The sequence below is a fragment of the Heterocephalus glaber genome, unplaced genomic scaffold (assembly GCF_053883595.1).
Source record: "Heterocephalus glaber isolate CG9 unplaced genomic scaffold, H.glaber_assembly_v1.0 deba00001577, whole genome shotgun sequence".
Taxonomy (NCBI): Eukaryota; Metazoa; Chordata; class Mammalia; order Rodentia; family Bathyergidae; genus Heterocephalus; species Heterocephalus glaber.
In genome coordinates, this window is record NW_028258358.1 from 21,274,434 (window position 1) to 21,346,522 (window position 72,089).

Below are 72,089 nucleotides of genomic sequence, written 5' to 3' on the forward strand. Positions count from 1 at the left end.
AACAAGGGAGAAGTGATTTGGAAACATCGGATGATGACATAGTCATTTGGAAAAGTTAATTATGTGGGGTTTTTTGGTTCCCTGTCTCTGTATATACTTTATTTTAGGGACACCATTTACACCTTGTGGTGCATTGCTGCTGGGACGATCCAGTCTTTTGATTTTTTGATGACAGAATCTAGTTTGTAAAGAGATACTATAATCTAGTATCATGATCACTTGATATTTGTATATCACTTGATAATCCAGTAGTATTTCAGGAAGTTTAAAAAAACTGATCATCATTCGCTGCATTGTGAGAGGGGTGATTTTGCTCTAATTCTTTTGATTTCTGTTTTGTGATTATCTGCTTACGTCTTGCTATAAACACCTTATGATATCTTATTTCACATAGATTTATCTATTATCTTACAGTTCAGTTAATGTCAGCCTGAGCAGCAGATCGTTCTACAGCCTTCACCTGTTAAAGTCTCTAGTTCAGGGAGCATTTGCAGCTAACAGCCCTTTTCTGTATTCAAAAATTAATTGAGGAAGTATTCCAAAGGGTGGAATGTACGAAACACCCAAATTGAAAGAAATATTCTATGTGTTATGCATTTCTAATGTTTCAAAGTAAACAAAGATACAACTTATGACTTTGGAGGTTTTTTGTTGCACCTCTGGACACCTGAAGATTTTCACCATGTGGTTAAGTCTACTTTGTCTAAAACCATATGCTCCCCTTTAATCCTTCGGCCTTATAAATGTTACCTATGTTTTTATACTCTTTGCTTATACACTTTGATGTCACAAATATTATTACAATGTAACATTGTCATAATTTTTAGCAAGCTGAGATAATATAAGGTCTTTGGAATATATATTAAGATGTTGGTAGTGGTGGAGGACATAGAATGTTGTCATTGTCATGTGAACATGGGATAATTTTCTTTCTTGATAAGGGTTGAAAATGATGTATTTAGCATGCACCATTCAGCAGAAGCTGGGTTTAATCAGCTTGAGCAAAGGTACCTGGCAACACAGTGGCAAAGGAGTTCGAACTCATTGAGTATGTAGATGTCCATTGTTCTCCTGGATCTGTTACATGAATTTTGCTAATTTGAGAAGATATGAAGGACATAAGAAGAAAGGTCAGTAATAGTCACTTTCCTCTCAAGGTAGAATTATTATTTCTTTTTCTTCATAGCCATTATCAGGAGAATTAGTTTTAATAGGTTTCACTAGATTTCCTCCAAGATAACTCTAGGTAAAAGAAACCAAGGATCCAGTGTGTTGATTATGCTGATCACAGGCCTGACCATTCCATCTGTATATTCAGATATTACAAAATTGTCACTAAGTGTGCTTATGAATCTGCTGCAGCCACTGTGAACCAGGCCAAGAAGTGTTTTACACTAATTGCCTCAACACTGTGTTAAGGGAATCATAATAATGTTGAGAATCTTCAGTTATCCCTGTCCATTTAGAAACTGGATTTAACAGGTTTTGTGTTTCAATATTTTTCCTTTGGTATACATTTTCCTGGGCAAATGGCTACCGGCCACTTTTTGTAGAATTATTGTTTGTACTTGCTATAATATTTTAGCATTCTTCCTCATAAACTGCCAACTCTGACTTAGATACATGGGCTTTTTGGAAGGTTGTTTCAAATATGAAAACAAGGTGAAAGATTATAGCAATTTATTTGTGAGACTGCTTGATCATCCATTGTAGTAGATCTTTGCTCAGTATTAGCAGGCAATAAGTGGCACAGGGCTCTTTCCCCTCCATAATTTGGCTGTATTACATTAGGGGTCTGACCCAAGCTTTACATGACTCAAACGGGCATATCAGATAGCAGAGTTGGGTGAATATAGCTCCTCCACCAATAGCTACCACTGAGACTTATGTCCTAGTCTGTGAAGTAGCAGGGTCCTTCACTTCCAGCCCTAGTCAACCTGATTCCAACTAAATTCTTTCATTCTGAATTATCAGTTTGTTCTCTTCAACAAGATATGCTTGTGCTTGCCTTCTACAGTCCTGCCTGCAATACCCAATATCATCAGGTGTCCTGCAGCATAACCTGTTCCCCTCCTTCCATGGTTGTTATGAATAAATTCCAGATATCCTTGGAACCTTTTGTCTTTGCTTCCCAGAGCAGTTTAGATCAGCCCAAGACCCAGCCTTCTCTTTAAGTTCTTTCTTGTGTTTGTTCTTATCACCTTGTGTTGTATTGCCTTACATGACATAGAGACCCCCAGTCAGGGTTCTCAAAAATGTTCTCAATAATCCATCTTTAATTTATTTGGGTCCTTAAGTAGCACTTTATCCTTATTGAGGGCTCATATATTTCATCCCTGGAAAATCCATGTTCTGATGTTCTGTTAAATATCTTCATAGCTTTCTGTGGGTTAAGTCTTTCAAACTACTAGATTTATGGTTCTTTTCATTACAATAGCCAAGTTTTACCCAGTTTCATTTAATTAAGTACCATATATAGGGAAATCTATATAGCTTGCCCATTACTATCAGGGAATTGAGTTCTGTAGTAACATCTTTTGTGAACAGCCCTTGTCTACAATCAAAGCTACAACAGACCTTCTTAATGATACTATTTCTTCACTCATTAGTATGTTCCTGTGTCTTCATTGTCTGTTTTATGAAAAATCAGACAGGTCAAAGAAGATGGAAGTAATTACTGAAAACATAGGTATTGTTCCCTAACTGCTGCACTTTGCTAAATGGGGTGTCCTCACTGGTGTGAATCAATATACATGATATGTGGTTATAGATATTCTAAATGTGATCTTTAAGATACTCAGCAGGAAGAATCAAGAGTTTGCCTTCTGATAGAACGAAAAAAAGAGTGGTATAACACCATCTACCTTTGAGATTATTTAACTTTCTCCTGTCTTCTGTGTACACACCTACTTTGCTTGTCTTGACATTTCACATAACAACTTATTGGTCCTCTAAATTCATGACAGAGCCATTGTGATGAAAAGGGTCTGCTGTTTCTCAGATACCCATTTAATATTCTTGCATTTTAGCAAGCTACAATCCAGTCAAGACTGAGTATAAACCTAATAAATATTCAGAAATTTCAGTGTTTCAACATTGTATAGGTCCATTGCCTCAGGCATTCACTCCTGAGTAGAATGATATATAAAAGTGACAACATACTGTGTAATATTTATTGCACAATGATAAATCAATAATATTTAATAATTAATAGTTATTATCAAAATGGCTTTAATTATACTAATTCCTGGATTATATTTAACAAGTATTCTCTTGTACCTTATTTTGTATTTTTAAAATCCTTTGCCTTTATTCTCTTGTGCCTTATATTTTACTTTATATCCTTCTTTGATATTTTACAAATCCAGATATCAGTTGTGTAATTTTGTTTCTTATTTCTTGAAAAGAGGTATCATTGAGTAAATTTGATAAAATATTTACTGATATCTCTATCTCTAGAGATATTTTTTCAATCTCAGCAATAAACTTTTATAAAATTATTGCTTCAAAGGACAGTTTTAAAAGACAATATGTCTCTTACTAGAAATTAACAATTAGATATTGGAAATACTGAAATCATTTAGTTAGGAAAATAAAGCTCATATATGATATTGTGCACATCTTGCTCATGACAGACTTGATTGTAAAAATCTTTCAGAAATTATTTTTAATGAATAGTGAAACTAGCCAACAATTAAGCTGTCATTTAATGGCTTCCATAAAAATGGGCAGATGCTACATTAATTTGTCATCTGTGCACTATTAAAATCATTTAATTGCTAATGTATAATAAAATTTTGAGCCTGAAATCCTTAGAATGAACATGATCCTTAACTATAAAATTATGTTTTACATAGATTTGATAAAGAATATGCACAGGACGTCACATATATTAAAATCACAATAGTAAAATCTGAGTCCAAAAATGCCATTTATTTTGACATGCTTGGTTGAACTAAATTTGAACCATAAAATGTTTCCTTTTCAGCTAGGTTGACAAGAAGTACCATGTGCAGTTTAGAAGTTTAGATTTGATAACAATAGTGGTTTCCATATGTTTGATCTTAAATTATCCAAGGTCCAGTATAAATATATAAATCAATGCCAAACTGTCAACCATGGCACCATGAAATCTACAGAGCTGATATAACTGAATCACAGTGTCATGGATCCAAACATTTATCATTGACATCTGTGATAATATAATATAATATAATAATATAATATCTGTGGTATGGTAAATAATATGATTTGAGTATACCAGAATTAATGTTGAAAGTAATTATTTCATAAATATTTAACTTACTTAATTGAATTGAGGAAGAAAAAGGAGAATTATCTTTCAACATTACAAAGGTGATAGCCAAACATCAGAAAACTCAAGTACAGAGAATATATTATTCATAAATCTTGGACTTTAGTTCTACAATTTGTATAGAGTTCTTAAAAGCATTAGTGTTACCTCCAAGGACTGTGGATTACATAAATACTAAAACAGATTCTTCAGGGAATACTGAATATATTCAGAGTATATTCTGTAGTCACTTTAAATTATCAGTGTAGTCATTACCCTTTTTAGATAATTTACTACATCATTTTAGTTCGGCAGTTTATCTGTTTAATGCCAGCATTATCCTCATGCCAAAAGCAGATAACACCAAAAAAAGCTATAGGTCCATATTGATTTTTAATATTTTTTATTTTGTTTTGTTTGTTTGTTTAGTTTCTGTAAAAATTTATTTGACCAAAATGTATAAAAAGTGATACTATTACATATGATACAGTTACAGGAATCCAAAGAAGAAGAATGTAGATTTCATTCAGTTGCACAATTTGTTAGTATATCTCCTGGGTACTGTGATGTTTAATAAATAGCAGTTGGGGCAGGGGATTCCGATAAGCTAGAAGCAGGGTGGTTTTTAGTCAGAATTGTAAACCTGTGTTGGCCCCCACACTGCTGGGAAATATAAAATGTTTCAGCTTTGAGATGTTAACTGAGAAAGTAAAACTACAGAAAAATCAACATGTGCAACTCCTTCCTACAAAATTCTCCACATCCAGTTTAATCAGGAGTTTCTTGAACTTTTATTACATTGGACCCGAAGAAGGAATTCAAGTCCTACATGAAGAAAATCTTCAATTTTCCATTCCCTGAAGTGTGGAGCTGAAGCTACACCAATCACTTTATTATTTTGAGACATGGTGTCCCTATGTAGTTCAGGATGCCCTGAACTCACTATGTAGCCCATGCTACTCTCCAACTTGAGGTGATCGTCCTGCCTCAGTCTCCCCAGTGCTGTGATTACAGGAGCGACTCACCAATCCCATCACCAATTACTTTTTTTTTGGTAACTGGGACCAGACTCTGGACCTTGGCACTTTCCAGCCAGGTGCCGTAACCACTGAGTTAAATCCCTGGCCTCAGTTACTTTTTTGTTTCTACTTTGCTGCCCAGCATTTCTCATAGAAAACAATTCCTTTGCTCAGTTTATTGATGGCCAGCAGTTATCTGAATATGGCTGGGCTGGCTAGGACTAAACACCATATTCCTGCCTACTTATAGCCTAATATCAGAAGAGACAAACCTGGGCCATTGATAAAGTAAGAGAATTATTCATCAGCCAACCACTTTAGAATGCAATACATGGAAGAGCACAGCATTCAGGATGTGTCCAGAAAATACTTGAGTAAATATTGTGACCATTTCCCAGGCAGTCTCTGCTGGCCATGGGAGGATGTTTGTTCTGCAGTGGAGTACGGAGAAGGGCTAGGGTGACCAGGTTAATTTAGCTGTGGTTTCTGCCTTCCCACAATAGCCCGTTTTTATTTTTTGTTCTGGATGGAAGATCCTCACACATTTTACTGTGATGGTTCCTAGCCTTCTGTTGTTCGGCCAAGGCTGACCTAGAGAGTTTATATTCTTTAGCATTTTAAACCTATTATTAGATATTGGAGTCTATGTTCTGCAGAGTATACGGCTATTCTGCCAGAAAGCAGACCTCATTCTCAAGAGAGAATGCTCAATATGAAATTCCCTCCCTATTTTAGGAGTAAATGCAACCTAAGGATAAAATAGAGCTGAAAAAGCTGGTGCTATTTAGAAAAGGTGTGTGTGGGGGGGGTTAGATTAAACTGGTGCTCAAAGCGCCTCTGATATAAAATATTTGGTTATGTATTCAGAATCTGTTTGACATTTCCAGCAAAGGGAAAATGCAATAACAAAAGAAACTTCTTACAAGGCAAAGAGAAAGACACAGAGCACTGGAGCTTCCGTAGGAACAAGACTCTTCCGTTTTTGTTTATATACAGATAAATTCGTATAGCACCTGTCCCAGTGTCTGATGTAAGCGCAGGTTCACTTCTTTGGCCTGGGGAAGTTTTCTTCCAGGTCATCAGTGGTATTTTTCCAGTTTTGCAACCATTCTCTCTGCAAATTCGGCGCAGGTCTGTCTCTTTCCGTTTATCAGAGAGAAGTTCATTTTTTTCTTCAAATTCTTCCTCCTTCTCAAAATACTTTTCAGATGCAGCCTCCAGCGATTTCAGGTTGTGAGTCATATTCTCGAGTTCTTCCGGGTCAGCGTGTTTTACTTCAAAGTCTCGCTTTCCGGCTTTCCGGCTCTCTCACAGCAACCCCTTGTATCCGCAGTTGGCCTTGCAATGCGCTGCACCACTTTGAGCTTCAACTCCTGGATCTCCATCTTCTCATTTTTCAAGGCCTGGTTTTCTGTCACCTTTATTCCTCTCATCCGCTCACATCCGCATCCTTTTCTGCCTCCTCCAGTTTCTGTCAGGCTGTGGCCAGGTGCTCCTGAGCCTAGTCCAACTCCTCCACAAATGGAATGCGTCCATTGAGAGCTGCGGGTCTCTTTCAACATCTTGCGGTGTCTCGCTCCCGTCCAGCTCGCGCTGCAAGCCCTGCACAGTGCTGCTCCCTGTGTCGTGCCCCCCCCCCCCCCCCCCCCCCCCCCCCCGGCTTCCAGCTCCTGGATCGCCTCCAACGAGTTGAGCCTGGCCATGGCGCACGGGCCTTAGTCTCCCATATTCTTAATAAACTTTGGTGCACCCGCCCTCAATAATAAACAAACTGAATCATCTAACAACAAATCTAAAGAGTTTAGTAGACATGGTCAAATGGGATCCATTCCTTAGATAGATGTGGCTCAATATTTTGAAATCAATAAATGTGGTACAACACATCGACAGAGTGAAAGACAAAAGGCATATGATTCCAAGGGATATAAAGAAGGGCATTTGAAAAATTTTAAATCTCTTCACTAAAAAAACTAAGCAAATTAAGTAAAGAATCAACATAACAATAAAGTTTGACTTATAATAAACCAGCTACTAACATTATATTGAATTAGGAGAAGCTGAAAAGTTTCTTTCTAAGATCTGGAACAAAAAAAGAATTCCTACTTTTACCACATTTAATAAATACAGTATTGGTATTCTAGCCAGAACACTCAGACAAGAGGCAGAAATACAGTTCATCCAAATTGGACAGTAAGAAGTCAGATTTTTAGGGTAAATGACATGATATTATCCCCCAAAATAAAAAAATCAAAAGCCCCAACTTCAACCAAAAAAGTGAAACTAGTAAATTCTGCAAATTTAAAAGAGAAGATAGAAACATCATACCTTTTTTATACATCAATAGCAAATTATCTGAAATAGAAATCAATATAGCATTCCCAACAGCCAAAATATATAAAATTCATAGGAATAAGCTAGTTAAATGATAAAGAGCTCTACAATATAAATTATAAAACATTGATAAAATAAATTGAACATAAAATCAAACAAAATCCTATGATCATGGGTCATGACACATCAATATGGGTCCAGGATTTAGCTCCGTGGTTCCCCCACCTGCCTCTCAAGTGCAAGGTCCCGAGTTCGATCCCTGGAACCAAAAAAAAAAAAAGTTTGAAAACCTCAATAATGTTAAAAATTAATAATACAAAAAATATATGTACAAATTTACTGTAAATTCTATCAAAATACCAATGACAATTTTCAAAGACTCTGGAAAAATGCCTAAATTTTAACTAAAGCCCTGCAAAAGCAAAGCATTCTTGAACAAAAAGAACAAAGCCATTACCCTGACTTCAAAATAAACTGAAAGACCTCATGATTAAACAGTATGATATTGAAATAAACACCTATACATAGGACCAGGAGAACAGAACAGGGAGTCCAGAAGTTAACATATGTGATGTCCAAATATTTTTTTTTAAATTGTGAATTTGGCCAAGCAATATAAATGGTATGGGCAATTAGGTTGTCCACATTTCACCAGTTAAAAAAAGCAATTTGAAATTTATTTATGATTTAATTTAACATCTAAAATTATGAATGTTCAGGAAAAGAGGAGGAGGAACATTTCATGACAGTGCAACAAGCAAGATTTTTTTTTTGTTGTTTTGAACAATGCCTCAAAACCACAGGGAATAGAAGCAAAAATAGACACATTGGATCACAGAGCCATCATCATACTTGAATAAATGACATTAAAGATGACAGTTGTCAATGAGGTGTAGAAGAACTCCTGTACAGTATTTGATCAAATGTAAATTGGTACCTCCATTGGAAAATAGTAAAGAGGCTCCTCCAAAAACTAAAAATTGAAATACCATGTCCCATAAATCCCATCTGCACTCCTCTGTTTTTTGCAGCATTATTCACGATATATATGCAAGAAATAGAAATGTTTTAAGTGTCCCATCAGCTGATGACTAAAGAAAATGTGGTAAATACACATAATGAAATACCATTCACTCCTAAAAAAAATCCAATTCCATCAATTGCAACATGTACAGAAATGGCAATCATTAAGTAATAAAATACCACACGATCTCATACATGTGTAAAATAACAATTGGTTAAAAATAGAATAGTATTTCATGGAGGCTGGAGAGAGTAGGGGAGAGAGAGTTTCTGGGAACAGATTCACCAATGTGTAGCAAGTTACACTTGAACAGGATTAAAAATTCTGGTGTGCTGTGGGACAGTATGGTTACTAGAGATAATAATAATATACTGATAAGCCAAAAAATATGAAGAAATGACAAGTACTTAAGCAAATGTATATGCTTAATTTAACCTAAACATTAAACAATGTATAACATGTCTCAAAACATTACATGGTATCATATATATATATATATATATATGTATAATTTTTAGGTATTATTTAAGAAAATAAGCTTAATTTAGAAAAAGAAGATTTGAAAATCATTTTGTTGTCAGTTTCAAACCTACCTTTCAATGTTTTGTCATGTGGTTCTCAGGCTGGGATGTACCACATCTTGTGTCCCCTTTGCCAAATGACTTTATATCATTTGAGGTGTGGAAGCAGCTTGAACAACTGGCCTAGTAAGACAAGCAATATCTGTCTGTCTAATTTCTTTCCTTGCTCATATTACTTAAGCTACGGGTTTTTATCTAATGGCAATAATGAGTGCTATTTGGCTTATTTTCTACCTCAGTGAAAGCATCTTCTTAGTGTTCTCTCCACAGAGACCTGAGTTCCAATTCTGAAGATTCCCATTTCTCGTTTCAAATATATCAGCATCTATAATCCAGTGCTGCTCCAGGAATTCTGTGTCCTGTAGTCCACCCTCCTCAGGGGTCACGATTACAGGTCCGCAGGTTCTCTTCTGTATCTGACTTATGTATGTATTTAACAATGACTCTTCCTAAAATGTCTATTGGTTCAGTGGATACATCATTCCAAAATCAATTTCTAATGTTTCCTTCTATTGACCCAGGCTCAGTAATCATGTCTGTTTTTAGTAGTTACTATCTCTGTGATACAACATTCCTCCTTTTTTGTGGAAATTATACTTCTATTATGCCCTGTTAAAATCATTTCTGTTTCTTGATCAGACACGAGTGATACAAGAATTGCTATAAGGAGTGAGGAAATATTCATAGAAATTACATATGCCTTTTAGGCCTCACTAAGCACAATATTGAAAATCAGTGAAACTTTAATCTTGAATAATGACATCTATTGGGCAATTAATACTGTGGTTTAGAAATCCTAAAATCTAAACATTAAAAAATGTTTATTACTCTAGGTTTTATGAACTGCAGTTCAAATAAATGTTAACAGCAGGCTTAACTTTGTTTTATTTTTGTTCTTCAGAGATTATAATTTACCTTGGCATATAGATTCACAACAATTTATCATCTAAGAAAATTACCAAATAAAATAGCCTTAATTTGTTTTTAGTGCCATTATAGCACAGTATTTTATTCTTTGTACAATTTTACATGTACATTTTTACTAACAGGCATAGAGACATTTAAAGTTGCTTCATTTTTAATTTATTTTCCACTCTTCTCACCTTCTTTGAGATTGGTTATTGACAGAATTATTACATTTAATTGTCAGAAAAATGAACATTTTGGAATAAAATAAAACATTTTAGGCTAAAAACATTTTTATATATTATAGTATTAAATTAGCTTAAGAAATGTATGCATAGAAATACAAGCGTATCAAATATTGAGTCTATTTGTTGATTTTTTAAATAATTATGTTAGTTGTTTTAGTAATGTGCAATTATATAGTTAAATGTTCCAATAATTCTATGATTTTTTAATCACTACACATTTGCTGGATTAATGAAAATATTAATATCACTTTATAATATGCAAATTTTTAGGGTTAGCTAGAATGTCTTTCTACTGTCTCATTTTTTACTTAGTGTACATTTTGTCAATTTCTTACCTATTATTATGGATTGTTACTCTTCAGGGCTCTCGTCTCACTTTCCATTCTAGAGTTTGTAGGGGCCATCGTGTTTTTCACCTTCTAGCATTGAATCTGGAATGTGTCATACAAGGATGTTTGACTGAATAAGAATAAAAGATTTTGAGCTCTTAGAGTGAGTCCTAATAAGGACTTCATACCAGTCTAACAGCATGAACTGACCAGACAATTTTGGTATTTATCCCTGTTTTATGTGTACCAAAAGACAGAGAAAATGTAAATCTTATGTAGTACACTCTGTGGTAAAGTTTGAGAAGTTATTTACTAGCACCTCCTATGTGTGAAGATGAATGTGTTACTTATGTAGTATCATGAGTGATACTTGTTCATTGTTCATTGATATTGACAGCCTTAATCCAGAAACAAGTTAGAATAGCATTTCCATGAGCATTTAAACTTCATGTAATCATGTGACTTGCTTTGTGAAGTGTTGGCAAAATGACAATGTCACTTCCGTGCAGAAGATCTATGAATCATGTGGTAATTCAACAGTTTTCTTTTCCAATCATTGGAGTATGAAAGATAATGACCTGTTATAGTCACCACAGTTCTGTGGCCCTGATTAGACGATGATAACGAGAGTCTCCTTGCCAACCACAATGCACAAACACAGACTCCAAAGTACATTTCCAGGGTGTGTGTGATCAAAACATCACAATGAAACATGCCCTACCTACCTCCTGGTCACAGCTGGATACAGAATGTCACCCAAATTCTTGTGTTGAATGCTTAGTCCTCAAATGAGGGTGTGGTTGAGAGGTAGTGAAAACTTCAGGAAGTGGGGCCTAGTTAGAAGAGGTTGACCACTAGAGGCAAGCATGTGATGGGTACCTTCTATATCTGGCCCCTTCCTCCCTTTCTCTCCCTCTTTGGTTCTTGGCTGCTGTGGGGTGAATTGCTCTGCTCCACTGTGCCTTCTCTGCCACCCTAACATTCTAGCTCATCACTTCAAAAAATAACAGACCAAGGGAACCACAAACAAAACATCTGAAAAGATGAATCAAAAGCAGTCTTTCCTCTTTTAAAGTGTATTTCCTAAGTATTTTGTCATGTGGTAGAAAGTTGAAACACATGATCTTCAAGGAAGCCCTTGAGAATCTCCAGCATCCTTCCACTGATACAGCCTCTGACACTCACTTGAACAAGCTCAGCCTCCCAGCATCTGACTCACATGGGAGCTGTCCTCAGGAATTTTTAGCATCTCTTACTATTCCCAAAGGGACTAATAAATGAATAATTTCAGTATATCTTTGGTGAATTCTAAGATCGCTTTCTTTTAATGGTAGCCTAAATACTTCTCTAAGAAAACTGGGAAAGAGTGGCTGTTAATTGTGATTGTCAACTTGACTGGGTTCACAGATGTCTAGCGGATTAGTACAGCATATCTCTGAGGGTGGCTGGGGGTTCCCAGGGTATCAACTTGGGGATTAGAATTCTTTCGAATCTGAACCCCTTCCCTGTTCCACTTTTTGTCAGCCATGAAGTGAGCAGCCTTGCTCCAGCATGTCCTTCTACCATGGTGTTTCTTCCTGAGGGCCAGCCTACTGTGAGTAGAATCTTGTGCAACCATCAGTTGAATTAAATGTCTATTAAGTTGCTGCATTTGGAGATGTTATCCTAGCAGTGAGATAACTGGCTAATATTGAAGGTGGAGTGGAAAGGAAAATGTGATTTGAAATTTATCTTAAGCACATACTCCAGGATGAAATCATTGTTTTGTGACACACACGGTCCTTTCTTAATAGATGATACCAATGTGTTCTTCAAACTAGCAATTTGAGTTTACATTTCCTTCCAAAATGCAAAGGTTCTCACTGTCTTCTAGTTTCAATATCACTTATATTGCTAGGATGTGAAAATTTTTCTTGTCAAATTAAATGAACTATTATCCTTTTTATTTTAATTTCGATTGGTCTGGCTACAAATAAATATAGTGGTTTTAATAAATGAATTACTAAACATTTTGTTGTTATTGATTATATTTTTAATTTGAGTGTTTCTATTTTATTAACTTCATCTCATGAATTTTAATCAGTACTCAGTATTATATTGGGCTTCTATTCTAGATATATTCTAACTCAGTTTCCATTAATTATTTTGTCCAAGTTATTTAAAATACACATTTTCTCTAGTTATGTAAAATACACATGGTGTTATGTGGGTAGGTTAAATATGTGTCAGAGCCCTCTTAACAAGAACCTGTATCTCAGGTGTGTATTCTTGGTGATGAACATTACTTGTGCTGCCAATGTTACATGTTATATTCTGTATTTCATAACACATCACTCCTGTAAGATATATATTAGTTTAAAGTGAAAGAGATTGCTCTGGAGACAAATTAAGCAATATTTCCTGGCAGATGTGTTAGCAAATAAGTCGATCCTCATCAGATTACTTTTTAAATTTCCCTTTTAGAAAATTTCATGGTAGTCTATCATATTTAGTATCTGTAAGTCACTCATACCAAATAACTAAACCAATGCAACACAAAAGTCATGAAAAATTTACATTTTCAGCACGCTCAGTCTTACATCCCCCTAATTTTATATCACTGCTCAACCTTCAGCAGACATCTCAAACACTATAAATTTTTCAATATATGACCATTAAGAATTCTAAGTTTTCTTTATAAATGGCTGCACATGATGGGTGGCAACACTTAAAAGTGGATGATGCACGTTGCTATGATATAAGCCCACTACAGAATTACCTAGAAAGACATTTCTTTAAGAAAGCACTTAATCTACCAGTTCAAGTTACTGGTTTGTTCACAAAGGAAAATATGAGATCATAATCAGCACAACGCATGATCAACCATGAATGGAATACACAGCTATTTTATGATTAGAAAACTGAATCTGTTTTGAAAAAAGTGAATTGGAAGTTCAAGTGTTTTGATTGGCTTTCAGGAGAGTGAAAATGCAGACAATTACAGCACTGAAACTGGATGACTTTATCTTCTTCCTGTTGAATATAGCAAAGGAATGTGTGTTTTAATCAACTCAAACACTAAAAATGTACTTCATAAAATCTGAATGTCCAATTAAACTGTAACAAAACCCCATTATAGCACACACATTAAAGAATATAGCAGATAGCTGTTTGAAAAGTTATTATGGATATAGATATGTTTTTGCTGCCCTTTCTCTGTCATTCAGCACCCTATTATGTCTGTGCATGTTGACATGGTGCCTGCATTCAATTTTTTTCTGAATCCTTCAGTCAAGTTTTGTAAAATATTGAAAACATCTACTGCAAAAATAACATGAGTTGTCATGAAAAACTAATCTCTTTGATGTTGGTTTCCTCTTCTATTAGATGTGTTGTTTCAAACCAGAATGTGTGACCAAAAAAATCAAGAGCTTAAAGAGGATCTAGCACACTTATAATACGTAAAATAACATTTCTTATTTCAGATTTTTCAATTCTAGTTTCTTGAAATCTAGATTCTGCTCCTGTAGATGTTTTAGTTTGGATGCCACTTTTTTCTTCTTCTCTTCTTTCTCCTTTTTAAATTTTTCTTCTCCTAATTTTCTTCCTTTTTAAAATTTTTCTTTTTCTTCTCTTCTTCTTCCCAATCTTTCTCTTCATCCTCTTCTCTCACCTTCCTTTTCTCCTTCTCCACTTCCTCCTCTTCCACCTCCTCCTTCTTCTTTTCCTTCTCTTCCTCCTGCTGCTTCTTTTTCTCCCCCCTTTCTCTTTATTCTTCTTCTCCTTCTCTTCTCCGCATTCCTCCTCCTCCTTCTCCTTCTTCTTCAGTACTACAGATGGAATCTAGGGACTTCCTGATCAGCTACACTCCCAGGCCTTCTTTACTGCCCCCTTAAAACAATAATAATAATTACTACTATCTTCTTTTCAAACAGGACCTCGCTAAGTCACTAATTTGCTTATTTGGGGCTCAAACTTACAATTCTGCTGTCTCAGCCTCTCATTTTTCATTTCACTTTATTTATTTATTTAATACATGCGTAGTATATAATGTTTACATTTCTTGTGGGGAGTTGGTATATGTATATAATATATTTTAATTCTTGTTTTTATCCCTTTCCCTTCCCTCTATCCCCTCCACTCATCTCTTGATCCCTTTCATTTTTTTTTGCACATGTCTGCAGTACATAACATTTCCATTCCTCATGTGGAATTGGTAGGGGTATAGAACACAACTCCTTTATCCTCTTTCCCTCCACCCTCAATCTCTTGATCCTCTCCTCCCTTGAGAAAGATCTGTCTCCCTATTTCCTATTGCCTGTCTTTTATTTTGCTCTTTTTTAAACTTTGGATTTCTCATATATGATAAACAAGGGGTTATTTAAGCTCATGTGTATGATTTATTGTACTTACCATTATGCTTAACATTTTTAGATTTCATATATGAGTAAGATAAGGCAATATTTGTCCCTCTGTGTCTAGCTTATTTATTTTATGATGATATATATAATATTTTGATTACAGGTTTTAAGTTTAAAAATTTTAAATGTTAGGATAATTAATCTCTTCACAATGCATTAGTCAAAACTTCATGATTTTATAATTGATCCAAACAGCTCCTTGTACTATCAAAATTATAATTTAACTACACTTTGTGCTTGTGAAAGAAGCAACTTTTCTCTGAAAGGCATTTAGGTGACTTTTATTTTTATGAATGTGTTCCACCACATCACTAAAGATATATGATTAATTTTTACTATTTTTAAAATGCTTTATAATTAGCACTTCATTAGAAAATCAATATTCAAGTGACGAAAGCATACTTGAAACTCTAGATCAATAAACAAAATTGAATATTATGAAATGTTGATCAATCAGCAAAAGCAACTCATAAGAATTTATAAATTATTTTTATATTAATAATAATTCTGAAACAAATAGTAAGGACATCAGACTTACATAGGCACACATAAATTTATGACAGGCTTTTGAAATTAGGCAATAGCAATTGCAATTGATTAGAGAATATTGGAAAATTTTATAGACAATTAATCACCAAGAACTGTCAGTTAATCTGATTATAGTCTGTATCAAAAATATTTTAAGTAAGGTTAGGAAATTGATAATCAGCATTCAGTAAAATGGGTTAAAATTTTCCTGTTTATTTACATATTCATAAAAGAACACACATTCTAGCTGTTTATTTTTTTCTCATGTTAATGTATAGTGCTAATGTAGAGAGCCAACATTTTCTGTTTTGTCACATTAATACTTTGTGGTTTTGAGGCAAAATTCCATCAGATTCCATTACTTGAAAAAACATTGAAATTTATGTCATTTCCTTACTCTACTAGACATTTGTTATATTCCAGTTCAACGTGTGTTTTGCTTATATCAGTGTACCAATTTGCCAGTTAAGCTTTGAAAATAAAACCTGACAGAAAAGCAGTTATGAACCAGATAATATTATAGATCAACTAGAAGGGAGAAACAAAGCCAAACCTGGGACCTCTGCTGAATGACATGAGAAATTATTCATAAATAAGAATAATAGTTGACATCAACATCTTAGTTCAATTTAGCAGCAGTTCTAAAATTAAAATTCAAATAAAAGTAACAATGTCTTCCACATACATCTAAGCTTCATTTAAAGGGAGGGTTATCTGTAAGTCGTATTCAGGGAATAGAATATAAAGAGTATCCCAGAAGCCAGGAAAATTGATATCTTTTCTTTGAAAACAGAAGCTTAATAAAAATTTATGGCAATAGAGTATTTATCTAGAATTTGAAATGCAATACTATACCTAATGAAAGGAGTGAAAATATTTTATGATTATGTTCATCAAAAATTTTTAAGAAGATTGAGCCTTATGTAGATATTCCAGAAACTTCACAATCATTATTGGAAGGGGCTAGGAACTTGAACTTCTATCATTTTCCCAAATTCTAAAATTTTCTTTAGAAAAATAGGATTTGGATTAAATCAAAATGTACTTATTTTTATTTAAAAATTATCATTGAAAATTCAAATAAATGCTGTGTTGAATGACTTTATTTTCTGAAACTAAGTAGTTAATGAAAAATTGGTTTGAAATCTTCATGTGCACATCCGATATTTATAACATACTAAATTTTTATTTCAAAAATTCTGCCTTTAAAAAACATCCATTTACAACATTACATATGTATATTATCTTTCTTCTTTCATTTCAATTGTCTTCATTTTTATTGACAAAAACTTTATCAACCATAGATATATTGTGAATATCTGAATAATACCAAGAATACCACCAAAATATACTTTTTCTAAATAGTTTAATATTATTTTTACAGTTCATTACATCCTAAAATCTATTTAATTAGTTGTATAAAATTAAGTTATAATGCTTTAAGGTGAACTGAAATAGTTCTTCTATATGGTTATATCACTAAATGCACGCAGAATAAGGAAAATATTTTGCCTTCATTTGTAGTTGTTTTCCTTTACATTCAAGTTTTATACTTCAGTAGACTATTAATATGGATTCAAAGTTAAAATAAAATAAAATTATAACTAAAGAAGTCCAGAATCGATCATGGCATTTTTTGCCCTATCCTTCTCTTTTATTTCATCATGGATCTCTCCATATTCATCTATATACTGCAATTTTTATAACAGTCCAGATTACTTTGATTAATGATAGTACACAAGGAAATTTTCTTTATATTTTGACCACCTGATAAAATGTCCTGATGATATTTCCACAGCAGTATACATAAATATCCCTCCTTAGTTTTTTGATTGTGCCCTATGATAAGAACCAGGGATATGCGTTCTCTAGTGGTATGCACTTGATTCCTGCTGTTGTGGAGCCTTCACAATTGACTTACATTGAAACTTTTGTCACTGTATGTTTACAATGGATTCTTTAGAAGACAACTTCTCAATTGCACAATGTTTGAGCATGTTTTTGCTGTGAGTGGGTAGATTTCCTTTCATAAAGACGAAACCGTACTTCATTCCTATAAGTGACACATTTATTTGCTCACAGTCCACCAAGAGTATATGTTGTTAATCATTCATTTTTTCCAAGCTAGTAGAAAAGAAATAGTATCTCAGTTTTAGTTTTCATTTTTTATGAGTAAGGGAAAGTGTGTTATGCTTAGATCTATTTTCATTTCTTTTTTCTGAATTGTTAAGAAACTCCAAATTTTTTATAGATAAAATGCTACCTTTTAAAGACATTACTTTTTGATGATAAAATCTGTTTTAAAAGGTTTGTATCTATAGAAATTCTTATAGTTCATGAGATTTTTTTTAATTCATAAGGAGCTTATTCTTAAAATAATTATCAAAGTTTCCCATATCCTGGTCATTATTATTGTTAATAGTAATAATATGATAAACAAGGTATTGGCTTTGCTCTCACAACTCGGTGGAGGAAACAAAATGTAACAACCAAACAGAATCTCAAATATTAAACATTAGTGAAGAAGAACAAGTGCATGGCTGGGGAGTTATCTTAGTGGTTCTGCTACCTGCTTTGCAAGCACAAGGTCCCAAGTTCAATCCCCAGTAACAAAAACAAAAAGACCAAGTAAAGTTTCATATGAAAGTTTTAAAAGAGTTAACACTGAAGATTTCTTTGAGGATGTGATTTTGAGATTTTGACATACACAACAGAAAGAAAAAGAAAAGCGAAGTATTTGAAATTTTAAAGAGAATTCAGTAAATGCACCAAATATAAAGACCTGAAATTAGGAGCGGAACTAGTGTTTGGTGCTGAAAAGCACAACCTGTATGGCTGTAATTTACTGCCTCAAACAATAGGTTAGCATACATTACGTCATACTCCTGGAGTATGCCAGATAATTTAACATTTAGAGAAAGGTAATAAAAATGTTTACTTGGATTATGTGTTTGTCAAAAAGTATTGTAAGCATTTGACAAGAGATGGGCTATGATTTTTGATAACTCTGCCTAAGATGTAGGGAACACCCTGGGACTGAAGACCAAAAAATTAGTGAGATGCCAAAAAAGGTTACCAGAAGAAAGCAGGTAAGGGACAAGATGGTGTCCGTGCAGTTGTCCCTTAAGAAATCCCTATACTAGTTACCAAAATTTTCAATAAAAATACAGCTCTGGGCCAGAGATTTAGCTCAGTGGTTTCGCCGCCTGCTACGGAAGCCCAAGGGCCCGAGTTCGATCCCCAGTACCAAAAAACAAAACAAAACAAAACAAAACAGCTCTACTCCACACCTCTTCATATTTTGAAATGATTAAAAACACTACTCAGAGCTTACCATAGTCTAGGCACAGTTCCAAGTAGTTTATATGAATTGATGCATTCAAGACGTGCAATTTCATAGGTTAGATAATCATATTATAGATGAAGGACTTGAACTTCAAAAAGGTTAACTAAATTGCTCAGGGTCATAGTTTTGGAAGCAATGAGGATAGATTTTCAGTCTTGACCCTAGCTTGGAACATTTGTTGATATTGTATAGAATCAAACTAAGATGTAAATGTTAAAATATGTAATTATATTTTAATTTAATTTAAGAAAATGTTTAAAGGACTAAAATTGCCAATTAACTTTAATACTGCCTTCCCTTGATTATTAGTTAACTGAAATTTGAAGTAATTTCATTAGAATTTCAAAGTCATAATAAATATGCCTTGAGAGTTTCTAATTGAAAATAATTAGCACACTGTTTCAATTTATTTTATTGGCTTAATTTATAAATATTGATTCAAACAATTCAATAGAGAAGTTTCACTGTCCTAAGTGAATAAATTATGCATTAGACTATTTTTGTAGCATTTAGGACTATAGTAAAAATAAGCATTTGGCTTTAAAGAAGTTTTTAAAAAGCTTTGGGGAAGTGATGATGGGAGCTATATGTAGTTTAATAGGACAGCTGTGTTTTCTGCTGCTGGTTATTTGATGCCAAAAACAAGGATGTTAAACATTTAACTGTAGTGACACAATAGCAATAAAGGGAATTGGGGCATTTAAGTCTTAAATGCATATTCCTTTTTAGTACGAAAACATCACTTCTCTACATACATACACATTCACTTTGAAAACAGTTATAGTGATTCAAAAGTTTACTGCTATTTTGAGATGGTATATAAAAGGAAATACGAAACAAAAATGTACAAATATTATAAATCATATTTAGTAGTAAATAGCATCATTACTTATTAAGAAAATGTTAATTTTTGCATTTTCTCATGACTCATCTTTGGAAGTATCTTTATTTTTGAATTGGAGATTTCCTATACACTAAAAGTTCATCAAGCATAATTATTTATTTTATAGGATCATAACCCTTTTTCACAACACTATGCTATTGTTTGAAAATAAACACTTGGGTTAAAATGAAATGAGGCAAAATTTAGTAAGATTTTTATAAACAAAACATGTGAAAATAATAAATGTTTATGAGTGCAGGAAGGAATTGGAATCTCCATATACTGGTGAAAAGTAAAATGGTGCTGCTGCTATAGGGAGAAATTTGGGGATTCCTCAAAATGGAAGCACAGAATTGCCATGTGGTCCAGGAATTCTACATCTTTATATCCACAAGAAAGACTTGGAAGGCAAATACTCAAACACTTGTTACTAAATGTTCATATCCATAGCAACACTATACATAATTGTCAAAATTTCAAAGAACTAGACTTCCAAAAATATGAATACAGTGCTGATATAGGATAAAACATGAATGAAACAATATGATAAATAAAGGAAGCCAGGCAATAAAAGTCAACTGTGTTTCTACTTATATGAAATGTCCAGGGTCAGGGATTTAGCTCAGTGGTTCCAGCACTTGTCTCACAAGTGAAAGGTCCCAAGTTCGATCCCCGGTACCAAAAAAAAAAAAAAAAAAAGAAATATCCAGAACAGATAAATCCACAGAGATTAAAAAGCAGACTGATGTTTCCTCAGGTTGAAGGAAAGAAAAAATAGGATGTGATCGCTAAATTAATGCAGGGTTTTCCTCAGGAGTGAAGAAAATACAGACTGTATGTATTTAAGAAAACTTAATATAATAAATTATAATTACTTATACACTTTAAAATAGTTAATTTTTACACTGTGTGAATATCAGCTCCAAAACAAATATATATGTGTGTGTGTGTGTGTGTCTATTAAAAATAAATCAGAAACTACATTGAATAGGAGTGGTGATAGTGGGCATCCTTGTCTTGTTCCTGATTTTAGCGTAAATGTTTTCAGGTTTTGACCATTTAGTATGATGTTGGCTGTTGATTTTTCATAGATAGCCTTAATAAGATTGAGATAAAGACCTTCTATTCCAATTTTCTGTAGGGTTTTTATCATAAATGGTTGTTGGATTTTGTCGAATGCTTTTTCTGCATCTATTGAGATGATCATATGGTTTTTGTCCTTGACTCTGTTAATATAGTGTATTACATTTACTGATTTATGAACGTTGAACCATCCTTGCATCCCTGGGAATCTGACTTAGGGTGTACGATCTTCTTGATGACCTTCTGTATTCTGTTTGCCAGTATCTTGTTGAGGATTTTTGTGTCTATGTTCATTAGGGAGATTGGCCTGTAGTTGTCTTTTTGGATTGGGTCTTTCCCTTGTTTTGGAATCAAAGGAACACTTCCTTCCAGGAATGAATTTGGAAGCCTTGCTTCCCTTTCAATTTCCATGATGAGTTTAAAGAGTAATGGCAATAATTCTTCTTTAAATGTCTTGTAGAATTCAGCAGTGAAGTTATCAGGACCTGGGCTTTTCTTTGTTGGTAAATTCTTTTTTATATCTTCAATTTCCCTCATTGTAATTGGAGTGTTTAGAAATTCTATATCTTCTTCTTTTAACTTTGGCAATTCATATGAATCTAGGAATCTTGAGGCCATACTTTTAAGTGAAATAAACAGGACACACATGTGTAAATAGAGAATAGTTTCTCTAGTGTGAGAAACAAAGTGTAAATAAGGGTTAAAATGATTTAAGTGATGAATTAATAATTTGAAATAGGAAGAAAGGTCCAAAGGTGTAGAGGCGATAGGAGAGGAGGGGGAAAGGAAAGAAAGGAAAGGAAAAATTATGAGAAAAGAAAAAAAAAAAAGAAAAGAAAGTCTATGTAAATAGGGAAGAGTGGAGGGGGTGAAGGGCGCACAGGTAATGGGGAAAAAATAAGAACCAAGATACATCATGTACAAGTACAAGCACCCAACGGTAAATGTAAATATATTGCATACCTAAAATGTACCAATAAAAGAACTTAAGAAAAAAAATCAGAAACAAAAAAGAAAGAAAAATTCTTGCAATAGGAATGAAATCATTTGTTAAATGCAAAAAACTGTAACTAAAGAGAGTATGAAGAACTTTTGTGTACAGTTCTAGTAAGGAGCATTTTAACATTTTAATGGGAGTCAAAATATTACAGTATGGTAAACCACCATATCTAAAATAAAACATGATGAAAAACAAAATGTTGAACTTTTTAGAATGAATACATTTTTGCTTCCAGAATTTGTGTGTAAAAATGTGGGTGAGTAAAAATTTTTCAATGCATGGTAGTAACAGAAAATAGTGGATTAAAATAGTGGATTAAAATAGTGGATTAAAAAATAGAATAAAGATGTCTGTGTGTCTCACGTAACCTGTCTCTAGCCTTTCCCACACTTCTTGCTATACCATTTAGCTGTGTGAGACATCTCCAGCTTGACAAGAATACAGTGCATTTTCTTTCACTTATTTTATGCTCTTGGACTTCCCTGCTACCTTTGTAGATTTGAAGTCAGCACAAAACACACTTGAGAAGAACACTTTGTTTCATTTAATGCATTATTTGGATGGATAAAGATTTGAGAGGGTTCCACAGGATGTGAGAGCTCTGCCTATCTAAGGTAAACCTTCTCTGGAATCAAGGCCATGCGGCAAATCTGAAGGTGCTTTAAAGCAGTAGAAGGTAAAGATATTTTGTGGACTATGTGACTAGGGTCTGTGATGGAATCAGCACACACTCCTAAAGTTAGGAAGCAAGCCCATATTTATAATTTCTACTGTATTTGAAAAACAGAACTTATGAAGCCAAATGGTTCTAGTAAAAACAGAGCTAGATTAAAGGATATTAAGGATCTCCAACTAGAGATGTTCACTATAAACACGTATCACAAGTTCAGGTAGGCACAGAGTGGACACACTAGAATACTAAAACATCCGTGGGACTGAGAGAAAGGCAACTTTGCACTACTGTTTCTCTAATTACACCTAGCAATGAATGTTCCAAGTACTAGAATGTATGACAGGTTCTGAGTATTGACCTTGCATTATCTCTCAAGACCACCATTTGCCACTGCAGACAGGTGAACCTGGCCAAGGCAGTTATACATAGCTCTGACGTGATAAAAGAATATTGGCATATATATCATAAGTGTCAAATGTCTTAGACACATATCTAAAATTATTCTCAAAGTTACTGTACTCTGTAACAAATCAAAAATTCTCTTATATTATAGAACATTTCCTAAATAGTTAAGGAGATACAATATTTAAGGTGACCTATGAAACTATGTTTAGTTGCATGCTAGTAATTTATTATCACTAAAGAGTATTCTTAAATGTATGATAAATATATTTTTATTGGTGCTGAATAATAATCTATCAATCTGGCTATTGAAGTTTTCATAGAGAAAAATTTTTTCATTCATATAATATGAATAAAAATATATCTCAAAACATATGGTAACTTAACACTGTTGGATTCTGTAAGTGTGAGTTAATATTAAAATACACTTTATTTCATCACAAATAAAATTTAGATGATGTAACAATGAGCAAACTGAATTGGCATTCATATTAGTTTCTCTCATATGAGACGCCCAAAATATAAATGATTCAAAGAGCAAACTAAAAGAGAGATGGTAGAAAATAGGGAAGTAAACTCTAGGTACATGGGAAGAGTATATGGGAAAGAAGGGAGAGGGAAGATGAGAGGGGTAAAACTCCTCAAGATGCTATATGGATATGGACCAATTCCCTGAGTAAACATAATTATTATACAATGTAATCCTACAATAATAAAATTAAATAAAATTAAATTTTAAAATACAATCTCAGAAATAGAAAAAATGTATTTTTGGGGATTAGAGTATTGAAATGCAAGATATTGCAATTTTCCTTGAATTGCTACATTATCTGAAAGAAAGTAAAATATAAGAATTTGTCCATGACAATGTTACTTATAAATGTTTAAAAAATAGTATTAATATTGAAGTAATTGGATAGTATCAAGTATTAAGACTCTCATGATTATTTTGTGAAATGCTAGAATAATGTTTTACTATTTTTCAGCAAAAATTGCTCAATAAATTATTTGCCACAATTTTTAATAATTACGTTCACTTTTTTTTTTTTTTTTCTGTCGGAGATCGAACTCGGGACCTTGCGCTTGCGAGGCAGGCGCCGGAACCCCTGAGCTAAATCCCCGGGCCAATTTTGATTAATTATAAGTACACGATGTATCCATGTATAAAAATACAAAATATTATGAAGCATGTTTTTAATAATTTATTTTATCTTTCATTTTTGCTACTAAAAATGTGAATTTTAAAGAAAGAAAAGTAAAATATCTAAAATTAGATATTTAAAATTACCTCCAATTACAAATGACCTTTGTGATGCAACATCAACTAATTTACAAATAAAACATGAAAACTTCAGGAATAAATAGTAATTTAATACCATTGAGTACATACATATGTTAAATCTGTTGAATACCACTAATTTATACATATTTTATCAGTCAAATAAAAATAAATTTTAAAAACTTAAAAAATGTCATTGTAGAAATTTCAGCCACAGTATGGGAAAAACATGATTCTAAGATCCCTTCAAAGTGATATTTTACATGAAAAAGATTTATAAAGCAATAAAATTTGAGTGAAATTTGAAAGTTAAGTTCTTCCGTGCATTTCATTTACGTTCTTGGGTTTTCCAGCCATATATTTAAGTAACTTTTAGTATTTTTCCATCTAAGTTACTTTCTCCATTTTTAGTTATAAATAGAAGTTTTTTATATAAATTTGATTATTTTGGATAAGTCTTTAAATTGCTTTGAATCTTTCAAGTCATTTGTTTATCCCTTAAATTCTCAGGTACAATCAAATTTCAAGTATTCCTTAAAATGATGTGGATTAATTCATTATGATCCTATGTTGTGTTCTCCAGAAGATATAAAAAAATTAACAAAAGAAAGAAATATGAACAAATATGTATAATCATGAACTTAAATAATTAGCATACGTTATTGTTTTTAGTCTTAATGATTACACAGAGAAGAAAATAGATACTATTGTCCGTTAATTTGGAGAAAATTAATTTAATTTCTAAAGTTAAAAACCATCAAATTTTGTAAGAAAAGAAAAATATTACTTTATACTAAAATAAGTGAAAAAATCATTATCTAGCACTTGCCTTTAAGATAAGTACTTTATATCTATCTTCAAACTATTTGTAGCTTTTATATAAACTCAGATGCAAAGAGACATAATGTTGTCCAAAGAATTATTATTAGAAAAAATAAGAAAAAGCTAATTTGAACCGAGATAATATAGTTCCAGAATCAATAATCAATCTAGCTGGTTTAAAAAGTATTATAATAGTAAATATTTATGCAGTAAATATTACATTTTGGCAATTTTTAAATCCCTATTACAGGCTTATACAGTAATGGACAGTTTTATATATTGATATGTACAAAATATGAGTTTATCTATATGTTACATTTTTAAAATTAAGATTAAATTTGTTTTCCAAGACACAAAACAATCCAGTGAAGTTCATTGATTACTTTTAAAATGAAGTCAGAATATTCTTTTTCTGAATCAGAGATGTGGACATTGCAATTGATTTAGTGACAGCATGAGGGCATCCTAAGATCATGTATATGCAGTCATTTGATCATCTTTACTGGATTTTCAGTATATCTTTCAGGTGTTTTCAGATCGTTGTTATTATGAATCACTTTTAAAACAATCTGCCTTGTCAATAGTTGAGAGATAACAGTTGAAAAGTTTAGTACAAAATATTTGTCATTTTTTATAGAAAACTTCATCCATGATACTTGGCTCTTCTTATTTGCATATGTTTTTCTGTATTTTATTAACATAATGAAACACACTATTGAGATATCTGTTGAGATTTCTCTGAAGCTGTATGATCAAGGTAAAAGGTATGCTTGGCGTATGTCTCCTTTTTCTTTTCTCAAATTATAAAACTACATACCAGGAAATCAGAATCTTTGCAAAAATAATGTACTGAAAAGCAGAGATGGCAGTTGCAGATTTACATGCATTGATGACTTCTATGTTCTCATAATCTATTTAATAACCTAGAAGTTTTCCAAAGAATCACCTTATACTTTATTTAGGTCTTATGATTTGTTTTCAGTACATTAAAATAAAAAATAAATGTTGATTTTCATTAGAATGAAAATCATGTTTATCATTTAATAGATACTGAATGAAATAAAACATGTTTAAGCTGTTGTTTCCTTGATAGACAACAGAATTTTTTTATCAAGGAAATGTATATGTATTTACTGAAATCATACACATTTATTCATAATATTGATATGTATAGAAAAGCACTGATACTTATATTTTGGAGTCAGACTTTATTTGGTAAAAATTATACTCTGTTTTCGTGTGTGAAGTATTATAACAGTAGAGTACTAACAGCTAATTTATAGTGCTGTAGTAAAGAATTAAATATGAAGATTACACAATGCAGTACATGACATATGAAAAGTTACAATAGACCCTTGACCTATGAATTCGATCGGTTTCTGAGGGCTGATTGTAACTCAAGTTGGTTGAAAGTCAGTGTGGCTGAGATCTGCATGTTTACCTGGGTACACACTATAGATAACAAGAGGTAGATGAATCTTCCATTAACCTAATTAACCTAAGTTGTTCATATGTCAGGCCAGTTGTACCTTGATGATCCATTGTATTAGTAAATTTTGGCTATTTTTAGGATTTTCTTTTTTTTTTTTTTTTTTTGGTACCAGGGAGATCTTGGGAACTTGTGCTTGCAAAGCAGGCAGCAGAACCACTGAGCTAAATCCCTCTCTCTACTTTTAGAATTTTGAATATATTTTCTATTTCTATAAAAAAGTTAGCAGCTCTTAATCTGCATTATTATTTATGAAAATAATATTTTAGTAGTATAAGTTAGTCTTTTATTTTTAAACGATTCTTACAGCTATATTTCAAATTTTTATTTGCTTGAAGTGTAAAGCTGATATGTTGCAAAATCCAAGACAAAATAAAAATACAATACAATGGTTAAACCTCATATACTTAGAATACAGATATTTGACAACTATAAATATGTAGAAAATGTTGAAAATTATAAAAATAGTAGCAGGCAAACACTGTCATGTGTGGTAATGGAAGTTACAAAGAAATAATAATCAAATGCAATTACTCAGTGATCTATCTTCTCTGTGTGTATGTGAAAGGCATTATTTATTTTAAGGAACTGATCATGACAAATCTCTTCTGACTTTATGTAAATATTTCTTGCTCAGTTTTCTACTTTCTCACTGCCAATAGCTAGGCTTGAACTGTTTTTTGACAACAGGCAATCCATGGTCAGATTCTTTTTTATGTAACATAATAAAAGTAATGAATATATACAGAGTAAATTTATGTAAATTTGTACTCTTTTATATTACAATAAACTTTTTGACAAGTCCTTTGATATTTTTCTGTAGTCTGAATATTAACATTAATGTGTTGTTAGAAGATAACTAATTGTTCACGTTTCTGTACATTTCTTCATCCTTTCTGCCAATTTGGAAGTGTTTGTTTCAGTTTATCTGTTTAGGAAAAGATTTATAACAAAGAACCTTGGAAGACTGAAACATTGTCCCTTTGTGGAACAAAGGGCAGGTCAGCACACGTACTGTTCAATAAAAGCAAGATGGCTTCTTCCTGAACCAAGGTCAAGCATGTTTACCGCTATTATAAAATCTTTAGGTTTACTAAGTTCAGAGGAAAATAATTCACTCCGTGTGCAAGTATAGCTCTAGGACCACTAGTGTCAGCCTCATGCGACTGGAAGGGTATAGAGCATGAGGAACTGACACAAATACAATTATCCTCATGAGTGACTGGCCCAGCAGTTGTTTACCTTCTCCTTATTTTCATTAAACTGTGGCAGACTGACTTGTTAAGTTGCATACAGGGTAAAGTCTAAGCCCTCACAATTCTTGAGAATTTTGGGGCAAGGATAGGGTACTTAAAGGACAGTTTTCTAGGAAGGGAAGAAGGAGTGTCTACCAAAATTAAAGGGAATGAATAGTGAATATTTTAGAAAATCAGAGGATACAAAGGAATAAATGGTGCTTCATATTGTAGGCTGCTAAGGAGAATAAATTGGGTAAATATTTACAAGGCAATTCTTAGGAAATACATGTAATGACTTCTGCCTCAAAAGTGTTTGTTGCGCCCTATCTTTTAATTGGTGGGAATTTCCTTAATAATCTGGAGGTCAGAATGAAGATCTCCCTATATTAGCTTCTGTTAGTTCTATTCCATCTTTTTTTTCTTTTTTTCACAAAACAGTTGCAGATCTGTGACTCTATATTGACCATGAAAAGAGAATTTCCAATCTGTGGGGAAAAATACTAAAAAAACTTTTAACTTTTGCTGGCAGCCTCCATAGCTCTTGAAAAAAAATAGCAATAGGGAGATCATTTTATGGTTCAAACTCTTCTAAGATATGGATCAATTTATAGATGGTAATTAAAGTTCCCCAAGTCTTTAATGGACACTTGCTTTGGTAAATAAGTTCTGGGCTTTACAGAAACATCTTCTTTAAAAAGAAAAACTAAAGAAATCCAACCACTGCCATCCTGATCACAGACCCCTCTGAACCACTCCTCCCCCCACAGCTGCCCCTGAGGACTCATGACACCATTAGCCCTGATACTGGTAGCAATCACTGCTCCCTGTGCTTTCCCAAGCCTTGTCCTTGGGCAACTATTTCCACGTGTGTTCCCTCAAGCCTTGTTCTTGGCAGGGAGCCACAACTTCCTTTCAGTGAACCCAACTCCCCAACCCATGACCCTATAAAAGATCCCAGAGCCTGTACAAGAGTTGCTGGTCTAGTCTCAGTGAAAGATGGACCCTCTGAGATTTGTTCTGAAATAAACCTGTCCTGTTGAGCTCATACCGCTATTTCTTTTCCTTTTTCCCAACAAAATCCCCTGTGTCAAACAAATAAGGCAATGAATTGATCCAGAGGGGGAAAAGAGTGATGCATGGTAGAATGAGAAACTTACCTCCAATAAAATCTCAATAAGTCTAATAATCAGCCCACCTCCCAGGCACAGTCTATACCCATGTATTAAAATCAGAAGAAAATTTAGGTGATTGCAATGTTGGAACAGATGCTACAAAATAACATAAAGCCCTCAAAGACATTCACTGCTTGCAGTACCAAGCCAAAGTCAAGAAAAGGGGACAAAGTGCACAGCCCCAGCCCAAAGGTAGCTGGTAGTGGTTATTGAGTCAAGGGCTTTCAGACTTGAAGTAATAACATCAGCAGTGGGTGGTACCTTGTTGTTTCCTTGACTGAAAATGTAAGTGAGGATCCAAATATATAATCGATAATGTGAAATTGGAAGAAAAAGTCCAAAGGGGAAGGGAAAGGGGAAATGGAAGGGGAAGGGGAAATGGAATAGGTAGGGGAAAGGACAGAAGGGAAAGGAAAATATATGAGAAAAGGAAAAAACAGAAACAAAGTCATTGTAAATAGGAGTGGAGGGGTTGAAGGGAGGGCAGGGGAATGAGGAAAAAAATTACCAAGATATATCAAGTAAAGATACAAATTCCCAATGATGAATATCATCTTTTTGTATATCTAAAATGTACCAATAAACTTAATGAATTTTTTTAATAAAAGAATAAAAAGTGATAGCTAAAGCTTCAAGTAGACTGAAATCTTCAGAAGTTGATTTGGTTGAATAGAGAGCAGTCCATGAGCATCATCATTGCTTTAAAAAATGGCCCTTATTTTATTGGAAACATTCCAGTGTACAAAGCAATGATCTGAATCAAGAAGCCCTTTATTTTCTGAAGTTATCTGAGTATCTAGTTCTCATGCACTGGTAGATTCTTTAAATTGAAACCTAATTATGTCTGTAATGCTGTGGATTTTCAGACTCAAGGCAGTTCTGTATAATGTATAATGGAAAATGTATATAACCACTCTCCTCAGTAAACAGAAGTCAAGGCCATTTTCATAGCTCTAAAAATTTCCTTCTTGATATAAAAGTTGTTATGATTTTACTGACTTTTAGACTACAGATGTATCCCTAGATATTTGTTCTGCCACTTGGAAAACTACAGATTATCTAGCCAATTAAATCATTTCTCTCTGGGACCACAATTTTATAAAGAAAGAGTAGTTTTTAATTTAACAATCTGTGTCATTCATATACATCCCCACAATAGAAACTTATTCTTTGATTAGACTGTATGAAAGTAAATTACATAATGAGACCAGAATTCTCAGGTGTCTCTTGTTGATGCTTGGATTTGCCATTGTTCCAGATATGGAAGCACACCCATCATTGTTAACTGGGAACAAGTAAAGGACTCTATGTTTCTGATGAAATACTACCATTCAGTAATTTTACAAGATAGTAGGCCCTGCTGAAAGTTATTTGATGGAAGATTGTACATTAATCTGGAGCATTTGATGCAACATTATCATGGTAACAGCTCTTAAATTTTCATTTTATTTTAACATATGAGGTAAGGGAGTTTTCCAAGGTGGCATGTTGGATTTAAAATTATTTTAATTCCTTTAGGCCATTTTATCATTGTTTTGTTGCTTACTTTTTTTTTCGGAAGTGCAAAGAAACCCAGGAGACACATTGTGTGGCTTATGGTCCTTCCTTACACCTAACAGAAATATGTCATCAAAACTTAGACCCAGTTCTTAAAGATCATAGCAGCAGACCTGAATATTTTTAGATTGCAGTGTAGCTATTGCAGTTTGGTAAGCGCAACTCTAGGCACGTCATTGTAATGCTTGAAACTAATTAGTTATATCTTCAGAAATCAGACCCATTTTCTAACAATAGTGTGGCTTTCACTCCAAAACTCACCTAAGAACAGGCTGATTCTCAGTTTTTGTAGAAGCTTCCATGCTTCTTATAATGCAAAAGCAACTGAAAAAGATACCTGACTTGAACTTCTTGACCTCTTCTTAGTCCACATGTCTAAGAAAGGCAGTTTTTCTTTTTCATTTGATTCAGAAGTCTACATAAATCATTTCCTCTAGGACTAGGTTATGATCATAACAAAAGTAGTGCTACTCAAGCCAACCTGGAAAATTCCAAATCCTTTTTCCTGTCAGTCAGGGTATAATGTATCTTTTTTTCCCTTTAACAGCAACCCAAAATTGGTCTCATTTTTTGAACTTTCTGGTGGCAGTCTTTTCAAAAGGGCTGCTAGAGGTTTCAAACTTGGTTCTGTTTTTGTCCTGTGCTTTCATTTTTAGAGTGACATGATTTTAGGTCATATAGGAAACCTTTTATTTAAATATGCTGTTTACAAAGTCTCCTTTCTCTACTTAAAATGCATTTAAGTTTTATAAAATTTGCCCTTCTACAACAAGCTTCCAGACAAAAGGTCTAAATGCAAGTAGAGAATTATTGTGGAAAAGGCAAAGAATTAGTTGTCGAATGAGACAAATAAATGTTGTGAGTTTAGAGTGAAAACAGTTACCTTTTGGGGAGGGACAATACCTGAGACACTGAAAGGTATGTGGGGAGCAATGGTAATCCTTGTTTCCTAGTATTATCCTTAACAAAATATCCTGGTTCAATTCTAATATTTTCATGCACCTTAACTTTAATTGATTGCTAATTTTTTCATCCCCTGAAAAATAGTTCTGACCATGATTTGTCTACCATTCTCCTAAACTTCCCCAAGAAGCCTTTTACAGACATGAAGTGATGACCCCACTCCCTGGACATCTACTCAATACATCTGTGAAGTTCTTTGTATATCATTTCAAGGGACAAACAAATATCAACTTGCTGAATATGTGAAAAGGTTCCACTATTCCTGTAAAGCATCAAAACTAAACTCATTTAATCAAGCTGAACTAGGCGCCTTCAGGTCTACCACATTTTCAGAGTTACACTGGAGATATTGTAACTCTATCCTCTGTACTGTTTAGTTCTCAGATTGGAAGTTGTGAAAAGGTGAATAACTGATTTTTGAGTTAACGTGAGTACTCTCACATCTATACATTGTATCTGGAAACCAGGCATTAAGTTCCTTTCTTTCTGTAACATTAGGAGTGAAACCTTTGATTACTGTGGTGATCTCCACAAAATGTTCATACTTTTAGTTTCTAGATTGCTTCCTGGAGTGATAATTCATTCATTCTTCTGCCTATCCAAAAGGCAATTATTACTATATTGATATCAACAAAATTTCATACCAAACAGGTAGTAAGAAATCTGTCTCTGTTAGAGGTTTCCATAATAAATGATCTCAACTTGGCCATTGAAATTCTTCAATTTACTCTCAATTCTTTGATCATAGCTGTTACGGTTGAAATAATTTCTGGATTTCTTTGTGGATCAATGAAAAGGCTAAGTATACTAATATATCCTTCTATATTTGAATTAATATCATGGGCCAAAAGAAAGATCAATACAAAAATTTATGAAGTACTTAGATTTTGTGTACGCCCAAATAGTATATAGTTTGTTTGCTGATTTGGTTCAGAGACTCTGAGGGTAAGCATGTCCTGAAATATAGGACATCCATATAAATTTGAATATCAAACAAGCAATGTTTCCTCATAGGTATTGCCCATATAGTATTTAGAATGTACATATATTAAAATATAGTGTTTCTTTGAAATTCAAATTAGCTGACGGTTCTATATTTTTAATGACAGAATCTATCAACTCTATTGGAGACATTTTAAGGTCAGTATTGCAGAATGACTTTATCGTTTTCATGAAGTCCTGTCAATATTTGCCTCAATTAAATGATACAGGAGCAAACTGAGTGGATTTGATATCACTCCCTTGGATGAGTGTACTTCACTATGTATGAGTCTCTAATTGGCTATGACAAATTCCATTAAAAGATCTTCATTTAATAAATTACTGGTAAATCAATTTTAGTTGTCTCCTATACTGACTTCCAAAGTTCTTCCAAAAATATTAGTCAAAGTTCTAAGTAAAGTAACTTTGAAGTTCTAGATCATATCTCAATGGATCTTTAACAATGCAATGTATAAATCAGTACAAAGCACAGCACGTCTTTATAATGAATGGAAATTAGTTTTCTTGTTCATTATCAGCAATTACAATTGTAAACAACTTTAATCTGTTGTCAGGTTCTCAAGTTAAAATTCACACAGACCACTTTCAGTGGTGTCCATCTGTAAGCCTTGAGAGATTTGTCCCGTTCTGGGATTCTGCTCTCACACTTGCCTTAGTCTCTGACTTCATGACTTGATTTGATTATATTATGGTGAAATTCTAATTTAGTCATGATTCTGCCATATACAAGACAAAATTCTCAATTGTAGGTTAAAGATATGTGAAATTATACTTGATCTGAAGATAAACTATTAAAACAAATGAAACTGGTCCTGTTTGCATAAACACAGATCAATACACATCTCTCAATTTATATGGTGTGGGTTTTATTCTGCTTTTTGTTTCATTTTTTGATGTGCTTAGTCAGAAGCTACTCACAAACTAGCTTTTCCTAAAGCAAGAGAGCTCTAATCTCCTATCATTCTTTCTCTCAATATTGTGTTTTCTTTCTAATAATCTCGTTTTTACAGAAATGCCAAGAATCAATTTTATATCCAAATAAAACAGGCTCAAATTTTTAAATTTTCCATAAATAAGACAGGTACACTATAGTGACACAGAAGTGCTCATAAAGGTATAAAATTTGAAGGAAATATTGAAAATTTTTCTTAAAATCTAGTTACAAATTAAGAGTTTGGAACAATAGATGTAATTTGAATTTATATCATATTGTGTATCTCTTAATATATAGTTTCAACAAATTGGGTATATTATTAGGAAAATCCTTTGGGGTACCTACATGAGTAACATTCACTCTGCAAGTTTCTTTTTGGAAATTCAGCTCATGAAGGGAGGTCCCTTCAACATTGAAAGGAAATGACTGGCAGAAGGCATTGTTTCATAATCTCTTTGATGCAGTTAGCATGAAACTTGCAGTCTAAAAGAGTCTTTTGTAAGTAAAAGGTTGAATAGTATGAAAGACAGTCTATACAACCTCTAACTATTCCTAAGGGGATTTGTTCCTGCTCTTTAAACCTGTCCTTTGGACAAAATAAAATGATTTCAAAAGAAAATGATTACCAACATTGTATTTTCACTAAGGATGAACACTGAGCTATACATTGAGATAAAGGTCAGTGGTGACTATTGGTTAAATCTGCAGGAGCCAACAAATAAAAAGCTTTCACTGCTGAAGGAAAGAAATGTGTGTCTCACCAAATCCTCCACTGCCCTGATATAGGAGAGTCCTCAATACTGTTAAGTTGAAGGGAAATCACTAGTAATTCTTTATTAACTGTGCTGATACTGAATTAGTGAATAACTTAGAGTGGTACCATTCTTTGACAATAGGGAATTCTTTTGTAGTCCATTCTGAGGAGACTTTCTGTACCATGGTGAGTTTTAGAATTGAGAACTAAAGCTTAGTGAGGTCATTTTATATAGGACTATCTTTTCATAGCTCTGTTTAAGAAGAATACTATCTTCAAAATAGTAAATCTTAACACTTGAAATTGGTAAACTTTATAATTCTATTCAGTGTTGCCTTGTTTTTATACCATCTTCAATTCTTTGTGGGGATAATTTTTTACATTCCTAAAGTAGAATATGTCTTTCAATTTTTTCTGTATGTGTTTGTATGTATATGTAATCAGTGATGTAAACACCCAGTGTCCTGAAGGTTTAAAAATTAGACATATTATTACAGTACTCCTGTAAACATAAACTGATAAAGGCAGTGGTTTATAAGATATATCTGAAGATCCTTAATTAATTTATTCACTTTCTATGCCCAATTATGAAAGAAAGGAAATCAAAATTTCAGTTCGTGTAAAATACAATTTCTGAGAATCAAACTTAGAAATAATCCAAAAAGGTAAAAAAAAATTGTTAGATAAAATTCTAGAAACTCTGAAACAATCGCCTCAATATCATTGACTCTAAAAGGATTTTCTTTATGACTGTGTTTAAAATTTCTGTACATCTTTTCTTTGTATCATGCGTTCTTTCCACCTAACTTGGGCTTCTGTCTCTATTCCTTCAACTGCATGTCCTGTCTTTCTCCTGTTCTTTCTCAGATTGAGTGGCCTCTCCCTTATCAATTGACTTCCCTCTAAGCTTGGTGAAGGGTAGCCCAGTGTGGAAGGGTGTAAGATAGATGGGAGAGTCTATGAATTTCTCCCCCTTGGTGCCTTTGATTACATTTCTAGCAGTAAGTGGTTAAGTCCTCTGGGAATAGTTTCTAACATACTTTTATTTTTTCTCCCTTTGAATTCAAGATCCTTTGTTAATGTTGACTAAATAGTTTTAATAGTGTAAGTAATGAAAGCACTTTGTAGAAAATGCATTAAACATCCTATGAGAACTAATTGTCTCAGTAACTCTGCTTCTTTTCTAAAGACCAATCTGTACATTTTGTTTTATTTATATGTGTCTTATTTCAGGTCAATACCAAATCATCTTAATTTTTAAAGAAAATTAAGTAAAAAGAGTGGTGTTTTTTATTATTTCAACATGTATTTAAGCCATATAAATGATTCCTTATGAATCAACTTTACTAAACAGCAAAAAAAACAATTTACTAGTGTTCATGACATTTTAACTGATCCTACCCCATTATTTTGAATTTTTCTTTAACTTCTGAATTTTTTTGTTGTCATTGTTCTCATTTTTTCACATTTATTCTAAAAAGTATTTATTTCACAATGTGGTTGATTTAGCTTTGAAAAGTACTCAAAGTTTTGACCCGCCAATAACATGTAATTATTTTGAATTAATTTGGCATGTTTAGTTATGATGGCACAAGTAATTGAAATCAACATCTCACCCAGTTTAACCTGACAATATTTTAGTCTGTCTAATGAATTTATTTTTGTTCCCATAATTTAAAATGGGTTTACTTTTATTCTATAATTCAAATTTATATCTCATTTAAAAGTAATAGCAATCATAAGGATAATGTAATGTTACTTAATTTAAATTAGAAAACTTGGGGCCGGGGATTTATCTCAGTGGTTCCGCCTCCTGCCCCACAAGCACAAGGACCCGAATTCGATCCCTGGTACCAAAAAAAAAAAAAAAAAAAACTTAGAAAACTGACCTAACTTTTGTCTTAAAATATTTTCTCTCAGGAATTTTATAATTTAGGAATTACATGAAAAAAATGATTTATATATATTTGAAATAATTATTTCAAAAAAAATTAATGTTGTCCAGAAACTCGGTTTTTCTGATATCTATTTATAATGAAGTAAACTTGTAAAGATGTAGTTCTAGTATTATAGTACAATATAAAGAAAAACAAACAAAATATTTATTATTTGAGTCACAGATACTTTTAGTATTTACTGATGATATAAAATGTTCCTTGTAATATAATAAATAGCAGTAATAATTAAGTTAAAATAATAGTGCTATTTAAACATATACTCCAATGTTTAGGGACACATGCACAGTAACTGATTAATATAATAGTAATAATGATATTAATTACATGCAGAAACAAGCTTGTGACCTGTAATATCCAGTGTTACCTTTAAATAGTTTATATTTACCCACATAACTTCCTAAAAGTTGATTCATTCTACAGTATGCTGGCATTTTCACCGTCACGTGTTAAAATATGATGCTAAATCTGTAGTTTGTTTATAGACACACCAGTTTTTCTTGAAAAGCATTTTAGGCGATTATACTAAATACTCAATTTGTTTGAAGAACTCAGAAACAATGGTTCAACAAATCAAGTTTAAGCAGTCTTGGCTTTGAGTGCTGGCTGCTAACCCTCTCCAACCCATTCCAACTGAAGTGCACCACCTGTGGCCCTCCTAATGCACAGCAGCAGGCAATAATTTTCCTTGGATACCCATTACCAGTAATTATTCCCAAGACAGACTATTAGCTATGGCTTGTGAACATCTCAGTTGTAGACATGAAAAAATTAATTCTAATATTTCCTGTGAGGTTCATTTATATCATAATGACAACATAAATTAAAGGTATTCTCTTTTAAGGAAAAGCATGGGGTTGTTTTTGAAACATCATAATATTCATTTAAATAATATTCTTACAGATTTTGCAAGGTTCTTATATGATTATGAGAGAAACAGTTTAAGTCTTGATGATTAGGTAAAACAAAGCAGTTGATAGTTAACAACTGTCTTTTGTCTGTCATACTGAAGGTTTTAAAAAAATATTGAATCATATTATGTAACACTTGTACAGGTTTAGCATAAGTATGACTTCTGAAGACCAAAAGATAACAAACTGAAAACAAAATATTAAACACATTTATATGCAAATTGCTTTTATAACATTGCATTAATTAACTTTCACAAAAGTTTAAAATGGTTACATAAACTATTCTTTTGAAAATAAATTTATGTATTGAAAAATGCAATACATGCTTGCATGTCAACACCATCTATTTGTCAACTTTGTGATATTAACCAAAGTGATGCCCTTTTTATTTATTTTCATGTAGTACTTGCATTTGAATTTTTTTCTTTTTCTTTTTACCACATAAAAGAGTTGTAATAAAGGGAAATGTATGTCTGTAAAAGTTTTTGAGCTGTGCATTTGTAAACTCTGCCAGTCTGGAAGAAAATGATGGTATGCCACAGTTCACAATTACCTACCTCTTAGTTTTCTCTGTGAAAGAGAAGCTGTAGTGCTTGAAAATTATACCCAATAAATGTGAATTACTTTGCACAACCTATAGAGGGTATGTTTTTTGTTAAAAGAGTAGTTTTAGCAGTTTCACTATAAAATAAAAGACTGATTGTTTCAGAATCAGAGAAAAGTACAGATAAAACCTGAATCCATATAGATATAATCATAGATTACTCACAGAGAAGAAATTTTATTTTTCCACTTTAAACCTGGCTAAAATTTAATGGATTAACAAATTTATAAGACTTTCAAATTGAACTTCAGTGTCAAATATATACTAATTCAAAATTATAATTTAATGTATTTATGTTAAAATGTATTTCTTGGAAATTTGATCTCTATATAAGTATATTGTTTTTCTGCATTTTCTGAGTAATATGAATAAATGAGATAAATTTTGTTTTTTATCAATATAATTTCTGGTGTTGTATAATGACTTAAGGTGTTCTCGATTGCTTAAGAAAGCAAAGCCTTTTCACTTCTGAAAGTGTTTCTTTACAATTATGTTACCATTTACTATTAATATCTTTTTTTAATTTAGTTGAATAGGTAGCCAAAAATATTTTTCTTAATAAGCCAGGATTTTATTTAATCAAAAGTGAAAATCTCCTGACAAATTTTAATAGGTATTTTACTTTTTAAAAACTACATTAAAATAACATATTTTGAATCAAAACTGTTTCCAAGATTTTCCGAAAGGCTTCTGGAAATCAAATCACATAGGATTTTTTTCATTTCACTCTTTGAAAACAGAAGCCAAAGATAATTAATTGTTTTATATTACCATTGACAAGTAGATTCACAGGCATCTTTTATTCAAGTATGCTGCTTACATTACTTATCTATAAAATTTTTAACATACAATTTTTAAAAACACTTTAATTAAAAATAAAATTATATACACATATGGTATATAACATGATATTTTGATATATGTAGATATTGTAAGATGACAAACTATTTGATGTTTTTATTATCTCACATAAACACATTTATTTTGTGATGAGAATACTTAAAATATTCCTACAGTATTATTAAATACATAATATATCATGATTGACAGGTCATCTGTACTCACCATGATGTACAATAGATCCCTTTAATTTATTTCTCCTCACTTAAATTTTGTATATTATGACCAGCATTTTCCCCAGTGGCCATCTTCTCAACCTCTTGTAACCATTTTATTTTGTTTTTCTGAATTCAAAACATTTTATAGTCCACATAAAAAGAAAAAACTGAGTATATGTGATACCTTTCTATGCCTAGCCCCTCTCTCTCTGTCTCTCTGTCTCTGTCTCTCTCTCTCTCTCCCCCTCTCCGCCCCCACCCCCGTATCTTCCCTCTTGCCCCTAGAAATTGAATGCAAAAATACACTACCACGGACAGCTGTATCTTTCTCCTCATTTTACTTGATATGTATATACATATATAAATATATATTTACATATGTGTATAGATACATATGTATCTATACATATATACATATATAAATATATAGCTTTTTATATATGTATTTTTTTTAGTTCTAGGCATTGAACCCACGGTCTTCACTTTGAGCTATATCCCCAGTCCTTTTTATTATGAGACAATATCATATTAAGTTTCTCAGGTTGGGCTCAAACTTGTAATCTTTCTGCATAAGCCTCCAAAGGAGCTGAGATTTCAGGTGTGCACCATTGTCCACAACAGACAGGATTTCTCTCTTTAAAGAATGAATGGTATTATATTGTGTTTTTTATACCACATATTTTCTTTTCCATTCATTCTGTGCTAGACATTTAAGTTGATTTCAACTTATTCCGAAAAATGCAGAAAGAGGTTATAAATGCAGATATCTCTTGTAGATATTGGGTTTATGGCCTTTGGATATATATCCAGTGATAACATTACTGGACCATATGATAATTCTATTTTTAGTTTTTAAAAATAACAACTGTAAAGAAAATGTCATTTATAGAAATGGATATTAGTATCCACATTGCCACCAACAATGAAAGAATTTCTTTTTCACTATTTCCTTGTCAGCAATTACAGTGTTTTATCTTTGGTCTTCTTAATATTGTTTACTGTAACAAGATGTTATATAATATTTAATCGTGGTTTTGTCTTTCTATTCTGATTAGTTGAGTTTTTTTTTTTTTTACTTTTCAAAATTGTATTAATTTTATTGGTACATTTTAGGTATACAGTTAATGACATTGATCATTGGAAATTAGCACCTTTATATAATCTCTCTTGGTTCTTATTTTTCCCCCATTTCCCTGCCCTCCTTTAAAACCCTCCAACCCTCTCTATCTACAGAGACTTAGTTTCCTCTTTTTTTCTCATACTAATTCCTTTCCCTTCTTTACTTTTCCCCACCCCTCCCACTTCCCCTTCCCCTTTGCCCCTTTTCTTCCTATTTCACATTATCTATTATACCTTTTAGTCCTTATTTACATTTACAATTTCTTACACTAGAGAAACTATTCAGTATTTATATATGTGTGTCCTATTTATTTCACTGAAGAGTCTCGCCTCAATGTGGATCCATTTAGCTATAAATGTCTCTAATTCCTCATTTTACATGGCTGAGTAGTACTGCATTTTATTAAAAAAAAACCCCACATTTTCTTTATTCAATCTCCTGTTGATGGTCAATAGGCCTGCTTCCAACTTTTAGGTATTACAAACTGTGCTGCTATGAACATGGGTGCACATATATCATTATGGTATGATTCTTTTAATTTTAGGGAGAAGATACCCAGGAGGGGAATAGCTGGGTCAAATGGGACTTCTAGACCTAGTTCTTTGAGTTAACTCCATGCTGATTTCCACAGTGCTTGCACCAGTCTACACTCCCACCAGCAGTGAAGCAGGGTTCCTCTTTTCCCACAGCCCTACCAGCATTTGTTATTGGTTGATTTCATGATAGCAGCCATTCTTTCTGGGGTGAGGTGAAATCTCAGAGTTGTTTTCATTTGCATCTCTCAAATGACCAGTGATGTTGAACATTTGTTCATATGCTTATTTGCTATTTCTACTTCTTTGACTGAGAAATGACTGTTCATTTCAGATGCCCATTTTTGGACTGGGTCTTTAAATTTTGGAGGTCTGATTTTTTTAACTTCATTATAGATTTTAGATAGTAGACCTTTGTCTGAAGAAAAGCAGGTGAAAATTTTTTCCCACATCGTGGGTTGCCTCTTCACACTGTTGGTGGTTTCTCTTGCTGTGCACAAGCTTTTTAACAAGAAGAGATCCCACTTATTGATTATTTGTGGTAGTTCATGAGCAACTGAGGTTTTGTTCATAAAATCTTTTCCTGCACCAATGTCTTCAAGCATTCTGTCTAATCTCTGTTACAGCTGGTTCACCATTTCTGTTTTAATATTTAGAAATTTCACCCATTTTGATTTTAGTTTAGTGTATGGTGAGAGATATAGGTCTAATTTTAATCTTTGTCAAGTTGAAATGCATTGTTTCAAGCACCACTTATTCAAGAGGCTATTTTTCCTCAAGTGAGGGTGTTTGGCTTCTTTGTGGAAGATGAGGTGGCTAAGTGCATCTAGAGGTTTTTCTGCATCTTCGAATCTGTTCCACTGGTCCTCAGTTCTGTTTCTTTGCCAGTACCATGATGTTTTTATCAAAGTAGCTTTGTAGTATAATTTCAAGTTGGGGGTTGTGATACCTCCTGCCATATCTCTGTTGCCTAGAATTTCTTTTGCTATTCTAGGTCTCTTTTTCTTCCAAATGAATGTTTGAATTGTTTTCTCAAGGTCCATGAAGTATGCTGCTGGGATTTCAATTGGGATTGCTTTGAATCTGAATACCAGTTTTGGAAGTATGAATATTTTCACTATGTTGATTCTTCCTACCCAGGAGCAAGGGATATCTTTCCATTTTCTGATATGGTCTTCATACTCTCTTTTCGGAGTGCTAAAGTTTTCCAAGAAGAGGTCTTTGATTTCTTTTGTTAGATTGATTCCTAAGTATTTCAGTTTTTTGGATGCTATTGTGAAAGGAATTATTTGCCCTATTTCTCTCTCAGTGAGTCTGTCATTTGTGTAAAGGAAAGCTATTGATTTTTGTGTGTTGACCTTGTAACCAGGTGCTTGACTGAATTTGGTTATTAAGTCTACAAGACTTTTGGTGGAGTTCTTGGGGTCTTCTATATAGAGTATCATGTCATCTGCAAATAATGACAATTTGAGTTCTTCATTTCCTATCTTTATTCCTTTTATTTCTTTCTCTTGTCTAATTGTCATGGGTAATGTTTCCAAAACTATATTGAACAAGAGTGGTGATAGTGGACATCCTTGTCTTGTTCCTGATTTTAGTGTGAAGGATTTCAGGTTTTGACCATTTAGTATGATATTGGCTGTTGGCTTTTCATAGATGGCTTTTATCAGTTTGAGGTAGAGACCATCTATTCCAATTTTTTGTAGGGTTTTTACATAAGTGCATGTTGGACTTTGTCAAATGCTTTTTCTGCATCTATGGAGATAATCATATGGTTTTTGTCCTTGGCTCTATTGATATAGTGTATTTCATTGATATATTTGCATATGTTGAACCATCCCTGCATCCCCAGGATGAATCCCACTTGATCAGGGTGTATGATCTTCTTGATGATCTTCTGAATTCTGTTTGCCAGTATCTTATTAAGGATTTTTTCATCTATGTTCATTAGTGAGATTGACCTATAGCTCTCCTTTTCGGTTGGGTCTTTTTCTGCTTTGGGGATCAAGGTGATGCTTGCTTCCAGGAATAAATTTGGGAGTATTGCTTCCCTTTCAATTTCATTGAAGAGTTTAAACAGTAATGGCAGCAGTTCCTCTCTAAATGTCTTGTGGAATTCAGCAGTGAAGCAATCAGGGCCAGGGTTTTCCTTAGTTGAACAAATTTTAATTACATTTTCAATTTCACTGGTAGATATTGGGTTGTTTAGAATATTTAGGTCTTCTTCGTTCAACTTTGGTAATTCATATATATCTAGGAATCTGTCCATTTCTTCTGTGTTTTCCATCTTATTGGCATATAGCTTCTAGAAGTAGGTATTGATGATCCTCTGGATTTCTACTGGATCTGTTGTAATTTCACCCTTTTCATTCCTAATTGCATGGATTTGGGCCTTTTCTGTCCTTTTTCTGACAAGGTTGGCTAAAGGTTTGTCAATTTTGTTGACTCTTTCAAAGAACCAACTCTTGGCTTCATTGATTTTTTTATATCATTCTCTTACTCTCCATTACATTGATTTCTCCTCTGATCTTTATAATTTCCTCCCTTGTATGAGCTTTGGGGTTGTCCTGTTCTTCTTTTTCTAGAAGCTTGATGTTCAGTATCAGGTTGTTTAATTGGGCTCCTTCTATTTTCCTAATATGCATATTCACAGCTATGAATTTCCCTTGTAAGTCTGCTTTCATTGTGTCCCATATATTCTGCTATGTTGTATTGTAATTGTCATTTAATTGAAGAAACTGTCTGATTTCTTCTTTAATTTCCTCTGTGACTCATTGGTTATTCAGAAGTGTGTTGTTCAATTTCCAAGCGTTTATGAAATTTTTTGAGTTTCTTTTGCCATAGATCTCCAATTTCATTGCTCTATGATCTGGTAATATACAGGGGATAACTTCAATTCCTTTGCACTTACTTAAACATGTTCTATGTGTGAGTATGTGGTCTTTTTTTGAGAATGACCCATGTGCAGCTGAGAAGAAAATGTATTCTGATTTTGTGGGGTGGAAGACTCTGTAAACATCTGTTAAGTTCATTTGTTCAAGAGTTTGATTGAGTTCTTGTCAGAAATTGTAGAATTCAGCTATCTAGTTGTAAGAATAGATCACAAGAAGTTTGTTAACTGAGAGAATTAATTTGTTTCTCAGAAATTCCACAAGTCTATTGTTAAAAGAATGCCAGAAAACTTTAAGAGACCTTGCAAAAGTCTCACAGGAGAAAAACAGGTTTTCCTAGTTTTCTTATTTACCATTTTCTGGGATTAGAGGACCACGACCCATGACTCTATGGGTAGTAAGAGAGATACGACTCACTATGCACATCTGTTATGTTTATGGTGGGCCAGTGGGCTTGATTTTGGCTGAAATCATCCTGTTCTCTTGATACTATCTGATACAAAGTGGGCTGCAGTGTACTCTTTGATGTACAGGATTGGTGAACATGAACAGGGGACTTGTGAATTCTCCTGTAGATTTTATGAGTCACTTAAACTCACTGGTTATCATCAGAGGTGAAAATCAGAAAGACAATAGCCAGAATAACTAAGCTGCTTTCCTACATGTATAAAAGCCTTGCTTCTTTCTTTTTTAATTGTTGAATAGTGTCAGAGGAATTAAACTGCTGCTTATCCCCCAGGCTGTCTCCTTTTCTTTCTTTAAAAGTTGCTTCTTTCTGGGGTTCCAGGTCTCCCTCAAGAGAGACCTTTATTAAAAATAAAAACCAACAAGTTCTAGTACTTCATTACTTGTTTTTTGTCTAGTTGATCTATGTATTTGTGACAATGGGGTGTTGAGGTCCCCCACTACAATTGTATTAGTGCATATGTGACTTTTCATGTCTGTTAGACTTTGTTTTATATAGTTGGGTGCACTAGTGTTTGGTGTATAGGTATTTAAGATTGTCATCTCTTCCTCTTGGATTGTTCCCTTTACAATGATGTCCTTCTTCATCTCTCTTAATCAGTGTTGGTTTGAAATCTACTTGATTGCAAAGAGGATAGCTACTCCTGCTTTTTTTCAGGTTCCCGTCGCATGGAGTACTGTTTTCCACCACTTAACTTTCAGTCTATGAGTTTCCTTTTGAATTAAGTGTGTTTCTTGTATGCAGCATATTGTTGGATTTTGCTTCTTGACCCATTCTGCCAGTCTATTTCTTTTGATTGCTGAATTGAGACCATTAACGTTGATGGTTATAACTGAAACATATTAACTTGTCATTACCATGACTTTTTCTTTTTGTTGGATTCTCCCCCTTTACATTTAATTTCCTGTCATGCCAAATGGGTTCATTCTGCTTTGCTTCCTGGGGTTGTGATCCTCAATGTCTGTTCCTAGGATATTGTGTAAAATTCTTTGGAGTGCTGGTTTGGTATTCAAGGAGTTCCTAAGGTGCTCTTTGTCATGAAAGTATCTTATTTCTCCATCCATTTTGAAAGATAGTTATGCAGGGTACATCAATCTGGGTTGGAGGCTGTTTTCTTTTAGTGCTTGGAATATTTCACTCCAAGCTCTTCTTGCCTTGGTGGTTTGTGTTGAGAAGTCTGCTGTGATCCTGGTGGGCTTTCCTTTGTATGTGATTTGTTTCTTTCTCTAACTGCTTGTAGAATTTTGTTCTTCTGTTGAGTTTCTGGAATCTTAACAATTATATGCCTATGTGTAGATATTTTTTGATCAAGGCTATTTGGAGTCCTATATGCCTCACTTATCTGTATGTCAAGTTCTTTTCCCCTCCTTGGGAAGTTTTCTGCCATTACTTCTGTGAAGAAATTTTTTTTTTATTTCATCTACACTGTCTCCTGTTTCTTCATTGACTCCAATCAGTCTTATGTTATTCTTCTTTGCATCATCTAGCAGCTGCTGGATTGATTTCTCATGTTCCCTTATAATTTTGAAGCAGTTTTTCTTTTCCTTGCCATTAATTGCAATCTTATCTTCTATATCTGATATTCTGTCCTCACATTGGCTCATTCTACTGTGTAGACTTTCAATGGAGTTTTTCATCTCCTGGAAATCTATTTGCATCTGTTTTATGGATTCCATTTGTTTCCTGTGTTGGGATTCCATCATGTTCCTGAGCGCCTCTCTAGATTTATTAATCATGTCTTGCACTATGAGCACAATCTTTGCTGTTATCTGAGAAATTATTTCTGATTTCATTTTTTCCAGATCTTCTTTTGTTGCCATTTCAGTGGGTCCAGGTGGTTGAGTATCAGAGTGTTCCATCTCATTTCCCTTTGGGGTTGCTGTAGGTGATCTGGAAGTCTGGTTTTGAGACTTATTTATGTGTTTTCTCATTTTGACTGGGGGGCCGAAGTGGTGCTCTTTGCACCTGTGTGGATTACCTCCTCTGAGCTAAGAGAGGTGGGACAGGGGCTGGGAGCAGCAGTAGGGATGGTGGCCCCAAATCCCTTTCCTCTGGGCTGGGAGCAGTGGGAGGGATGGTGGCTAGGAAGCCCTTCCTCTGGACCAGGAGCAGTGGGATGGTGGCTCAGAAGCCCCTACCTCTGGTCTGGAAGTGGCCAGAGGGGTGGTGGCCTCAAAGCCCCTTCCTTTGTGCAGGGAGTGGTGAGAAAGAAGGTGGCCCAAAAGCCCTTTCCTCTGGGCTGGGAGCAGCGAGAGTGAAGGTGGCCAAGAAGCCCCTTCCTCTGGACCAGGAGCAGTGGGATGGTGGCTCAGAAGCCCCTAACTTTGGTCCGGAGGTGGAGGGAGGGATGGTGGCTTGGAAGCACCTTCCTCTGGGCTGGAAGCGGTGGGACAGAAGGTGGCCCAAAAGCCCTTTCCTCTGGGCTGGGAGCAGTGGGAGGGATGCTGGCTGGGAAGCCCCTTCCTCTGGACCAGGAACAGTGGGACGGCAGGTCAGAGGCCCCTACTTCTGGGCTGGGAGCAGTGGGACCCATTACCATGGTCTCCTGGTCTGCTGTCCTCTGTGCCTTTGTAGTGTGGAACCAGGTGGCTGTACAGAGAAGTGGGGGTGGGGGAGTCCAGTGGATAGCTACTGGGATGCAGGCTAATTTGGCATGTTCTGCGCAACTCACGACCTCGGTAGGGTGTCCAGAGACCTGTCTGTCTGCAGTTGGCTGATTTGCCAAGTTCTGCATGACTAGCGACCTGTTGCAAATTCTTTAATAGACCTTTAACTTCTCTCCCTGGGCTGGATTGGTATATGACTACTTTTAGTTTTTATTTTTCTTTGAGGATAAAAGTCCATTCTTTTATTTTACTCCAATATGTTTATGATGTCTCTTTTTTAATATATATATTGTAAGACACAATCACAAATTTAGGCATACTTAATCTTGAGATTAGTAATGTCATATTCTTGGTGGTTTCTAAGGTTTAACTATAATAAATTGTTTTTCAGATATATTTTAACTTTTCTGTAAAGATTATGTGCACTAATTTTGGCAATTAGATAATTAACTCTTGATTTTTTACACATTATGTTTATAGAAATTTTATTTAAAATTTTGGATTGATTTTGGGAGAAACATTTCTTTGTCCATGGTATTTTTCTTGCAAAGCTTTTCTCAGATCTTCCATTTGTGAAAATTATCAGTAGTACTTAAGTCATATATATTTCATTATTTCACAAAAAAAAAGGAAAAGAAAAAAATTTGAAGTCATACTTTTAAAATGCAATAATCATAAAGAAAACACCTGTCTATCAGTGTCAGTTTCTTTTTGAAGGCAAGAATCTAAATTGTATAAACACCAATTAGCAATCGAAATAGCTTAATCACATTGACTGATTTCTCTCTTCCTATTATACTCCATTTTTTTTCCATTTGCTCACTCATGATTTAAAATTCCTCACAGGTTTTGTTAGAGCAGAGTTGAATATTTTTACAATATAGCAAAAATCTTGAATAATGTCTCTACTGTATAATTCTGTTTCTCCAATTTTCCAGTGACCATTCATACCTTTCTGTGATGGTTTTCAGGATAGTTGGAAGCTCTTGTTCATAAATAGGCTATCTTCATAACTGTAAAATGCTACTCAAAATTATTTTCTCATTTGATTCTTTTCCTCTTCCCTCTTTTTGACCCATTTTGGTTCTTTTTATTTCTTATGTTCAATATATTTATTCTGAAAAGCAAAACAGAAACAAAATTTTAAAAACTTTTTTATATTCCTGAATGTGTCAGTTTATGTCTTCCATAGGACATGAAATATTCTCAGCTATCACATCTTCATAGATTGTCTATTTTTGTCTTTTTGATTCTAAAATTAAGACTTTAGATTAGGTGATTGTATAATTTTACTTCCAAAAATTAAAATGATTAAGTTATAAAATGGAAAATTTAGGCAGGATAATTGAATAATTAGTACTTTTCAAGCCATAGGACAAAACAGTATATCTCCCTATGATGAGTCAAGGATCTCACAGATCTGGCCCCATGTTAAACTCTAATAATGCTGGTTTATTAGAGGTGTCTTGCCTTCAGTTTCTTATTCCATTTTACTTGCTGATTTCTGAACAGTTGTAGAGGAACTATGTTTCTAGGTTTCAGTGGGCAATGGCCCTGGTGTCTATGGTGTTGCTAAGATGTTGGTAATAGTAGATTATCATACAATCTTCAAAGCAACTTGATCTTCTTCATGTGCTTACAATTGTTTTTTCTCATAGAAAGATCCATTCACTGGTTTAATTAAATATAGTTTCAAAAGTATACAGTTGTTTTTCACTAATATTTTCCAGAATATTTAGTCTTAAATAATGATGTCTATGCCTAAATTATTTTTTAATGTTGCTATTTCAATATAGCCAATGCACGTTTTAGATTTCAACACATTTTTTACCAAATCATTTGCTTAATACCATATAGATTTCTCATAATAAATTTAGAGAGCTATAAATTATTGTGCTTTCTTTTTACAGGAATGCGATCAAAGTCTTTGAATCCTTTAATTTTATTCTTTTATGCAAATACCATTAAAACTGGTATAATAAATTCATACATTATTTGAAGTATTAATTACATATTTCTTAAAATCCTCTATGTAGCCATTTAAGGAATAAGTTATAAGAAATAATTTTATCATATGCATAATTTTTCTACTTAAAATTTTCAAATTTATATTTAGCAATTAGATAGAGAATGTTGGAAAATTTAAGAGAGAAAGATAATGTCAATATCAATTCAAAGCAGAATTTTGAAAAGAGCAACTCCATGTAAAAAATGAACACTCATATTCTTTGAAGATAGTCATCTTCTAAATGGAAAAAAAAAGCAGCTCTTCTTGATTCAAGTCTGCAAATATAGCTCATGATTGTAAAAGTCAATCAACTCTTATTGACCATGCAATTGTTTTTTATCTCTGAACTATCATTGTTCTTTTTTTAAGATACTTTTTTGAGGGTGTATTTATATTTTTTATTTTTTTGCACTATTTTAGATTGTCAGAATTATTTTTTACAACTATATTATATATTTAATCTTTAGATTATTTTCCAATATTAAAATGTATTGGCAATTCAACTTCAGTATAGTTTATCCATCATAGTATAAAATTTGTTTTTCTACTAAAGTCCATTAGTAGGATTTATTTATTTAGAAGTAGTGTGTGAATAAATCATCACCAACACAGTGTGGGCTCTGTTATGGTTTTATTTGTCTACCTGACTAAAAGTTTCTCTTGTTCCACTAAATGCTTAAATCAGTATTATCTAATAGTATTATGACAATCATAGTTATTTCAAACTCAACGTGAGACATATCTATTATTAAGATATCACTGAATTTTATATTATTAAAGTGCCAAAATAATTTATACTATAATTTATTTCATCCATTTGAAAGCTAATATTTTGATGAAGTTATAACATTTTCTTTTTTCTGGTTTCTTTTATATTTGTCTCATATTTTTCAAACTGTTAATATTCATGTCTTCTCTCTACCTATAATTCTTTAGTATTCTGATTTAAGCTAATTATATTCTGAATTAATCTATTTATCAGTTACAGCTCATTACAATTATAAATTATTTTAATACTGAGTGAATAGTTTGGATAATTTCAAATGACTAATTAATTTTTCCCTACTTATGAATATCTAATATGCCATTCTTTAATGGCCAATTAATTTTTCATTTTCTATATTTTTGAACTACTGAATTAGAAGAACTAGATTAGGGTACATATATACCAGACTTGATAAATACTTTGAGGATATTTTTCCTAAATATATTATGTTACTGTTTTATAAAATATATGTGCACAAAAAGTAGACACAAAAATAAAATTTTATACACAGGGCAGTAGTATGGATATTAAAAACTTATAAATGTTAAACAAGGAAACTGGCACAACACAATAAAAAATAATGCATTCTTTTATATCTAGAAAGTTGTCATTATCCCAAGGTCAATGATTCATTTTGGAAAAATAATAATAAAAAAAAACTATTGTATATTTATTTTGATTCACGAATTGAGACAGTCTCTCTTGCATTGTCCCTGAAATAATAAAATTATAATCCATGTATTGTTATAGCTATTTCTATTTGAAATACAGATACTGTACACCCATGCAAGATAAATTAGTTTCTGAATTCATACCTGAGTCAAAACTCAGCATTTTTATTTTCGGTACCAGGCATGGAACTCAGAACTTTGTGCTTTTGAGGTAGGTGCAGGGCCACTCAGCTAAATCCTCAGCCCCAAAACTCACATTTTAATCTGATTGTAGTCAATGTTTTCATAACAGACTAAATAAAATGAAAAGCTAAAGTACTAAAAATATATTATTTCTTTAAATAGGAAATGAGGTCTTAATTGGTAAAATGTAGCTTTTGTTTAAAATATTAGTATTTTATATATATGAAATAAATAATTTTAATTATACTAATATCTATTAATAGCCTATGAAAATCTTATTCTTTATTATTTGGCACTTGTTTGTAATTATAGAATTGATTCTCTGCCTAAAATAAGCTATGAATAGATTATTTATATATTTTTTTCTGTACTGTATTTTGAACCTAGGATTTTTAAAAGGAGCTACATCCTTAGCACTTTTTTATCTTTTCAATTTTTAGACAGGGTCTCACTAAGTTGCCTGGGTTGGATTTGAAATTTTTCTGTCTCACCATCCCAGAGTAGTGAGATTACAGTTATATGTCATCATACCTGGGTTGTTTATCATTATTTTCAGGCCATTAAACAACACAAAGCATTAAATTATATCTATAAATTATACCCATAAATTGTGATTAAGACATTAGATAAACATATCCATGCTTTTATTTAGTGTTATTTAATCTACAGAGATTTTTCAGAAAATTATAAAGTATTTCATAATTATATTTTTTACAATGCACTGAAGAATGAAAGTTTCTCCTGGTTTTTAAAGATGTGAACCATGATCTTATGTAGAGCTATGTTTTGCGAATCACAAATAACTATATACTATTTTTTAGCTCTAACCTTTTATGACTTCACTGTCTTAATTTTTCTATTTTTATTTAGAAGTATTTTTTTAAATTTTCAATTTTATTCAGATTTGTTTCCTTTTTTGCAGAAACATGATTCATGTTTATATGTGATATAATGTTAAATGTGATAATGTTAAATGTGATATCATGTTAAATGTGACATCATGTTAAATGTGATATAACAATGAAAAAGAATAGTTACTTTCAAAAGTCATGTAAGTGTATATTACTTTTTGGAAATCATTTTGAGTAATTTTCATCTAGTAAGTCATTTAATCATTGAAAAAAGATTTTATTTACTAATGTAATATATAATTATAAATTTATATATTAGTAAACAGGCTCTGAGTGATTTTTTTAATGCTACCAAGTAACTGAATAGTATAAGAAGATGCTTGCAAAAGTATTTTGGTTTTGGGGTCCCCATTTTAAAAAAAACCTTTCAATAATTAAAATGAATTAGTGTGCAATGCTTGAGATTGTTCAATAAAACAAAATAAGTAAGTCAAAAATGTCATAAAGTAAATTTTTCTAAACTTGGTTACATGAAAACTTACATTTTGATTTACCATAAACATTGTTGAAAGACAAGCAACAGATTGAGAGGACACATTTGCCATGTTTTACACAAAGATAACTGATATTCAAGATATGTAAATATTTCTTCCAAAGCAAATAAAGAAAATAAAAGACATTCAGGTTAATAAGAAGAAAATAATTGTGAATATGAGCAAAAGTAAAATGAGTAAAATGGTCAATAAAAAGTAATATTTCATTAAGAAAAAGTAAATGCAGATTAAAACATTATTAGCACATTTTAACAATTGAGATTTTGACAATGCCAGATGGTGTTGAATGTAAAAATTGAAATGGTTCTATAGAAAGTATTTGTAAAATACTATTAAAATATAAATATTGATATTTTATATATTGCCACTAATTTTATTTTATTTTCTAAAGATTTGCTTTTGTGAATGTATAAAAAATATGCACACTAACGTCTAGGGAAACTTTTCAACTCTAAAAAAACCCCTCAAAAAGTGGGCTGGGGATTTAGCTCAGTGTTGCTACCGCCTGCCTAGCAAGTTCAAGGTCCTGAGTTCAACCCCCAGGACAAAATAAAAGCAAAAACAAAAAGTATACATGTAGATTACTAGATACTGATTAAACAAATTCATAGTATAGTCATTTTAGTAGTGCAATATAGAAATGTATTCACATACACTTCATATATACAGTGTATATTTGTAATCTTGAAATATACATATATATAATCTAGGGATATACTGAATTTAAAATATTATACCATTGTCAAATAAATGCATGCACAGACACTGATAGTATGATGTATACATTTAAATATATATACATAAATGAAGAAATTGTGGATATACACACAAAACAGACAACAGCAAATGCTGAAACTGGAGAAGAGAGAGTTTGGAATTAGCGTGTATCAAAAGAACCATTAGCTCTAAGAGTTTTGCTTTAATTTTGTGATAAATGCATTAATGACATATACTGGGATGAATGGAAAGTACAAGTAGACTTACCAAACAGCAATAAGGTAGAGTAGAATAAAAAAAGAGGAAATGGTGGAGGAGAAAGAGGAGCAGGAGGAGAATCACAACCATCATGTTTGAAACTCATTCTGTGGCATAGAAATTATGACTATGATTGAATAATTAATTTAATGTTCTCGGTTCTACAGATGGTTTCTTAATGACTTCTCCTGTCTCATGAGTTACATAATTGTCTCATGTCTTCATTCCTCATACTTCACCAATATATGACACTATAATCCATGAATAATACATTAAATCAGTTAGTTATATAAATAACTGATTCCAACCTCTTCAAAACTTCTTTTCAGAAATAGGATGAATTCTATAAGGTAATCCTTTCTCTTTCAATCAATGATATAAGACAATAGCAATCTCTTCTAGAGTGTATAAAGAAGTGGTGAACTATAAAATTATATGTAAGTTCTTATATAATGCTTTCCTAATTCTACAGCTATTTGGAAATGGAAGAACTCAAGCTGAGTCATTTTGCCTGACAAAGTTTTCTTGCACATTTTGTATATACACACCCCACTCCTATCCCAAGTACACAAGGAGCCTCATCATTTTTAAAAATATATTCATAGTGTACTTTATCAGTATTTATTTTATTCTAAGCCATTTTATACTAATAGTAAATTTTATACACTGTACATTTTCTTATTTCTCTCTTCATTTCAAGTTGTACTTTTTGTCAATGGATGATTTTATTTTACAATCATTAAAAATATCTTCTATAATTAAAATGTACAACCAAAAACAATCCAATTATTTTATGGAAATTCTTCTGCAGTATATTCTGTATTATTCTGGAGGAAAAAGAAATGAAACAACAGATTGTATAATGAAATATCATTTCATATTGACTACACATTATATTCTTCATACCAAAATCTTAATATTGGAACAGCATGAAAATAAAATATTCTATACAAATGAAATCATATTATTAGTTACTATGCAGAAATCTTTGCTAAATTTATAAAAATATTTATTGAGATTTATTATTTCATTCATCATGTAAATAACAAAGTACTTACTATTTACTAAAAAGTTATATTTTTTTATCAACTCTTATGTCAAATGTAATAGATATGTAGAAGTCAAGAAATTTAAAATGTTATGACTCATAAAAGATTATAAAATATGGATATTAAAATATCTATATATGCCAACATTCTAATTTCAAAGTTAGAATTACAACAAATACTAAATAATTTGCAAGTTTTATTTTTTAAAGATAAATCTATTTAGAGAAACTTGAGATGTCAATAATAGTTGACAGATTTAGATTATATTTTATTTCCTGTATCTGTTTTAATTTTTATATTTTTATCAGGATTTTATTCAATTTGGTATTCATTACTACTGTTATCAGTGAGTACAGAGATTTAACAATTTAAACAACTACAATGAATCAGTGTTCTACTTTTTTAAGGAAATAATCATTTTACCATGGTTCATGTATTTCAGATCTGTTTACAGTAACTCATATAGGAAAGTAACTGAATAACTACTCATTTGTTCTAAACCAAGCAATTTGCCACATTGTTTTTTTGTTTAGCATTCTCTTTGTAGCTAAATATAAAGAAATATATCTTTAGATGTTTTAGTTCTTATTACAGAATTATTTTTCAGTGCTGGAGAATGAGCCCAGGACCCTCACACTAGGTTGTCTCCCCAGACCTTTGTTATTTTTAGACAAAGTCTTGCCATCTCCAGCTGGGCTTGAACTTGCAACCCCTCTTCCTCAGGCTCCCAGAGTACCACCATGCATAGCTTATCATAGAATTATTAAAACACTTGTACTTCAAGGAATATTATGAAATTATTATCAGTCTTTTACCAATCATAGGAGATTTGATGTTTGCTCAACAAATACCACTCATTTTCTTACCTTCATCTTTATAGGAGAAGCATAATACTCTTCCATGAAGCTAGATTCAAGCATTAAACTTGATTTGGCCAAATACATGTTTTTGATGTGATACAAAATACTCATGAATTGTACTTTTGTGACTAAACGTTTCCTTCTCTTCTCCCAACATTGATGTGAGAAACCCTACTTTAAGAAGGGTGAGAATGCTAGATTTCTATTGAATTGGATCTACCCTTCCTTTATTTTTCTTTTAATTTCTTTCATTGGTACATTTTAGGTATACAATATGTTTACATTTATCATTGGGTGCTTGTACCTGTACATGATGTATCTTTGTTCTCATATTTCCCCTCCACCCTTCCTTTTAATGTCAAGCTCAGCTGAATCCAGCCTAGATGATGGTAACACCAGCCAACACAGACATGTAGAAAGCAAGGGATTAAGTTTTATGATACTGAACTATCATTTACACATAGTCAAAGCTAATTGAAACACATTATATAAATGAATGGAATTAACTTTCTTAACTCATCAACACTATTAGAGAGAAAATCAACTCCTTTTTTATTTTTTAACTTTAACCTAGTCTATTTTTGTCAATAGTATTTGAAATTAGCGGCCAGATTTAAGTACATTTTTACTGTTAAATACAGTACATGAAAATTGTTATAATAGCTTTAAAAGTATTGTGCATTGGAATGAGTACATATACACATAATCTATAGAGGAAAGTGAATACATTCAGACTATAACATGGTGCTTTTGGTAGCTATTTTTGACAGGTGATATATTTTATGCTCATCACTCACTTGGTTTGAGTACTATCAGCAAAGTGTTTTAGCAAGTATCTAATATTGCTCTTTCTTTAAAAATACATGCTCATGACTTTTTTCTCTAGGCAATTATTTTGCATCCCTTAGAATCAAAGTACTTTAAAAATTTAAAAAAATAAAATCAGAGCAATATATATCCAGTAGCCCCTCACTGATGGCTGTTGAATCAGTAGGTGAGTTAGTGTTATGTGCAATAATATTAGAAGGGGCTAATAGTAACCTGCAAAAGAAAAAAATGGAAACAAAGTTTGTAGATAGGGAGAGGTTAAGGGGTTGAAGGGAGGGCAGGGGAATGGGGAAAAATAGGAACCAAGATGGATTATGTAAAGGTGCAAAATTCCAGTGATGAATGTCATTATATTGAATACTAGAAACTGAAAATGACCTAAATAAGCTATAAATAGTAATAGATACTGCTGATGGAAAAGAAATGCACAGCAGAACAATGCTTTACAACATTTAGACCAAGTGTATTCACTGAAGTTATCTCAAAGCCAGTTAATTATGACTGCTTAGATTCTAAGGGGCTTTATAAATACAGTTTCTTCTAAAAGAGTCATGGCTAAGAATGTTATTTCTAGAAATTAAACAAATGACAGAACATAATGTTAGAGAAATGAAAAAGGGACAGGAAATAAAATTGATGGATATGGCAATTTCCATGTCTAATTCAAACAGTTTGTTGATTACATTTTTGTTTAGATAAATGACAGCAGCTTCTTTCAATAAGAACAACACAAGGACTGTTTTAAGGGTTGACTCATGCTCTAATGTTTAGAACTTAAGTAAGAATGAATGAATCCTGCACTTTGAATGTGTCCCACAAATTTCATTTGTTGGCAACTTAGTCTTCAGTGCAAAAGTGTTGAGAGGTAGAACATTTACCAGGTGATTAATGCCATTATCATTGCCGTGATCACTGGAGTGGATTATTTTTTAACCTCTGGAAGAGGATCCTGATAAACTAATGTCTCTCCCACTGTCTCTCTGTCTCTCTGTTTTCCTTCCCACAAGGCATGATACAGGAAGAAGTCCTTCATCTGCTACAAGGTCCAAAATCATTGACATCCGGACTCCAAAACTGTGAGCCTAATCAACCTATAAATTATTCGATTTTTGGTGCATTGCTATAGCATCATGAAACAAAGACAGCACATTTGTTGTTTTACAAAAATGAATTACTAATATTGATTGCTCTAATTCATACTGACCTCTAAACTTATTGAAGAAAATACCGTCTTGAGATTTTGTTTTTTTTCAATTTATGTCAAGTCATTTTCACCATGGGTCATTTTGGCCATTCTCTACTGACAGTATTTTTTTCATATTTTCCAAATTCATATGACCATGAGAAAACTAAGAATTTTTCAAATTCTACTTTGTCAGTTTTATGAAATAGAGACTGCTTAATGACCCTTTTGCATATGGTTTACAAAATGATCTTTTAAAAATGAAGTTTAAATTGTGAAATACTTAATTCAGACATGTACCACAAGTTAATGGTGGACTAACATTGGGGGATGGGGTCTAGGCATCATGCTTCTGTCAGCAAACTCTTGAGCTTTTAAGTCTACTATGTCTGAACTGTGGTTTCTTGTTTATCCTTTTTTCCTTAGTTGGACTGTAATGTATGGTCTGTCAACCTGTGAATCTTTAAAGTATGTTTCAGGTATTGTTGTATTCTTTACTGTGTAATAAAAAAGTTTTAAAAAAAATGAAGTTTAAAATGGTATGGTTTTCACTGTTTTGCCTTTCAATAAAATGTTCAATAAAGGTTATCTCCTCATAAACCCAGTAACAACAAGTTTAATTAATAAACATGAAAAAGTTTAAATGATAGAAAAGTGAAGATTACATAAGAAGAAGAAAATTATAGGTGTCTGTGCATTAAAACACTCAGGCACCATAATAATACTCAAAGGACCAAATACATAAGGACTAATGTGTTAGCCCATCTGGTGGGAGGCAGTGACTTACACCTACTATGTTCAGAACTATACTGAACAACTTTCACATGTTGCATATCTAGCACTTATATCACAGAATGATATAGTTATGGTGTAAGAAATAATATGGCCTGATGCAAGGAAATTTAACTAAATTTACATTACTAAAATTTTCAAATTTAAAAATGCAAACTTAGATTTGTCGGATCCTAAAGCCTGCGAACTTAACTACAATGTAATATCTATAATCCTGTTTAGGAGGGAAGGATATTAAAGAAGAACTCATAATTCTGTTAAATTTTATTAGAATAGACTTAAGGGAAAAGAAAATGAGTTTTAAATGGTGTGAGTTAATGTACCAGTGAAGGGTAGTCAACAGTGTAGGAGTATAAAATGTACATTATAACTGTGATCAATAAACTATCAGGGCATTGCATTTACAGGAGCAATTACATTAGGACAGAAATAATTTGGAAGTTATTTTAGGAAATTTTAGCCTCTCTTCCATGTCAGATTCAACTGTTGAAGGAAACTGTAGAGTCTCATTATATTATCAAGAAATAAATACAGAAATGTAATCAATAATCACTTAATTTACTTATTTTTTCTATGAAATATTAAAGATGAAAATACATAGGGAACATATAAAACAATTTTATATAATTTTTAAATTATAAGAAAGGAAAAATCAAAATTTTAATTAATTAAATATGAAATTTTCATTAAAAATTGAATTCAATTGTTTGATCTGAGAAGGTTTCACTGAAGCATAAGAGAATTCAACTTAAACCACTTAATTGAAGAAAATTATTGAACTGAATGTTCTCAGAAAATATACCCTGTGGGTTTCAGCATTCTAGTTTTCATATATCTAAAACAATTATCATTTCCCAACTCCTTCCTATTAAATGTGGTCATGCAGAAATTTTATTGCATCTTTTTGACACATTTTACTGCTTTTCTAAGCACAGCAGATTGTTTTCTTTGCCAAAACTTGCCTAACATAAAATGATTTTAACATCGTTATAATAGTTGAGGTTTTTGTCATTTCTAATACTTCAGTAATATGATAAGAAATGTAGATATGATTAAAAATAAAAATAGTTTACTGGGTTTTGAGCATAGAGAATACTACTTGACAAAAATTAGCTTTTAGGAAGAGACAAAAATAGAATCCCTTAGTAAATAGGAGTGAGGAGTATCAAAAATATGATATGTGTAGCTAAAACTTCATATATTCCAGAACAGTGTGAAACATAGAGGTATTAATTTTATACTTTATTGGAATCTATTGCAGTCTGATAGAATATGAAAGAAGGAAATTGCATATGGTATTTGGGACTTGCTTTTTTTGCTTTGTAATATACCTGCCATCATCAGTTTGCTCTCCATTAGTAGTAGTAGTAATACTTCTAGATTTCTTGTCCTCTTGTCACTGGCCTAATGAGAGAATTCTAGCATTCTAATTGACCTGGTGGATCCCTTCATACAATCCAGTATGTGTAGTTAAGTAACTGTAAATGCTCATGTGGTTATTCATATTCATAAATAATTATACAACCAACTGAAAAGTAAATTTCAATAGCATTTAAAAAGGAATTGCAATGATGTATTGATCACCCTATGGATGTTCTTAAAATATAAATAAGAAGACTTTAACAACATGCATAGGCTGATCAATTAAATATTATATAGCATATTTACACATCTCAGTCTTCCCAAAATTTGCTAAAATTGATGCTGAATAAATAGAATTTCTAAATGCTGAAAAAATTAGCAAATATAATAAGAACCATTCCCACAGAATGTGGAACAGTATCAGTATGAGTTTTAGAAAAATAATAAAATAAAATAATCATGCCTTACCGAGGTCCTGAGTCACACGGAACACACCAAATTAGCCCGCTGCAGAAAGACAGGTCTGCAGACACTCTACTGAGGTCTCCAGTCATGCAGAACACACCAAATCAGCCCACTGCAGACAGGAAGCCACCTGGTTCCACACTACAAAGACACAGAGGACACCGGAACACCAGACCATGGCACTGAGTCCCACTGCTCCCGGCCCAGAGGTAGGGCCTTCTGAGCCACTGTCCCACTGTTCCTGGTCCAGAGGAAGGGGTTTCCCGCCCACCATCACTCCCACCAGTACCGGCCGAGAGGTAGGGGGTTCTGAGCCGCCATCACACTACTCCTGGACCAGTGGAAGGCGATTCCCGGCCACCATCCCTCCCACTGCTCCCAGCCCAGAGGAAAGGGATTTGGGGCCACCTTCCCTACTGCTGCTCCCAGCCCCTGTCCCACCTCCCTCAGCTCAGAGGAGGTAATCCACACAGGTGCAAAGAGCACCACGTCGGCCCCCCAGTCGAAATAAGAAAACACATAAATAAGTCTCAAAACCAGACTTCCAGATCACCTACAGCAACCCCAAAGGGAAATGAGATGGAACACTCTGATACTCAACCACCTGGACCCACTGAACTGGCAACAAAAGGGGATCTGGAAAAAATGAAATCAGAAATAATTTCTCAGATAACAGCAAAGATTGTGCTCATAGTGCAAGACATGATTAATAAATCTAGAGAGGAGCTCAGGAACATGATGGAATCCCAACATAGGAAACAAATGGAATCCATAAAACAGATGCAAATAGATTTCCAGGAGATGAAAAACTCCATTGAAAGTCTTCAGAGCAGAATGAGCCAATGTGAGGACAGAATTTCAGATATAGAAGATAAGATTGCAATTAGTGACCAGAAAAGAAAAATTGTGTCAAAATTATAAGGGAATATGAGAAATCAATCCAGCAGCTGCTAGATGATGCAAAGAAGAATAGCATAAGACTGAATGGAGTTAATGAAGAAACAGGAGAGAGTGGAGATGACATAAAAAATCTCTTCACAGATATAATGGCAGAAAACTTCCCAAACAGGAGAAAAGAGCTTGACATACAGATAAGTGAGGCATATAGGATTCCAAATAGCCTTGATCCAAAAATCTCTACACATAGGCATATAATTGTTAAGATTCCAGAAACTCAACAGAAGAACAAAATTCTACAAGCAGTTAGAGAAAAGAATCAAATCACATACAAAGGAAAGCCCATCAGAATCACAGCAGACCTCTCAAAACAAACCATCAAGTCAAGAAGAGCTTGCAGTGACATATTCCCAGCCCTAAAAGAAGACAGCCTCCAAGCCAGATTGATGTAACCTGCAAAACTATCTTTCAAAATTGATGGAGAAATAAGATACTTTCATGACAAAGAATAACTTAGGAACTTTGTGAATACCAAACCAGCACTCCAAAGAATTTTACACAATAACCTAGGAACAGACATTGAGGATCACAACCCCAGGAAGCAAAGCGGAATGAATCCATCTGGCATGACAAGAAATTAAATGCAAAGGGGGATAACCCAACGAAAACAAAAAGTCATGGCAATGACAAGTCAATACATTTGTTATAACCATCAATGTTAATGGTCTCAATTCACCAATCAAAATGAATAGACTTGCAGAATGAGTCAAGAAGCAAAATCCAACAATATGCTGCATACAAGAAACACACTTAATTCAAAAGGAAACTCATACACTGAAAGTTAAAGGGTGGAAAACAATACTCCATGTGAAAGGAACCCGAAAAAAAGCAGGAGTAGCTATTCTCTTTTCAGATCAAGTAGATTTCAAACCAAAACTGATATAGAGAGATGAAGAAGGACACAACATCCTTGTAAAGGGAAGAATCCAAGAGGAAGAGATGACAATCATAAATATCTATGCACCAAACACTAGTGTGCCCAACTATATAAAACAAAGACTAACAGACATGAAAAGTCACATATGCACTAATACAATTGTAGTGGGGGAACTCAACACCCCACTGTCACAAATATGTAGATCAACTAGACAAAAAATAAATGATGAAATACTAGAACTCAATCGAACTCTTGAACAAATGAACTTAACAGATGTTTACAGAGTCTTCCACCCCACAAAATCAGAATACACATTCTTCTCAGCTGCACATGGGTCATTCTCAAAAATAGATCACATACTCATACATAGAACAAGTTTAAGTAAGTGCAAAGGAATTGAAGTTATCCCCTGTGTATTATCAGACCATAGTGTGATGAAATTGGAGATCCATAGCAAAAGTAACTCAAAAAATTTCATAAACACATGGAAACTGAACAATACACTTCTGAATAACCAATGGGTCACAGAGGAAATTAAAGAAGAAATCAGACAGTTCCTTCAATTAAATGACAATGACAATACAACATATCAGAATCTATGGGACACAATGAAAGCAGTCTTATGAGGGAAATTGATAGCAGTGAATATGCATATTAGGAAAACAGAACAAGCCCAATTAAACAACCTGATACTGCACCTCAAGCTTCTAGAAAAAGAAGAGCAGGACAAATTCAAAGCTCATACAAGGGAGGAAATTATACAGATCAGAGGAGAAATCAATGCAATGGAGATTAAGAGAATGATACAAAAAATCAATGAAGCCAAGAGTTGCTTCTTCGAAAGAATCAACAAGATTGACATACCCTTAGTCAACCTTGTCAGGAAAAGGAAAGAAAAGGCCCAAATCCATGCAATTAGGAATGAAAAGGGTGAAATTACAACAGATCCAGTAGAAATCCAGAGGATCATCAATACCTATTTCCAGAACCTATATGCCAATAAGATGGAAAACACAGAAGAAATGGACAGATTCCTAGATATATATGAATTACCAAAGTTGAATGAAGAAGACCTACATATTCTGAACAACCCAATATCAACCAATGCAAATGAAAATGTAATTAAAACCTTATCAACTAAGAAAAGCCGAGGCCCTGATGACTTCACTGCTGAATTCTACAAGACATTTAGAGAAGAACTACTGGTGCTACTGTTTAAACTCTTCAATGAAATTGAAAGGAAAGCAATATTCCCAAATTCATTCCTGGAAGCACACATCACCTTGATCCCCAAAGCAGAGAAAGACTGAACAGAAAAAGAGAACTATATGACAATCTCACTAATGAACATAGATGAAAAAATCCTTAAAAAGAAATGGCAAACAGAATGCAGAAAATCATCTAGAGGATCATACACCCTGATCAAGTGGGATTCATCCCAGGGTTGCAGGGATGGTTCAACATATGCAAATATATCAATGAAATACACTATATCAATAGAGCCAAGGACAAAAACCATATGATTATCTCCATAGATGCAGAAAAAGCATTTGACAAAGTCCAACATGCACTTATGTAAAAACCCTACAAAAAATTGGAATAGATGGTCTCTACCTCAAACTGATAAAAGCCATCTATGAAAAGCCAACAGCCAATATCATACTAAATGGTCAAAACCTGAAATCCTTCACACTAAAATCAGGAACAAGACAAGGATGTCCACTATCACCACTCTTGTTCAATATAGTTTTGGAAACATTACCCATGACAATTAGACAAGAGAAAGAAATAAAAGGAATAAAGATAGGAAATGAAGAACTCAAATTGTCATTATTTGCAGATGACATGATACTCTATATAGAAGACCCCAAGAACTCCACCAAAAGTCTTGTAGACTTAATAACCAAATTCAGTCAAGCACCTGGTTACAAGGTCAACACACAAAAATCAATAGCTTTCCTTTACACAAATGACAGACTCACTGAGAGAGAAATAGGGCAAATAATTCCTTTCACAATAGCATCCAAAAAACTGAAATACCTAGGAGTCAACCTAATGAAAGAAATCAAAGACCTCTTCTCTGAAAACTATAGCACTCTGAAAAGAGAGATTGAAGATGATATCAGAAAATGGACAGACATCCCCTGCTCCTGGGTAGGAAGGATTAATATAGTGAAAATGGCCATACTTCCAAAACTGCTATATAGATTTAATGCAATTCCAATTGAGATCCCAGCAGCATACTTCTTGAGTATGAGAACCTTGAGAAAACAATCCAAAAATGCCTTTGGAACAAGAAGAGACCCAGAATAGCAAAAGCAATTCTAGATAACAGAGACATGGCAGGGGGTATCACAATCCCCAACCTGCAACTCTACTACAAAGCTACTGTGATAAAAACAGCATGGTACTGACAAAGAAACAGACCTGAGGACCAGGGGAACAGATTTGAAGATTCAGAAACAATGCTAGACACACTCAGCCATCTCATCTTCGATAAAGGAGCCAAACACCCTCACTGGAGGAAACATAGCCTCTTTAATAAATGTTGCTGGAAAAATTGGGCTTCAACTTGCCAAAGATTAAAAATAGACCTATATCTCTCACCATGCACTAAACTTAAATCAAAATGGATTAAAGATCTAAATTCTAAAATAGAAACTCTGAACCAGTTGGAACAGAGGTTAGGTAGAACCCTTGAAGACATCAGTGTAGGAAAAGATTTTATGAACAAAACCTCAGTTGCCCATGAACTAGCACAAAGAATCAACAAGTGGGATCTCTTCTTGTTAACCAGTTTCTGCACAGCAAGAGAAACCACCAGCAGTGTGAAGAGACAACCCACAATATGGGAAAAATTCTTCTCCTGCTTTTCCTCAGACAAAGGTCTACTATCTCAACTCTATAAAGAACTTAAAAAGACCAGACCTCCCAAATTTAAAGACCCAATCTGTAAATGGACATCTGAAATGAACAGACATTTCTCAGACAAAGAAGTAGAAATAGCTAATAAATACATGAAAAAATGTTCAACATCACTGGTCATTCGAGAGATGCAAATGAAAACAATGCTGAGATTCCACTTCACTGCAGAAAGAATGGCTGCTATCATGAAATCAACCAATAACAAATGCTGGTGGGGCTGTGGGGAAAGAGGAACCCTGCTCCACTGCTGGTAGAAGTGTAGACTGGTGCAAGCACTGTGGAAATCAGTATGGAGATACCTCAAAGAACTAGGACTGGAAATCCCATTTGACTCCACTATTCCACTGCTAGGGATCGTCCCCAAAGAATTAAAAGAATCATACCACAGTGATATACGTGTGCCCATGTTCATAGCAGCACATTTTGTGATAGCTAAAACTTGGAAACAGCCCAAATGCCCATCAACTGTGGACTGGATGAAGAAAATGTGGTTTTTTTAAAAAATAAAATATAAACTACTCCGCCATAAAAAATGAGAAATTAGAGACATTTATAGCTAAGTGGATGCACATTGAGGCGATACTCTTAAGTGAAATAAATAGGACACACATGAATAAATACTGAATAGTTTCCCTGGTGTGAGAGACTGAAAGTGTAAATAAGGACTAAAATATATAATAGGTAATGTGAAATAGGAAGAAAAGGGGCAAAGGGGAAGGAAGTGGGAGGGCTAGGGAAAAGGATAGAAGAGAATGGGATTAATATGAGAAAATGGAAAAATAGGAAGAAAATCTTTGTAAATAGAGAGGAATGGAGTTATAGAGGGAGGGCTGGGCAAGGCTGAAAATAAGAACCAAGAGAGACTATGTAAAGGTGCAAATTTCCAATGATGAACATCATTCTATTGTATACCTAAAATGTACCAATGATTAGAGTGAATAATTGATAATGCAAAATAGGAAGAAAAGGTCCAAATAGGTAGGGGTAATGGGAGGGGCAGGGCAAAGGAAAGAAGGGAAAGGAAAAATGCTGAGAAATGGAAAAAATGGAAAGAAAGTCTTTGTAAATAGGGAAGGGTGGAGGGGGTGAAGGGAGGGCTAGGAATGGGGAAAAAATAAGAACCAAGATGCATTATGTAAAGGTACAATTCCCAATGAGAAATGTAATTGTGTTGTATACCTACAATGTACCAATAAAAGAATTTAATAAAGTGCAAAACAAACAAACAAACAAAAAAAAGAATAAACAAATTCAGTTCACATGGCTATACTGGTGAATTCTTCTTAAGTTTAAAAAATAGATAACAGAATAAAGAAATACTATGTCTCACCTGTTTCATACATCTAATAAAACGTTTACTTGGCAAATATATTATAAAAATAAAAAGTGTTAACTACTATCTTTTATGAACCTAATGTAAAATTATATTAGGAAGATAGCAAAACAAATTCAGAAGTAAATAACAAGGAAATTGCAGAACCATCAAGTTTAGTCATTTTCAGAATGAAAACATGATTCAACCTTTACAACACATTATAACATACAATATTTTAAAATAATGATAAAATTATCTTAATTAATTTTGAATATAATTTAATAAAGGTCAAAATAATTTTTTACAAATTATAAAATAAATGTTTTTCTGATATAAAGTTTGTCTTTAGGAGAAAAGAATACCTAGTATAAACATTATATTATTGATGAGTTATGAAGATCTCCCTTTGAGAATGAATTTGTATTATCAATTCTCATTCAAAATTTTATCAGAATTCTATCTAAAATTAATAAGAAAATGTATAAATGATGAGGAAAATCTGCCAATATTTATAGAAAAGTTTTAAAAAAACTGATTACTAATCCACAGAAAACATTGAAATTAATAACTATAATTAGTAAATTTCCAATCACCAACAGCAATGACTGATCTTCAATTCTATGCTATGTATCATCTATGAAGAGAAAGCTAATTTTTTCTGGCTAGTTATATTTTCAGAAAATCACAAATGCATCAGAATAATGATCTTAATGCAGAAAATCATAACACTATCCTAACTGAAATTAAGAGAGATAATGCAAATGATTTTTGAATAAAGTACAAAGACAGTTTAATGGGAAAAAAGACAAATTTTTCAGCTAATATGATTGCAATATGGGAAAAACTCAGGTTCATATTATATACTATGTAAAAATGAGTGTCAATATCAAAGGCACATCTAAATGAAATGGCATAAAATACAAAATTTTTGGAATATGACATGGGGAAAAGTACAGTGACCATAGGCTAAGCAATAATTTCTAATACAAAATACAATGAAAATCAATAAAGTGTTTTATCAAATGAATAAATTTGAAAATGAAGTTTTGCTCTTCAAATTAAGAAGGAAAGCCACACACTTGGCCAACCTTATTTTAAAAAGGAAAGAAAAGAAAGAAAATCCATGTAATTAGGTATGAAAAGGGTGAAATTACAATAGATCCAGCAGAAATTCAGAGGATCATCAATACCTACTTTGAGAACCTATATGCCAATAAGATGGAAAACACAGAATAAATGGACAGATTCGTAGATATGTATGAATTATCAAAGTTGAACAAAAAAGACCTAAATATTCTAAACAACCCAATATCAATCAACAAACTTGAAAATGTAATTAAAAACATGCCAATGAAGAAAGCCTGGGTTCTGATGGCTTCAATGCTGAATTCTCCAAGACATTTAGAGAAGAACTATTGCCATTAATATTTAAACTCTTCAGTGAAGTTGAAAGGGAAGCAGTACTCCCAAAATCATTCCTGGAAGCAAGAATAGCCTTGATACCAAAAGCAGAGAAAGTACCAACTGAAAAGGAGAACTATAGGACAATCTCCCTAATAAACATAAACACCAAAATCCTCACTAAGAAACACAAACAGATGCAGAAGATCATCAAGAAGATCATGTACCTTGCCCAAGTGGGATTCATTCCAGGGTTGCAAGAATGGCTCAACATACGGGAATCAATAAATGTAAAATATTATATTAATAGAGCCAAGGACAAAAATCATATGATCATCTCAATAGATGCAGAAAAAATATTTGATAAAATCCAAAACATATTCACAATAAAAATCCTTTAGAAAATTGGAATCAATGGCCTTTATCTCAAAATAATAATAACCATCTATGAAAAATCAACAACCAGTATCATACTAAATGGTCAAAAACTGAAATCCTTCATGCTTAACTGAGGAACAGGACAAGAATGTCCCATATCACCAGTCTTGTTCAATATAGTTCTGGAAACATTAGTCACAACAATTAGACAAGAAAAGAAAAAATAAAATGAATAATAGGGAATGAAGAAGTTAAATTGTGACTATTTCCCTATGACACAATAGTCTATACAGAACATCCCAAGTATTTTACCAAAATTTCCTAGACTTAATGTCTAAATTCAGTAGAGTAGCTGAATACAAAGTCAACACAAAAAAATCAATAGCCTTCCTGTACACAAACAACAGATTCACTGAGAGAACAACCGGAGAAACAACTCCTTTACAATAGTACCATCCCAAAATGAACTACCTAGGAATCAACCTAACAAAAGAAATCAAAGACCTCTACTCAGAAAACTATAATACTATGAAAAAAGAAGATGGAAGAGGATATCAGAAAAATAGAAAGACATCCCTTGCTCCTGGGTAGGAAGAACCAATATAGTGAAAATGGCCATACTTCCAAAACTGCCATATAGATTAAATGCAATCCCAATTGAAATTCTAACAGCATACTTCACAGAGCTTGAGAAAAAGATCCAGAAATTTATTTGAAGCAAGAAGAGATCTAAAACTGCAAAAACAATTCTAGGCAACAAAGACAAAATAGGGGTATCACAGTCCCCAACTTGAAACTATACTACAAACTACTGTGACAAAAACAGCATGATACTGGCAAAGAAGCAGACCTGAGGACCAGTGGAACAGATTAAAGGATGCAAAAATAACTCCAGACATACTCAGCCACATCATCTTTGACAAAGAAGCCAAATACCCTCACTGAAGAAAGATAGCCTCTTTAATAAATGGCACTGGAAAAATTGGGTTTCAACTTGCCAAAGATTAAAGCTAGAACTATATCTCTCACCATGCACTAAACTAAAGTCAAAATAGATCAAAGATCTAAACATTAAAACAGAAGCACTAAAACAGCTGGAAGAGAGGTTAGGTAGAACTCTTGAAGACTTTGACAAAGGAAAAGATTTAATGAACAAAACCTCAGTCACACACGAACTAGCAGAAAGAATCAACAACTGGTATCTCAAATTTTAAAACTGGTATTTCAAATTACAATAAAGCTTCTGCACAGAAAGAGCAGCCATCAACAGAGCAAAAAGACAACCCATAATGTGGGAAAAAAAATTTACCAGCTTTTCCTCAAACAAAGGTCTACTATCTAGAATATATAAAGAATTTACAAAAATCAGACCGCCCAAATTTAAAGACCCAATCCAAAAATGGGCATCTGAAATGAACATTTTTTTCAGACAAAGAAGTAGGAACAGCAAATAAACATATGGAAAAAAAGTTCAACATCATTGGCCATTGGAGAGATGCAAATGAAAAACACTAAGATTCCACCTCACTCCAGAAAGAATGGCTGCTATCAAGAAATCAGTCAATAACAAATACTGAAGGGATTGTGGGGAAAAAAGGAACCCTTCTACACTGTTGGTGGGAGTGTAGACTGGTGAAATCACTGTGGAAAGCAGTGATTTCAAAAAACTAGGATTAGAGATCCCATTTGACCCAGCTATTATTCTACTGCTGGGTATCTTCCCCAAAAAAGTAAAAGAATCATTCTATAGGGATATATGTGCACCCATGTTTGTAGCAGCACAGTTTGTAATAGTTAAAACTGGGAAACAGTCCAATTCCCCATCAACTGGAGACTGGATAATGAAGGTGTGTTTTTTTTGTTGTTGTTTGTTTTTTGGTACTGGGAATCGAAAGAAGGACTTTGCCCTTGCAAGGCAGGTGCCAGAACACTGAGCTGAATACACCCCCGCCCCACCAAGATTTTTTTTTTTATAAAATGCGGTACTACTTAGTTACAAAGAATTAGAAACTAGAGACATTTATAGCTAAATGGATGCACATTGAGGTCATACTCTTAAGTGAAATAAATAGGACAGAAGTGTAAATACTGAATAGTTTCTCTGGTTTCAGAAACTTAAAGTGTAAATAAGGATCAAAATGTATAACTGATATTGTGTGACAGGAAGAAAAGGTACAAAGGGAAAGAAGTGGGAGGGGTAGGGGAAAGGAAAGAAATAAATATGAGGAAAAGAAAAAAATGGAAACAAATTCTTTGTAAATAGGGAAGGATGGAGGGGTTGAAGGGAGGGCAGGAAAATGGGGAAAAAAGTTAAGATCCAAGATATATCATGTGAAATTACAAATTCCCGGTGATGAAAGTCATCATATTGCATACCTAAGATGTATCAATAAACTTAATAAAAACAAAACAAAAATAGAATTTAATAGGGATTTTACTGAAAATGTGTATGTAAATCATTTTATATATATATATATCTTACTCATTTTATATGCTTACTTATTATTATATGCTGCTAGATCCTACTCATTTTTTTCTCTTTTAATCATACACTAATAAAATCAAATATTCTTGGTATTAGCTTAACACAATGAGATAATTATAAAGTTTACTACTTAGTTTGACTGTGGGAACACTGGAAAATTGAATAGAGAGAGAAGAAAATTTTACTTCTATTTTGGAATCATACATAATAACGCTAATTTTAAGAACTTCTACCAATAAGATTTATTTACTCAGGAAAAGAAGAGGGAGGAAGATACAAATAAATTAATTCATTAACTTGTCTTTATCCCATTCTCTCATAGCCTAAGCATTGTATAAATTGATTTTTTCCATTAAGTTTATTGGTACATTTTAGGTATACAATGCAGTTACATTCATCATTGGGATCTTGTACTTTTACATGGTGTAGCTTGGTTATTTTTTCCCATTCCCCTTCCCTCCCTTCACCCCCTCCACCCTTCCCATTTTTTCCTTTTCTCATATTTTTTTTTCTCTTCTTTCCTTTCCCATACCCCTCCCACTGCCCCTACTCCTTTAGACTTTTTCTTCCTATTACACAATATAAATTATACATTTTGATCCTTATTTATGCTTTTAGTTTTTCACTATTCAGAAACTATTTGGTATTTACACACGTGTCCTATTTATTTCACTTAAGAATATGGCCTCAATGTGCATCCACTTAGCTATAACTATCTCTAGTTTCTCGTTCTTTATGCCTGGGTAGTACTCCAATTTATAAAAAAAAACAAACAAACAACAACAAAAAAAACCCACATCTTTTTTATCCAGTCTCCAGTTTAAGCCAGATTTTGTTGCTAATAATACTCTACTAGATGTCAGAGAATGTCTAGTTAGGAAAATTAGAATCATAAATTGCAAAACATGTAACATATTTTCCTGACAGCTATATATTGGAAACTAAAAGCTCATGGATATTTTGACTACTATTGTTTATATTTCAAGAGTCAAAGAATGTTACAACAATTTTTGAAGTCAAGCCTGTTAGCCAATAACAATATTCCAGTGTTAAGATAAAATAAATTCAGTTCAAATATTATAAGGTCAATTTATGTCATGGTAAGGTATATTTTGATGGTTAATTTAAATGGCAGCATTACTGGATTGAGGAAATCTAGAAAACAGATTAAGTCTTACTGCCGGATATGCCTTCAAGAATGTTTTCAGAACAGGTCAGGGTGTCTGTAAACAGTGTACTAAGGGTGTATGGGCTTACCTAGTTGGGTGAAATCTAGCTAGAATATATAAAAAAGAAAAAAGAAAAGCAGTGAAAATGTGATTTTCTCTCTTTAACCCTTGGAGCTTGCTTAGTCTTTTTTTCCATTCACTTGGGATTCATATTTTCTGGCACATCAATCTTTGGATTCCAGTATTTTTACCACTGTTGTCCTCAGGTGGCTTCTCAGATTTGTGACTATGAACCAAACATTAAATGATTGGCTTCCTTAGCTCTGAGGTATTGGGATATCCACTGATCGCTCTACCACCATCTAGGGTCTTCAGCTTGCCCACTGCTTTATGTGAAACTTCTCAGCCTCTGTATTTACATTAGCCAGATCCCATTAAAATTTCTCTCTAGTACTCTCTTTCTTGCTCTGAGTTTGTGTGTGTGTGCATGTATGTTTCCATACACCATACATTTATCTTATTTGTTTCTGTGTCTTTGAAAAACACTGATGAGTGCAAGTGTGAGAAATGAAGTGGAATGAACAAAGGAGATATTCTGCTAATTAAACTGCTGACTACCATATTCTTTAGTCTAAAATTTAGTTTGATAACAGAGAACCTTATTGACTGGTTCAAGCATGAAAGTCTTACAAAACATTCATTTAAATATATGGGTCTATTTATAATAGTATAATTTTGAAGGTGTTAGCAGCATGGAGCAGTAACTTAAGTAAAAAGTTTTGGTAAATTTAATGGAAAATGTCAAGAGATATACACATGATAGAGGGAACAAGTGACCGAAAGAGATGAGAGAAATAGTATGATATGAGGCTATCTAAAACATTTCTAGTTCAAAATATCTAGGTATTCTGCTTATCTACCCAAACACAGACAATAGAAGCAGAATGTGGTACACTAGATAAATATTTGGGTTCTCTGAACCTTTCCAAAGTTACCATCCAGAGGACAACCTATATCAGCATTGGTGAACCTATGGCATGATTGCTATTATGTTTGTCTTTTCAAACAAAAGAGTTAATGTATGAGTTCCTTTTTTCTAAACTAAAACCCCAGTATCAAATTTAATTAGAGTTTGGCACTCGGTTTGTAAAAGATTGTCCACCACTGAACTACATAGTTCAACCTGCTCCAAAGACAAAATATTTTTTAAAATGTGTTATCAACATTGTTTTAGCCTTTTATCCCAGCCTAGCTTATAATCAAATTTATATATTTACTATGTCATGAAATTTTATATATGGACCCTGGGGAGAAGTGGATCAAGACGAACATTAAAGATCGGTAATAGGAGCATAATAACTGTTAAAAAATGGGCTTAAAATGCACCGCCTTGTTTATCAGAAAAATAATCTTTCTTTTAAATATGTATGAAGCTGTAAGCAGACAATTTTGTATAATTTATCTCCCACTGCATGCTATCATTATATCTTCCTGGATAAGATATCAAAATGAATTATGTAAATTCTTGATTGTGTTATCAAGCACTCTTGATAATCTTGGTAATCATTTCTTGATTCTTTGCAATTTGGAAATAATGACCTCCAGAATGCTCACAGCTTATTTGTAATCTGCTC

At 33.0% G+C, this 72,089-nt stretch overlaps 1 pseudogene; it reads right to left on the bottom strand.

Moving 5' to 3' along the window:
* Positions 1-6,299: 6,299 nt before the first annotated feature.
* Positions 6,300-54,402, bottom strand: LOC110344038 (uncharacterized; annotated as a pseudogene).
* Between the last annotated feature and the right edge of the window lie 17,687 nt (positions 54,403-72,089).